General features: G+C 36.3%; 2 protein-coding genes across 2 annotated transcripts; both read right to left on the bottom strand.

Annotated features, from left to right (window-relative positions):
• Nucleotides 1-13132: 13132 nt before the first annotated feature.
• LOC124370334 lies at nt 13133-13822 on the bottom strand. Its single transcript, XM_046828624.1, has one exon. The coding sequence runs from the start codon at nt 13820-13822 to the stop codon at nt 13133-13135; it is 690 nt and encodes a 229-aa protein (XP_046684580.1).
• Nucleotides 13823-23176: 9354 nt separating this feature from the next.
• LOC124370335 lies at nt 23177-46434 on the bottom strand. Its single transcript, XM_046828625.1, has 4 exons — nt 46235-46434; nt 35877-36091; nt 23836-24096; nt 23177-23732 (listed from the first exon to the last, which is right to left on the bottom strand). Exons 1-4 carry the CDS (start codon nt 46372-46374, stop codon nt 23287-23289), a joined length of 1062 nt encoding a protein of 353 aa, XP_046684581.1. The 5' UTR covers nt 46375-46434; the 3' UTR covers nt 23177-23286.
• Between the last annotated feature and the right edge of the window lie 7798 nt (nt 46435-54232).

The following is a 54232-nucleotide window of genomic DNA, read 5'->3' on the forward strand; positions in this document are numbered from 1 at the left end:
TCTTTAATTCGACTTTAGAAACGGACGAAACAAGGGATATGTCCACTCCGCAATTACAGCGTGCAGTGTTGCTGCAACAAATGGAACTCCAAAAAATCCAGATAGAAAAAGAAAGAATATTGCTAAACAATTTGAAGAAGACTGTCAATGATGCTTCAACTGACACGGAAGACTTATTTTCTTTGTTTGATTAATAAATAATTTGTTGTAAGTTCCAAATCCTATCCCCCCATATAAAAAGAAAATAAATAAATAAAAAATAATAAAATTAAAAAACAAAAAAAAATTATATAAAAAAATAATAATTAAAACAAAAAAACTATAAAAATCATGTGTGCCTGCGATCGTCGATTAAACAAGACATTTAGAAAACTGGAATCTTTTAGTTAATTTACCTGCAGAAGAGAACAAAATTCCAGTTCTGGAAACGTCGTGTTTAATTTGTAACACTTAACGATGACAAATGTCCGGAATTTCCTTTTATTCCTTTCAGATCAACCATCGTCAACAATTAACTTTAAACATAGAATTAACCTGTAAATAGAACCTGATGTCACCTCCTTGACAATAAAACGTAACAAAAATACAGCCCACATTTTAATGTTTTAAGTTTTTTACACCTGAAAAAGAGGATGATTTCCATTCCTCGAAACATAGTGTTATCATTTATTGTAACATTTAAAGATCACAAATGTCCGCAATCCTGTTATTCCTTCAAATCATCCATCGTCAATAACAAACTTTAAACAAAGAATACATACATATATATATATTTTAAATTTTTTTATAACACTTTAGAACAACATACATTTAACATAAGAGTACATCAATAATGCAAAATATTAACTTCAGATTTCACAAATATGGTCGATAAAATTAAAGTTAAGTATGAAATAATAACAGACGCCTAAACAAGCCTTAAAAATCAACTAAAAACAACCATCAATTACATTAATATATACATTTTGCAGCATAAAAAATGTCAAGTATTATTTAAAACAGAATTTGGATAATATCTTGACGCTTTTCAACACCTCGAGTTTTTGTTACAGCATTTTCTATTTGTTCTTCCGTAGCTAACTCTTCTTGTTCTTCTTCAAGGGCAGGATTTTCTTCAAGCTGATAGTCAAAGTTATCATTCAAATGTTTACTTATGTTATGTAGAACTGCACAGCTTACAATGAGTTTGGGAATTTTTTCCAGAGAAATCCTCACACAGTTTGCTATTATAGGAAACCTATTTTTAACTTGACCGAAAACTCTTTCAACAATAACTCTTTCTTGAGCGTGCAGCCGATTAAATTGTATTTCGTCTTGATTGCGGGGAGGTTTGAAGGGAGTAATAAGCCAAGGTGAAATGCCATACCCCGAGTCTCCCAACAGACAAGCAGCCCCATCATATCTGGCTATAACCTCTCTTACCTGGCTATTTCTCCAAATTCTCGAGTCGTGAACACTACCCCGGGCCATTCTGCACAGATGCTGGTGAATTGTTCGGTCGCATCACAAGTTGCCTGCACGTTTATACTCGGGTATCCTTTCCGGCACACATATTCATCACCAAACAATCTAGGTTTCAGAATTTCAATCTGTGTACAGTCAAGTGCACCAATAACCGAAGGCAGCCTAAAACGGGTCTGCCACAAGAGTTGAGCATCATTTATTTTTCTCACTGAATTCGGAAATTTAATCCAATGATGTGCTCGGTCAGTAATACAGTCCATAACATAGTGAAAGGTTTTACAAACCGTTGAGCGATCGACTCCGACATCTTCAGCCACTCCAATTTGAAATCCTGGATCAGCCACAGCGCGTAAAAAAATGTCCATTTTCCCCCTTGGTGTCAAAGCCCCTCGTCTTGTCTCATCACTTTCAGGCAGAAATTCAGCGGTCAAAAAATTAATGCTTTCATCCTCAAATCGTAAAAGTTGTTTGTCACTGACGTGCCGACACTCACGATATAACTTACGTTCACGAACGTGCATGAACATCGCCATAATGCCGACTGAACTAAAACGAAGTCTGACCTACACCAGACTCCACAAAAACGAAGCAGTTACTACAGCAAGGTAGTAGTTGCTAGGTTTTATTCACATGAATCTGGAGCAAATACTACGGGGTCCGGAAATATGAAGCAAGTACTACCCTTTATTCACTTGAAACGAAGTAATTGCTTCAAAATCAGTGTAACGAAGCAAGTACTACTTTTTATTCACTTCACCCAATATTATTTCTAGGTTTTCATTATTAGTTTTGTGCGAAATGTTTAAAAAAAAGTCAAATGTACATGAGGCAATTTCAATAGCGCTCCTCTCCCTCATGCCATAAATAGCACTGGACATTCTGTAAATTTAACTGGCTTATGGTAAAGTTGTAACTGTTTATTTTAGACTTAGGTCTATAATAAAACACAGATACATCACCCTTTGGTGCAGGCAAAACAGCCTGCAAATCATAGACACAAACTACAACATGCTCGCAAGCAGTTTTATAGTCTTTGTACAAGCCGATGAGTGTTTTCCCACCTTCTATAAATTCTCTAGATGTCTGTTGACGCAGGTAATGGTTTTCAATTTTCGGAATATTCCGTATAAATTTTCTTATACCATAATTAATATTAGGATCTGTAACATGTCTATAGGAATGTTAATTTCCATAAACCAATTACAACTATTTTGTTTCAGTATAAGAGCGATCAAGTGACTTGTAAACCAACAACCCTTTATTTTAACAATGCACAACTCCCAAAGGAATCCAATAATTAAACTCAGTATAAATTAATAGAAATTTAAATTACAATGAACACCAATAATAGACCATCGCCAAGCTATCTTTTTTACTTTTAATTTATTGTCACTATTTCGTATTTATAAACCTTCAGATGTTGACATGTCCAGACTTATAATTAACAATCAATCAAATCATTCAATAATTGAGTCCTTCAAGTTCTCAGTGCTAATATTTTCAACATAAACTCAAAATAAAAATCTTCATTAAATTTCAAAATAAAATAATCTTCAAATACAAAATGAAACAACTAATAAAATAAGACTTCTTCTCAATATAAAAATCAAACAAATTAAGGTAATATTAATAATTAAGTAAGAACAAAGACAATGTCCAACCAGTTAAACTCAAAGTTTTATCAATTACTAAATCCTTATTTGCTGTAAATTTCCAATTTTCAAGATTATTGAATTACCCAGAATAATCTGGTTGCCTTTGAATGTTAAATTTAGGAGCTTGTAATATATATATATATATATATATATATATATATATATAGAATCTCAGAAAATAAAATATAATTTCTTTATCAGTAGGCTATTTCTGAATTAACCAACTTGAACAGGAAAATACCATTAAGCAATTTTCTATTAAAATGTTAGATTCTAACTTTTCTCAGTACCTCACACGTTTCCAGAAGACTTCACAAACCAAAATAACGGTTATTGATCAATTACTTGAAAATTCAAACTTTAAATTTTGAAAAGAATTTAACTTCAAACTCAACCTTCCTACCGAAATATCTACACGGCAAGAGTAGGCTATCACTTCTACCACGAACTTCTCTCTCTCTGAGCACACAGCAAAGACTCAGAGAGTCTAAAAACCCACTTGAATCAACCGGAAGGCTCTCGAAGTACCTCCCAACATCCAATCAACCTAACGTTGGCGAGTTAAAATTAACCAAACACAATGTCTGAACTGGACGGCACCTATCCAACCCAGACAATCACCAAGAGACAAAAGAGAGTTAAGAGGTTTTGTATCTTATGGCCAATCCCTCGAGACAAAAGGAAGCTTCTAGGCATCCCTCGAACCCGAATCAACAAGATATTCAGCACTGCTGTAAGGATCACAATTCTTACAATTTTACTTATATTATAAATTTACAATTCTCTTAACATAAATATAAATATTCCTATAAATTACTAAACAAATATAGGAAGCATGCTATAGGATCCACCTACTTTCTCTTCTTCAAGGAACCCATCATTAAGTTTACTTATAACTGTCCGAATCGGCCTACAGGTGAGGAGGTAATTTTCAAAACCCCACATGACAATTTTTTGACAAAATTGAGTTAGCATTGAATTATTTTTTCTACTTGCTTAACCCTACAAACCCATATGAGTTAAATTGTCCAAACCGGTAAATATTAAGATCAGCGACTACCGCTCTAATCGCCGTAATTTTTTTGCATACTAACACAGGTTAACGTAATTTCACCGAAAAAAATTGTCCCGATTATCGCTAATATATATAAACCAGTTTTTCGGCAGTACAATGTTGGCAATACAAAACACTTAAATAACAAGATTTTCGACTATCAAACTATAAACAATGGCCGACCATGGTCGTTTTGATGAGTTGACAGTAGTCACGTGACAAACAGGAAAGTTTCCGATTGGCCGGGCGGATCACGTGACCTGTAGGACGGCTTCGATAGACCGTCAGACGTAAACAAACAAACCCACATGGACAAGGAATAATTAGTGAAGTTATTGAAATGGCGTGCGATGGTTCTTGTCACACGCTAAAAAGACCCTAGCTTCCCTATTCAAAACTCAGATCACGCGATGCTTGCCCGCTGCGCAGCGCTTTGCGCTGCTTGCTCTTTTAGAAAAAAAATTAACTCGAGCTTGCAAAGTCCAAGCCCAGATCACGCCATGACTGCTTACACACACAAAACTCAGACAGAACTAACGCAGGTTTCATTACAGGCAAAAGATAAGCGGCGCGCGTTTATTACTGATAAGATAAGACGAGTTTATACTAGAATTAGTACATGGACTACTGCCCTACGAACTAATAACACCAAAAAAACGAATAAATGCATTGTCAGTCAGGTTTTTCAAATTTTGTTTTTTCCAAAATTTTTTTTTGGGGGGGGGAGTAAACGGCTACGGGCGATAATCGGGACTACTTTTTTCGGTGAAATTACGTGCCCTGCGAACTAAGAACACCAAAAAAACGAATAAATGCACTGTCAGTCAGGTTTTATTAATTTTATTTTGTCCAAAAATTCTTTTGGTGGGGGGGGGGAGTAAACGGCTTCGGCGATAATCGGGACTATTTTTTTCGGTGAAATTACGTTAACCTGTGTTAGAATGCAAAAAATTACGGCGATCGGAGCGGTAGTCGCTGTTCTTAAGATTTGCCTCCAAACCCCCACATTTCCCATTTAAATTAAATGACAAAAATTGAAGTTTAAAGCAAAAGCTCAGTGTGTGCAATTCATCATGAGCACACCAATATTCATTAATGCATAGTATATCACACTTGTTGTTATTTAAAAATACCTCCAGAGTATTAACTTTATTTTTAATTAACTGAATGTTAAGATATGCTACTACCAATTCCGAGTGTTGCTGGGTTAATACACTCAAACCAGACCTAGGCCTACACTGAGTTTTACTTAAATCTTTGGTTCCATACATTGGCGCTGTTCCAAAAAAGAAGAGTCTAGAAGTGAGTTTTTCTGGTAAAAGCCAAAGCTATTAACAAAAGCTCTCAAAGGCCAAAAGTCAACAGAAAAGATCACTTCTCATGAAGATATAGGTACACCTACTTACCTTATAAGAGCTGTAACCAGGTCGCCTATTTTTTAACTTAGTTATTTCATAGTTGCCTTCAGCTTTCTTATCAAGGTACTGCTTCAAAGAATCACTGTCAACACTTTCTGATATTCTTGATACAAACAGGTGTCTGAGTTTTTTCAACTACCTTCAATGTTTCGTCACTACTACCCCGTCCAATGATAATACCAGAGGAATTTCTATTAAATTGTCTATGGTGATTACGTTTCCTATTTCTAACCTCAATGAACTCGACTTTGCCCGGCCTAGGCTCACCTAGGTTGGTCCGAATTGCATAGAGAAGTCGCTACCGAAACTTGCACAGAAGAAACAAGATTCTGATGATGAAATGGCTTTTCCTTCAGATCTGTTCCTTTTTTCCTTTCGATATGTTCTTTGGTCTCACGGTATATTCTCGGCCTGCAGTTATTTTAACTGTGTTTGAAATTGAAAAATGGCCGTCACTTGCATGTTTATCGGTAGGTGGATTAATGGCGTCAGCCGAAGTCAAAATGTTACTGTCGGATTTTATAGATGTTTGACCATACGATTTATTAGAACTGTTTGACTGAGAATTTCTAAACAGGTTTTCTTTAAATTTATTAGCTAATGGGCCCTGCTTTCCTTCTATTAAAGATCCATCAATATTTAGATCCCGTTCAGCTTCGCAATTAAGCTCACATTTTCGCTGTAGTTCAGTTAATTGTTTTCTCATTTCTGACTGGTTTTTAGAAAGCTCAAAATTGTGATCTGTCAAATTATTGATGTGAAAATTACATTGCCTACAATCATCCCTGTCATTATTTTTCACCAGTCCATTCCTTTCACTGTGGAAGCACATTAAGGGGAGTGATAATGTGACTGCAGACTGTTTGTTACGGCTGTTTGATGACACTGGTGAGGTTAATGGAGAGCCGTTGAAAGAACTGTAAACAATTCTGCTGTAAATGTGTGTACAAATAGTGTATAAATGTAACTTGTAATGTAAATAACTTCTATCCTTCCTTACCCAAAGATTTAGAAGTGGAGCAGGGTAAGGAAGAATTTATGCAGGAACAGTTAAAAAACATTAGTAGTGATGATAAGCGCCAAGGTTTTTGGGTAGAAAAAAGAATTTTATACAAATTCAAGATCTAAATCCCCCAAAATAGTTTTCCCCGAATCAATGTTTAAGGCAGTCTTTGATTATTATCATAATAGCCCAAGTGTGGGGCATTTTGGAGTTAATAAAACATTAAGGAAAATTGCAGCGGTGTTTTACCATCCTGATCTGAATTAGTTTGTAAAGTCCAATGCTAAAAAGTGTTATATTTGTCTTAGCAGTAAACCTACTAACTGGCGTGACCGTGGTGAACTGCATGTACGAGACATTTCGACACGTCCACTACAGAAAATCTACATGGATGTATTTGGACCTCTGCCTAGATCTTCAAGGCAGAATGAATACATCCTTATCATAGTGGACGACTTCACAAAGTACAATTGGGTTGTACCTCTCAAGACAGTAAATTCAGGTATGGTGTTGCAAGCTAAATATTTTTAAAAACTTTGGTTTGCCTGTAGTTATTGTAAGCGACAACGCTACTTACTTCACCAGCGAGGAATTAAGGGCAAATCTTTTCAAATGGGGTGTGAAATTGATCACTACAATCCCGTAAAACCCCCAGGTAACAAATCTGGATGATATTTAAGAAATTTAAATTCAAATTTGACATGCTTGTATAGTGATTGCAAAAAGAGCTGGGACGCTGATTTAAGTAAAATTCAACAAGTAGTTAACTCGTGTGTGATTGACAGTACCGGGTATAGCGCATATTCTTTAATGTTTAATTTTAAACCTAACAATGAGTTGGATCTAAAGTGGAACTTGAAATCAATTTTTTCAAATTTAGTGCCAAAGGAAACATGTAAAGAATTAGCCGAAGCGTTGGAAAATTTAAATAAACAGTTTATTAAAAATTGGAAGTTAAGCACTATAATAGAAACCACCGAAAGTTTAAAGTTAATGATGAAGTGTTTTGTAAAATACCTGGACACAGAAATAAATTGGATAGGAAATTTGACAGACCATACAGGATTGTAATTATGATCTCAGAGAACGGTTTATATAATTCAGCACACTGAAACCGGTACATCGCCGCTCGCACACCCACAGCAAACCATCAGGGAAGCGCGCGCCCATGGTGGCGAACGGGATGCCCGATCAAAACTAAACTAGGTAAAAAAAGAACACCGTGGTCAGCATACTCAGGTTCATTTACTAAGACACAACATAGGCCTATCCAGTCAATATAAATATATATGTATATAAACTATAAATTAAAAAAAATAAAAAGTGCCTGCAGTAGTATATACCTCAAACAATCCTTGTCAGGTGCACCTGCATACAAAAATTAGAAACGCCATAATTTGAAACAAGAAATGCCAATTCCACCCGGTATCCTTCGGCTAAGGGCGGGCTCCTAATGAAATCCAAGAAATAACTAAATAATATCTAAAACTAACTTAAAATTAAATAACAAAATATAAACTATATAAATGGCAACAATAACAATAACAAATAAATAAAGAATATGAGCAGGGTATCACAGATGTTGACTAGAAGAAATGTCCATCATGGTGGCCGTCCTTCAGCAGAGCGCAAAAGGGAAGGTTCTCTGCGACCACGCATGATGGAGAGATGACAGCAGAAAATCAACTCATCTCTTGGACTTCATCAGTGAGGGGCCGTAAACTTAGCCGCACATGTCAGAAGGAAAACAGCTCAGCAAAACTAACAAAACACTTAATTAAACAAAATTTTAAACTGGAGCTACTCCTAACTTGTACACCACGGCTCGGAGTCTTGACGCCACTCTACCGGAAAGGCCAAACGCCTTCAAAAGGTCAGTGGCCTCTGTAGCCAATAAACCACACACACATACACTATATAAAACACACATGAGCCGGGGAGATATAGGTATTGAACCGGCTCAACACCAAGGACTTAAAAATTTTGAAAAGAGTGCATCTACAAGATTTGAGACCCGCTTAAGTGAAATTAATTCAAGAACAATTGGACAATCTTTTCTTTTAGCGTAAAAAAAATCCCCATAGTAAAATGTCATAATTGTGTAACCATAGGCCAAGTCAAGGTTTTGTGTTTTCTTTCAGGTATTAAAAGAAAAAGGGGATTTTTTATGTCATATAAATAAATATTACATGAAGAGGAGAATTACATGGCCTCAGGACTTTAAAAATTTAAAAATGTATTTAATAATGGTGTCTACAACCATTATACTGTCTGATATTAGTATAAAGACATTATATTATTGATTTACTAAGTGTGTCCAATTTCATGTTTCTATTTGTTTATAGTGAATGAATGAGAGAAAGACATCTATGTCAACCCCACCCCCACCCCTGTAATCCATTGTAAATAACTTGTTAGTAATAAAATAAAGCGTCTTAAATAGTTTAATAAAGTTTATGAAGGAAAGAATGAGCAATCTTCGAGTTAGATAAAAATTAAACTTTTTGAAAACGATACGGGACAAGTTCTGAAATTCCGACATAAATGGTAACAAAGAGGACTTCTGTCATGGCAAGAGAGAATGTTCTGTTTATATTGTTACGTTTTTACAAACTAAATAATTCTTATGTCTCCCCCGGCTCCCCAGTAGACGGCCTTATATAACCTTCTAGCATTCTTGCTAGAAGGGTCTATACCGGTGGGCTCTGGAAGGTCTAGAAGATTCCGGAGTCAATGGGCAGTGAGTCTTTTACCAGGAAGACTGCTCTAGACTTTCTATTGTCATCAGCCTATTCAGAAGAAAGGACTGGCCCAGCCATTTATGAGGGTGTTGATGGCTCTCGCAGAAGGATTTATGGCGGTCCCTTACGTCAACAGCCAGGCCGCCACCGCAGCCGCCGCGCGACGGCCAGCTCCGTGACACTGCCCTCTCCTTAAGGCTGATCGTCCCGATCAGTGTTGGAAACCATGGTAAGACGCTAGACGATCTAGGTGGACGACGAGCATCTTGCCTCTTGGGTGTCTTTGGATTTGGTAGACCACGTCGTTGATTCGTGTCACCACACGATAAGGTCCAATCCAGTCCTGTTGAAGCTTTGGGCACCTTCCCTTCCTCCGCAGGGGACTGTAGAGCCAAACCAAGTTGTTCTCCTGGAATCCAGCTGAGTTGGCTTGTCGATCGTAGCGAGCCTTCATCTTGTCACTGGCGACCTTCAGGTGCTGGCGAGCAAACTCGTGAGTGTCGTGCAATTGATCAACGAGTTCCGAGGCGAAGTCAGTCGCTGGCCTCTCCTTGTCAGGTGGTAGGCCGAACATGAGATCACTTGGTAGCCGAAGTTCTCTTCCGAAGACCATTCTTGCTGGGGTAACACCAGTTGTTTCATGGCTAGAAGATCTGTAGGCCAGCAGAAAAACTGGCACCTTCTTATCCCAATCCCGCTGGCTGGTGGAGACAACTTTCCTGAGATGACCGACGAGAGTCTTGATGTATCTCTCAACCATCCCATCGGATTGCGGGTGAAGCGGGGTTGTCCGTGTCTTATGCACTCCCAGACGCTGAAGAACATCCCTCATCAAGATAGAACCGAAGTTCGTCCCTCGGTCGCTGTGTAGCTCACGGGGTACCCCGTACCGGCAGACGAAGTCGTTCACCAAGCATCCTGCCACAGTAGATGCCTCCTGGTTTGGTATGGCGTATACTTCTGGCCATTTCGGGAAGTAATCCATGGCCACCAGGAGATATTTATTCCCTGCGTCTGTCACGGGAAAATGGTCCAGCGATGTCGATGGCGATCCTCTCGAAGGGTGATCCAACGTTGTACTGCCGCATCCTGCCTCGACTTCTTGTTTGAGGCCCTCGGCTTCCAGCACATACATCACATTGGCGGCACCATTTCTCAACATCAGCCCTAAGGTGCAGCCAGTAGAACCGTTGTCGCAACTTTTCCACTGTCTTGTTGACACCAAGATGACCTCCAGACGCTCCGTTATGCAACTCCATAAGGACTTCCCTCCTCTTACTTCTTGGGAGTACGATCTGTTCGATTTTCCTCTTCCCGTTAGGAGCTTCCCAGATCCTTATTAGTACTCCGTTCTTGATCTTCATAGAGTCCCACTGTGCCCAGTAGCTCTTGTATAGGTGATCTCTAGCCGCGATGTCTTCCCAACTAGGTCGAGTTCCAGCTTCCACCTCTCGCAGGAGTGGTCCGATCTCCGTGTCTCCTAGCTGCTCGTTCCGAAGTTCACTCATTTCCCATCCACTAGCAGGCTCCACGGTGACACAACGTACTTCTGCCGAAGGATTCTTTTCTTCTACCTTGGAGCAGTGCTTACAGCCTTCTGGACAAGGACGACGTGACAGAGCATCAGCGTTGGAATGTTTCTTCCCTTGTCGGTGTTCGGACGTGAAGTTGTACTCCTGAAGCCGCTGCACCCATCGCGCTGTCTGCCCCTCCAAGTTCTTGAAGTTCAGTAGCCAAGTCAGGGCGGAGTGATCTGTCCTTAAATGGAAAGGTTGTCCATAGAGGTATTTATGAAAGTGTTCTAGGGACTTCACGACTGCTAGCAGTTTCCCTCCTTGTAACGCAGTAATTCCTTTCGGCCTTAGATAGTGTTCTGCTGAAATAGGCTACCACGGTTTCCTGGCCATCCTGAACTTGCGAGAGTACTCCTCCTATGCCCACGTCGCTGGCGTCAGTGTCGACAATGAACTTTTTTCCAAAGCGAGGGAATCCCAAGATCGGAGCACTACAGAGAGCAGTCTTGAGTATCCCAAATGCTTCACTCGACTCTGAGGTCCATTCAAACTTGCGCTGTTCTTCCGTGAGCTTGGTCAGTGGCTTAGCAATATCGGCATAACCCTTCACGAAGCGGCGGTAATAGGTGCACAGCCCGAGGAAACTTCTTACCTCATGTTTGTTACGTGGTGTGGGCCATTCCTTTATCGCTCGTATCTTCTCTGGATCCACAGAGACTCCTTCTGACGAGACTACATGTCCGAGATAGTTTTACCTTATTTTTAAATAAGTTGCACTTCTTCAGGTTAAGCTTCAAGTTGGCAGAACGAAGCCTTATAAAGATCTTTTCCAGGTTCTGAAGATGGTCTTTAAACGTCTTTCCAATGACTATGATATCATCCAGATACACTAGACAGGTTTCCCAAGTTAGACCTCTAAGCACGTTCTCCATTAATCTCTCGAAGGTAGCTGGTGCATTGCATAGTCCAAAAGGCATCACGGTGAACTGCCACAGTCCGTTTCCATTCCCTATGGAAAATGCCGTTTTCTCCTTGTCCTCTGGAGCAATCTCTACTTGCCAGTACCCACTCTTCATGTCCAGGGTCGAGAAGAACTTGCCGCCTCCCAGAGCATCCAGTGTGTCGTCGATCCGCGGTAAAGGGTAACTGTCCTTCTTGGTGACGTTATTGAGTAGTCGGTAGTCCACGCAGAACCTAGAAGTCCCATCCTTCTTCTTCACTAGTACCACCGGCGAATTCCATGGACTGCTGGAAGGCTCGATCACCCCATCTCGCTCCATCTCCTTTGTTATTTGCTCAGCTTCCTCCCTCTTCGCCCAGGGTAGTCTCCTAGGAATTTGGCGGATTGGTTGTGCGTCTCCCACATTTAACTTGTGCTGAACTACAGTCGTCCTGCCTCTTGGCCCTGTAGCAGTTTCGAAAACATCCTGGTACTCTGTTATTAACTTAGCTACTTGTTTAGTTTGTTCCAAGTCCATTCCCTTGCAAGCATCTCTCACAAATTTAGCTATGTCTTCTGGAAGATTCTTGTGGCAGGATGCTGTCTGTCTAACAGATTGCGATACAGAAGAAACTGAGTAACAGGTACCTAAGAGCTTGCCTTGTTTTTAAAGTAACAGGATAGTCGTTTAAGTTCATTATGCAGACTGGAACTTCCCTGGAAGATTGAAACAGTGTCTTCCCTACAAGGACACCTCGGCCAAGCTCCTCTTCGTTTACAGCTGGGTCTAACATTAAGTTCTGTCCTTCCGGTACAGTTCTGTCGACTTCTGCTCTCACGATCTTCTGAGCACGAGATGGCAGTGTGGTATCTTTTAATAACCGCACCGAAGAAGTAAGATTTTTTCTAAGCTGAAGGACGACTTCTTCTCCGCCAACAGTCGTCACCCCTTTCTTGAGGTCTAATTGAAGGCCAAGTTTCATCATTACGTCCATGCCGAGTATAACGTCCTCCTCGATGTTAGCAACGAGAGTGCGATGTTTAAAGCATGTACTCCCGATGCAGAAGGTGGCAACTGTCTCCCCGTGAACACTGGCCAAGTCCCCAGTCGCAGTCCTCAATGTCCAGGTTGTTGGAGTGACTTTATTGGGAGGTGAACAAACATCTCTATTTACTATGGTCATCGTTGCCCCAGTGTCTAGTAGAAGGCTTCTGGGCTTCCCGTTGACTAATCCATCTATGTAGAGGCTGTTAGTCTGTCCTGACAAAGATGCCACAATAATGCTGTCGGCTGGGGCCTCAGTTTGCTGGGTTGACAATTGCCCCTTCCTGTCAACCCTTTTTTAGTTTTCCTGCATCTGCCCCCGAGAGGCTCTATCTGGGCACTTGCTTCGGGGATGGCCCAACTCTCCACAACTCCAGCAGCGGATTTCCTTCTTCCTGTTCTTCAGCGCATCCAGCACTCTCTGGACTACGTCTTCTATCTTAAAACCTTCTTCCACGCAGACCCCTCGAAGACGTGCATGTCCTTGCACAGACTGTTTTACTGCTTCAAATTCTAGTGCTTGTGTTAGCGCCTCGTGTAATGTCTTAGGACGAGCCAACTTTACAGCCTGCTGTGTTTCAGCGTCTCGAAGGCCGTCGAGGAATTTGTCGATGGATAAGTTCTCGCAGACAGCCTCATCACAAGTAGAGTTAGCACCTCTTACAAGTCGTGCGATATCAGCTTCAAATTCCTGCAGTGATTCATTGGACTTCTGGTGGCGACTCCTGAGTTGAGACCTGTAGACCAGTTCCATGTGCTTATGTCCGAACCGCATCTCCAGTCGTCTGACCAGTTCTCCGTAGTTTTGGCGCTCCGCAGGTGGCACGGTCTGCAGGACCTTTAGCGCGTCTCCACGCAGCGAAAGGCAGAGCATGGACGCTTTTGTTGATGACGGCCAACGGTGGACGGCGGCAGCAGTCTCGAACAGTGTCCGAAAATCCTCCCAGGTCATCTTACCGTCGAAGGTTGGCACCCCTGCATTACTCATTGGTGGACATGAATTAAGCTGAGGTTCCGTAATTAATTCTGGTTTTCCATCTTCTGGGCTAACAATGGATTCTGTGCAGGTTTCTGAGCCCTTGTTTTCTCTGAGCTGTTTCCTCTAAGATCCTAATTCTATCACCAAATTCTTTTGAATAATCATTTAACTTGTCTTCTAATTGTTTGGAGCAACCATTTATACCTGCTTCTAGTTGCTTTTTAAATTCCTCTTCAACTCTACAAATTTTTAAATTAAACTCTGTAGCTAATTCATCTTTCATACTTTTCAAGTCATTTTGAAGTGTTTCACAATTACTATTTAATTTTTTCTTCCAATGTTTTTAGTTAAGTTAGATTGTAACACTTTGGTAAGCTTACTTGCTTCAGTTTCAAAAATTAATATTTCGGGATCTTCACCTGCTTCTATCATCGCCTGTTTAAGTCTATTAGCTAAAACTGTTTTTGTCCCAGAAGTATCTAAGTCCCTTTCTTCTAACTCCCGTTTTAAATCAGCCACTTTCAAATCTGCTAACTTAAACCCACTAGAAGCCATCGTTTTATTATATTATTACTTTAAAATAATATTAATACAATAAATAAATAATAAATAATATCTAAAGTGTTGCTTTAACAAATCAATCCCACTTCTGACACCAATGTTACGTTTTTACAAACTAAATAATTCTTATGTGGGTTTACAAATAAGCAACACGATTATTAGTTACAATTAATAATGTTTATTAAAGCTAATTTACAATAAGGACAAATAATTACTTTAATTGAAAGAAATTACTATTTACAATTATTACTATTAATTACAACTCCAATAATTACAATTACTATTATTAATATTTGCTAAATGACTAAGATGGCTTCTGCAAAACTAATATTATTTGCAATCACAAATATAGCTAATTAACAAGTGGCTTTACTGTCTCTTCTGCTTAAGTCCAATTTGCTTACGGTTTCCCCGGTGTCGTATCCTTCCACAGGAGTTGTCCAATACTGCGCTGAAATCTTCCGGTCGATCCCACGATGCGACGATTCCCACAGCAGTATCTCCGCAGGCACTCACTATCACAGGATCCGTGTCACGACACTCACTACACTGCCTCACTGGTACTCACAACTCCCCCGGCTCCCCAGTAGACGGCCTTATATAACCTTCTAGCATTCTTGCTAGAAGGGTCTATACCGGTGGGCTCTGGAAGGTCTAGAAGATTCCGGAGTCAATGGGCAGTGAGTCTTTTACCAGGAAGACTGCTCTAGACTTTCTATTGTCATCAGCCTATTCAGAAGAAAGGACTGGCCCAGCCATTTATGAGGGTGTTGATGGCTCTCGCAGAAGGATTTATGGCGGTCCCTTACGTCAACAGCCAGGCCGCCACCGCAGCCGCCGCGCGACGGCCAGCTCCGTGACAATATGTAGAATGCTGTGGAGGTGAGATACGGGACAACACTTGCACTACCAGTCTTTTCTCGAAAATACTCACTGAAAGCAATAAATATGCCTTTAATGTTTAACTCTGGATTTTCGAAGTATAACCGATTACTTTTGTGGTGAGAGTAATAGCTTTTTTATGAGGTGACTCATCAACTGGTCCAAGGCCAACTTCCAAACATTGTCTTTAAGTTTGTTAGGCCTATTCAAATGGTGGCCTCTTTTTTCTTCAAAGTTTGAGCCACTAAGTAATTTGTTTTGGATCACTATGAGTCTTTTTTCAGAGATTTTAAATACTTGTAGTAAAAAACTTCGGCAAACATAAGTGACAATTCCCTCAGCTTAAGAGAGTAACTCCAAGAGTTCAATCTATTTTTCTTGGGCTGAAGAACTTGTTTTTCCACCTGGACTTAACGTTTTGGTTATGCTAGTGCACTTGCCTAAGATTGTATCTTGAGTACCATTACTCGCAGCACCATAAAATATGTCGAAATTAAATCTATGATCTTTTGATGGTACATTTTAAAGCAGTTCTGCAAACAACATTTACATACAGGCATGAATATTGTGGCTGGAACTTCAACACCAGATGAAGCAGAATATTGTTCTCCAGGAAGTCTTTTGGTCTTACGAACATTCCGGTCCCATTTGCTAATATCTGAACACTTCTTCTTCGCACCTTTATTTTTAAAAGATGCTTCTATATCTTGTTTAGAGTCTTTAAGTTATGTTAATTATGTTATAAAAAACTACTCTAGGTTTTGTTTCAGTACAATTTTTGCATTAATTTATAATAAACTAATAAATCCAAATCTGTGTATAATTTTCCTTTTCTGTAAACTGGGAAAAATATAATTAAACTTATAACAAAAAATTATAAAAATAAAAATAAATGTAGTCAGCCTACGTACAAAATTTACACCACTTTGCTCTCAATTTTGTATTGCCTTTTACTTGCAGAAATGCTTTGAAAAGAATACTGCATGGCAACCTTCCTTGCATTTCATGCACACAGTCCTTGCTCTCTTTCTTCCTTTTAGTTAATCCCTTTCTGACTACATACCCAGCAAGTCTTTTCTTTTTTTTCCTTCTAATTTTCTCAAGACCAATTTTCCTGGTGTTGGTATTGTTTGCCTCCCTCCTCGTTCACAGTCTCAGGATGTTTTGCTGTTAGCCATTCATGATTGATGGTATTAATTATGGAAACACAAAATAAGTATCTTGAGAATGGTTTTAGTTCTTGGTGTTTACATCTTTCCTTGTAGATAAAGTAAGCATTTAAAACAACCCTCGCAAATAAATTGAAGGCTACTTTTTTCCAATATTTTACGCTCCTTCTCTCATCCAAGTAAGAGTGTAACATCATATCATTGCTGTCAATTCCTCCCATATATTTGTTGTCAATTATAATAGATGGTTTCACTTCTGTTGTCACCCTGCCATGTCTCCTGTCAGTATTATCAACATCTTTCATATCTGGCTTGGATCTAATTAAAATAACTGGTTTCTTTTGACTTTGTTTCTCCCTGAAGGATAATATTTGAAGAGGTGGATTTCAAAAGGAGCCAAGTCATTTTTATAAATTTTCAGGAAATGGTAAAAACAGTTTAGATAGGTAAATTTGAACATGTTTTAATTATTTTAGAGATATAGGGAAACAATTTATGTTATTAATCTATTGATAGATTTTTAATTTAATTTGGATAAATTATAATAAAAATATTTTTCAAAACGGCACTAAGTCATTCGACTTAGCACTTTTTGGAAAACCGAACCATACTTTAGGTTTGATTATTTTACTTAGAAATAAACAGAGCTTCAATACAGAAATGCATTAATTTAATAACATTTCAAAAGTTACATTATTTTCAATATAATGTGTTTGGCATGGTAAAATATCTTTTACTAAGCTGATTAAACCAAAACTACGACCTATTGTTAAAAACATAATAGCTTTTACAAAAAATGTCCGTGTCCGTCATATTCAATTTTATTATTTGATTTTCCTCACTCCATGTTTTCTTCATAACAGGTCTAACCTTTTTTACAAAAACGGTTCTTGGTCATCATACACACGTTCGGTATTGTCGACCTCTCCAGTGGGATTTTTCAAAGCATCTTCATAAAATTTTGTCATTTCCGGGTCCTGAATGAGAAATTTCAATAGATTGCAAACATTTTTCTGTTTTTCTTTACTTGTGCAATTTTTGATTGGAACTTTTGAAATGGTTTTGTAGGCTTCCATAAAAGTATTTTTGTTCTTTTTCATGACTGCATACCAAGATTTGTCCCCTATGTACGTACTTTGACAACCTACTTTTTGGTGTTTACTGGAATATACAAAAATTCGTTGCTCTCTTGATAAGAAAGGGAATTTTTTTGAGGCCGTTCGTTGCACATAACTTATAATCAAGTACATCCCAATCTTCTCCCAGCATCTTAACAACACCATAATGTTTATAGATTTCCAAGTATTCTCTTGGGCTTTCAATGACTTCCTTTTTTCGAAATTCTTGTTCCATCCGACTAAAGAGTCTGTCTGTCAGGAGGCATATAGCTATGACCACGAATCGGGAAAACATGTTCGATTGTAGAGAAGAATGGAATTTCATTTTGATTGACATAATGTAACAGACAGCCTAAAACAGTTCGATTTTTGTTCTGGCTGGAGCACGAATCTGAAAACAACCTCAGTTTGCTTGGTTTATGAGGATCTTCTTGGAACCTGTTTTCAAGAACTTTAATGAAGTCCATCAATGCAGAACAAACTTGGTTTGAACCTCTTGCTGATTGGTTTTCTGTCCACGTGTAAATAAACAAACACATTTTCCTTACCTTGGTTGGGCCCATGTATTACAAAAGTCAAATTAAACATCCAAATCTGCCTTGAATAATAAACTTCACCAACGGACAATTTTGGCAACGGTTTTGTTCCATGTCAAAGGATACACAAACAGTATCAGGAACCTCGGTTCCAACTAATTCAAAAAACTTTTTGGCCCGCAATTTGTGTAATATTAGTTTGGTCATGGCTTCTAACTTAAGCTTGGTGTCTGTTGCTGATTTAATAGTTAGTTTAAATTCTTCACAAAATTAACAAATGTCTGTTTTTGGATCTCCAAAAGCTAAATTAAAACGGAGGTTGAATAATTTAAAGAATTTAGAGTACGAGCAAACCTTAAGACCATTAGCGTCTGCATCAGTTTTCCATGTACGCCAAAGTTTTTTCACACTAAGTTCAGGAGGTAGGTAACCTCTTACACTTTTATGCCTCTTACACTAAAGTGTAGGTTCTGGGACAGAACCTTTGACCCCTGTTATCTCTCTGCGGGAGGTCCTTATCAGTGATAACCTTTGACATTTCCGCATATTTTAAGATAAGCACGTGCCAGATAACCTTGACCCCAATTAAAAAGCAATTGACCCCAATTAAATAAGATAAGTCTTATCTGACCCGCGAGGTCGCTACTATTGTTTACGTTTCGTTATCGGCACGCGCCGGTTCGTATCGCGCATTCTTGACCTCTAGGTCATGGAAGTTGATATCACTGTCAGGCGTCCGACAACCAGTCCATCAGACCGATAAGGTTTTTTTCTCTTTAAAACTAGGTGATGAATAATATAATACAACGTTATCCAAAAAACAATTCTTCTAATTATAGTACGATTGACTCGAGAGTGTTTCGAGTTATATATTTTTCTGCTTACTATGCATTTTGTATGAATATAAATGCATTGACTCGCTATTGATTTATTATTATTATGTGTGTTAATAATGTCGGTAACAATGTCGTATGTAATCTTCCTTTATGTTTTGAGTGTTGTGTACAGTCAACAAAATTTTTCTTTACAACACTGGAGCAACACTGGAAGTACACTTGTAGCTCACGCAATATCAAACAGAACAAGGATAGATTTACATTACTCACCTAAATCTCCCCATCAAGCGTTGTTCACTTTGAACTATTTCAATGTTAGTAGCCAAGAGACAACTAGTGGATCTGATGGAGAAGAATCGTTGTCATTTTTTAATGAAGAGATTATGAATGATGCTCCCTCAGAACAAGGTGATGAAACGTTTTCTTTTGACGAAGACGGCTCTACATTTAATGAAGACAACTATAGTGATGACACGGCTACACTTGAAATTTTAAATGAAACAAATGACTGTTGTCTGCAAGCTGATGATTGCACATGTGTTAAAGAATCTTTACAAAAAGACATTGAGGAATACATCGATAGAATAGGACAGTTAAATAATGAAATCTCAAGATTGATTACAACAATTCGTGTCCTAGAATATGATGCTGAATTAAGTTATATTATATGTTTATAGTAAAAATTATATTATATGTTTAATATAAATATAATTTTTACTAAGGTATTAATTTTATTTGTGTTAACACCCCAATAAAGATAGAAGATGATTGGTATAATATTCATTATACTAAGCTTTGATATCGATTGACTTGACCTCTGATAAATGTTTTATCTAACAACCAATTTAATTTTAAAGGAAGCGCTATTTGTCCTTTATTTACCCTTGTTTACTTAGATTTACGCTGAGAATAACAAAGCGCATAGTTCAGATTGATAAATTTTTAATTATTTGCAAACACGTGGTGACCTTTAACTGTAAACGTCAGTTCTGGATGGGTATATAGCGTTCTCCTCTTCAGAGAGTTAATCAAGTCCAAGTTTCGACTTCCAAACGTCTGCTTCTCACTTAAAAAGTAAGTAGTAATCTTACACTTTATAGTCAGTGTGATAGAAAATGGAAACCTTGCGGTGTTAACACAAGTTTTCTATTGCACTTTAAAGAATTACAAACATACTTAGTGCTGTTGAGCAAAGAACACAACACTTTCAAAAAAAAAAAAAAAATAAATAAAATAAAAAATAAAAACGTTAAAGATATAAAATAACAACTGTTTACAATCTTACGCTTTCTAAAGTTTAAAGCTTTTAAAAATCAACTTTACTTAGAATAATATTTAGTGTAACACTTATTTGTTATTAATTCTTTCTTTTTTTTTTATTAGAGAAGAATGGATTCCGACAACGGTGAAACAGTCTACTGACGTCAGAGACCCACGTGATTTTACAGCTCACTAGAAGAAGATGGAGTTCATAATAGATTTTCAAGGGTTTTAAAAATAGTAACAATGAATTTATAGTAAAAGAACTGGCTCTTATTTCAACTGATGCACAAATATATGAGCTCCATTTATTTCAGTCTCCATGTAATTTTCATGAACTCACACCACAAATACAAAAACAGGTGCTGTGGTTGGAGAGACAATACCATGGACTGTATTGGGGATCTGGTTTTACAGAATATAATTCAATGAAAGATATATTTTCAAATCTTAAAATAAACGGAAATGTGTATGTGAAGGGAAACGAAAAAACAAAAGTTTATAACTAGTTTACTGTCAGATTTTTTGTGTTAATGTTATTAATATAGAAGATCTCGGTTGTCCCAATTTGTCTATATTGAGATCTCAATTTGTACAACCGAGTTCGATGAAAGAATGTAGTTTTAATCACAGTCCACACAATTGTGCTTATATTAATGTACACGTATTGTTGCAATGGTTCAATGCACAAAAGCTTGTGGAGAAACAAATGGAAAATGTCAATTTTAGCCTTCAAGGAGTGTTTTCAAAAAGGATACAAAGATATGTCAGCTGGTATGGTCAAGTTTATCCCAAAACAATTTCATTGTAAATCATTCTGAGGATGTGGAAAATATATATGATAAACTGCCCAGCAATTTGAAATGTGATATAGACATTGTCTTAAGCATGACATGTAAAGAACACTACCTGCATAACCTTAAGAAAAGACATTGTACGTACTGTTTAAATAAAGTTGTTACATCATTATCTGTTCAAAGTTCATAGATAACAAATGTATTTTTAATAATTGTTCTTTTGAAATAGTCTTTAGTACGTGCGCTGTTCATCAGAGTGCTAACAACAATGTCAGTAGATACCGTTAATGGGTGTTGTAACATTTTTAACTGTTCTAAAAAGGACTTAAACAAACTCTGGATTTTATCGGACAAAGTATTTTGAGAATGTTATTTGCTGCGGATGCGGATGGCAGTCAGACAGCACCAGACTAACTATTAGACATTTAAACTTCGTTCATAAAATCAACAATCCAGATTGTGACCTGAGTAAATTTACAAAGGAGGATTATAACAACTATTGCAAGTACAAAAGGTCTGTTGCTGAAACTGAGAAGGTTATGAAAGAGACTTATGATGTGGCCTAAATCATATCCTGCAATAGAAGAAATGGTAAGCACCGGGTTTTACTACATAGGAACTGGTGATGCGACTACCTGCGTTAGCTGTGGTGTTACTTTGGATCAGTGGAGTCCAGAAGACAATCCGCAAGAAGAACACAAGAGAGCATCACCTTTTTGTGAACTTGTCAAATAAAATACTATATCATGATATATTGTTGTTTTTATTTTTCACTACCAGAGTATAACTCATGATGAATACATTCGCTGTTAGAGCTGGTATTGCAAGAGAATTGCATAAACAAGCACGTAACAATTTTCATACTCGTCATGTTGAACTTAAGGGTATTAATGATCTATATCAAGCAGATTTAGTGGAAATGATTTCATTTCAAAAGGAAAATAAGGGTTTTAAATATATAATGACAATTATTAATTGTTTCAGTAAATTTGCAATTGCTATATACCGGTGAAGTCTAAAAGTGGGCTTGAAATTGAGAAAGCTCTAATACCAATATTATTAAAATATCCTATGAAACATTTTCAGACTGACCAGGGAACTGAATGGTTCAATTCTAGAGTGAAATCGTTACTAAATAAGTACAATATAAATCATTATCATACATTCTCAGATAAAAAAGCGGCAATCGTTGAAAGGTTTAACCGCACACTGAAAAGTAAAATGTGGAGAGCGTTTAGTGAACAAGGTAGTTACCGCTGGCGCGGTTTATTACCAAAGCTTTTAAACGTATATAACAATACTGTTCCCAGAAACTATAGGAGTCAAACCTGTTGATGTAACAAATCTAAATGAGAGAGATATTTTATTAAGGATTGTTAAAACCCGTAAAACTCCTCAGTTAAAACAGAGATTCAAAGTTGGTGATCCAGTTAGAGTAAGCAAAAAATCTAAAGTGTTTACTAAAGGTTATTTTCCTCAATGGAGCAATGAAATATATACTGTATATAAAGTACAGTTAACGAAACCTATTACATATATATTAAGAGATGATAAAGGAAATGTCATTAAAGGAGGATTCTATCAAGAGGAACTAAAGCGGTGTCCTACATGAGCGACCAGGCGCGAGCGATGCGAGCGACGAGATATTCGCGCGTGCGACGGGACTGTCCTACTTGAGCGGATAGTGAAGCGACAAGTCCAGTATTGAGACCACGTAAACATGTCACTCCTCCGTAAGATTATGTTTTGTGAAAGTGTTTATTTAAAGTACTAACAGAAACGGTTAGAAACCCGACGGATTGATATTTATTTGCAGAGGCCTTGTCACGGGGAATATCACCACCTCTTCCATGAACTGAAAAGTGCTGAAAAGGATCCAGTGTTGTTTCATTCATACACTGGAATGTTACCGACCACTTTTTTTATATAGCTGATGTTATAAGAAGTGAATTCAAATACAAGGAGACGAATTTTCAAAACCCGATCTCCGTGGAGGAACGACTCTTGCTGACTTTGAGGTAACTAATAAGATTACAATATTTATATGTGATTTGTTAATTTACTTAGAATTATGAGTAGGTAAATGGCTCTTTTCACTATCAATATAGACTTTTAAGTACAAAACCGCTGTAAAATAGTACTTACGTGTTAAAGTTATAAACTTTAATCATGTTATGGTATATATATCCTCTGAAGGTATAAAAAAACGAACAGAGTTTAGGAAATCATTTTAATTGCTCCATCAATATGAGTATATACAGAATAGGAAACACAAAAGAACGATTAACATTTAAGCTTTGTAAGGTTTTAAGTGTCAATTTAAATTCCATAGCAAGATAGATTGAGATTGAGTCTCGTCTGTGTTAAGATCTTGATGTACAATTACGTCAGGCGTACTTGCTGGCGTCCTTCCTGAACTAGTAGTAGCATGAGAAGTAGTTTCTGGCGTAGTTACTGGCGTTTGTGGAGTAGTACGAACAAATGTATTTGGAAATGTAGCGTAATGGGGCCGGTTGGCGTTCATCATTTCCTCAGCAAGCATGTTCTGAACTTTACTGCGGAAAAATAATTTATTTACTGCTGGTAGAGTTTTCATATGTGGCAGCAATGACTTGAAGAAATTTAAATCGTCATCATTCTGGTCACTGTCTTTTTCGAGCATGTTAATCTTTTTAGCCTCTAGGGCCAAAATATCAGCCTTAAATTGCTCTGAACCAGTTAATTTACGTCTTTTTAGATATATAAGGTGCCGTTTTGTACCTGGTCATTGTTGCTAGTAGACTATATAGATTTTTAACGGACCGTGAAACTTCTGAATTGCTACCGACATCAACATCATCAACATGAGATTGAATTGAATTACCAGGGTCATCAGGATCGGATTCGTGGGTTATGGTATCAATGTTATTTTCATTTCGCTCTTCATCAGTAACTGACATGTTAGAATCAGTAGGCCTTGGCGTCATTACACCTCTGAGGAACAGCATCCTTTCAAAATATGGCCAATGTCCAGTGTATTTGGGGGCTTGGTCACCGTCACTTCCGTACCGATAACCAGGGACTTTCTTCAATTCCCTGCGAAACGTGTCACTTAAATTTTTCCATTTGCCTTTCACAGTCTCGCCTGTAACAAAAAAATAAATAAAAATAGGCCTAACCTACTAGTGAAAAGTATTTTCATGATATTGTTATATTTGTTTGTTACAGGCACTTAATAACGGGAATGAGATTCAGGCAGCTTGCATTTACGTTCAGGATTTCCAAAAGTCGAGTAGCCATTATTGTTATTGAAGTATGCAAAGCAATTTGGAATAAATTAGTTGGGATACACATGCCGCAGCCTACTACGGAGATGTTTGAAACAATTGCAAAGGACTTTTTGGGAGAAGTGGCAATTTCCAAACTGTTTTGGAGCGCTCGATCTGAAACACGTCAGAATAACACGCCCTCCAAAATCCGGTTCGATGCATTACTGTCATCACGCTTACTATTCCATCGGTCTACTCACACTAACTGACGCTAATTACAAATTTATTATGGTAAATGTGGGGTCATTTGGAAAAGAAAATGACGCTGGAGTATTTACTAACTCTACACTCCACGACTCCATTGAGAGCGGGCAGACTAAACTCCCAGAACCAAAAATATTACCAGGAAGTTCGATAAAGGCCCCATTCGTTATGGTAGCAGACGAGGGTTTCCCAATGCGGGAGTATATTGTCAGGCCATTCCCCGGCCCAGCTCTGCTTAATAGTGCAGAAAATAGAACTTTTAATTACAGATTATCAAGAGCTAGGATGGTAGTAGAGTGTTCGTATGGGGCTATTCATTCTAAATTCAACTTGTTGGGAAAGTCCATTGAAACTAATGTGGAAAATGCAGTACACATTGTCAAATCCATAACTTTGTTACATAACGTCATTAAAGATCTGGAAGGTGGTGACGTAGACAACCGACCGGTCGTCTATAGTCGAGGAGTGTTGGGTGGTAGGCGAGGGAGGGAGTGCCAATGCCGTCTCAAGGCTTGCTGCAGCCACGAGGAGAACATTTGCTAAGTACTTCAAGGAACATCCCTCACTGTAGCAAATACTGCCACATATGCCAGCTACTTTTTTATTGTCCAAATAACATTGTACTTAAATGTTGTATAATTATACATACTATTGAAATTTAAAACGCCTTTTAATGTGTTGCAAACTTGTTGTCCATACAGCATTAGTTTATATACACTTACGTACTGTGTCAGTCTTACGGCATATACAAAATGGAAGAAATTAATTCGCCCGTAGGGGGACGTCTTACTCTGATGTTTAAAGGTTGGCGACCTTTCGTATCCCGAGCTAGTGCCAGACACATCTCCAATCCTGGCACTTTCCCCTGTCTCATCCATAAATCCTACCTATTCCTAATTCCTCCCTTTTCCTGACTGGATCGTGCTATTGTTTGCGGGGAGTGCTTGAACTGCTACACTCTGAGAAGGTGTAGCAGAAGAGAGCTGATGTGAGCTTGCTCTGCCGAAGCAAACGGTAGTATGAATCCTGGTGCCAGCCACTTCGGTCCCTGGTCAGGAAGTGATTATTGGACAGAAATGTCGGAGATTTCTGTTGCCACGTGCGAGCCCGAGTCGTGCGTGAATTCCCGACTCGGTTTAAACGAGATAACATCGAGCCCCGAGGAACTGGGGTAGGGTGCCCTGCCAAGCTTTGGCTGACAGGTTCCCGAGGGTATACCCGTTCCCGATGTCTCGGCCTGCACCTTTAATCACGATGCGCTGGTTCATATATTGAAAGGCTACCCTAAACCCTTCTCAAGAACAAAAAAATAGAGTTGTAGAAAGAGATTCTACTATGGATCTGGAAAAGAAGCGTGCTCTCTCTTCAGAATCTGAAGAGGAAACAAACAAACAGAGAAATACTGCAGACAAGAAAATTAATGTTCAAAATCTTCCCACCCCACTTTTTCTAATATTCAAACACAAAGACGAAACTCAGAACTTGGCAAAGGCGAGCCCCTTCCTTGTTAACAAGGCTCTAGTCGGAGTGGGCGGCTCGCCGTCGTCTGTTAGGAAGCTCCGTAATGGAAGCATCTTGGTAGAGGCTGCGAACGCTCCACAGGCTCAGAATTTCTCTCCATGAGATCCTTTTACGACAAAGTAGAAGTCGTTGTCCATCCTCATGAGACATTAAACTTCTGCAAAGGAATTGTATTCTGTCGCGATATGCTATGTTGCTCAATTGAAGAGTTGAAAGAAGAACTGAAAGATTGTCTTGTGACTGATGTGGTGAAAATAATGAAGGTTGAACACGGTGTACCGACACCTACACCAGGTCACATTTTGACTTTTGCCCTTCCTCACCCACCAGCCACAATTAGAGCAGGATATCTTTCTCTACAAGTTCGCCCATACTTTAGAAATCCTCAGAGGTGTTATAGATGTCAACGTTTTGGGCATTCGAGCAAAACTTGCAATAACCCTGAAACATGTAGTCTTTGTGGAAAAAGTGGTCACAGTGACAAGGACTGTGCCGGTGGCGAAGAACAGTGCGTCAACTGCAAGGGCAAGCATCCTTCAAGCTCTCGCAGCTGTAAAGTACACTTAGAAGAAAAGGAAGTGCTGAAAATAGTTACTAGCGAGAAATTGTCTTTCGGCGATGCTCGTAAAGAGTATAGGAAACGACTTGGACAAACCCCGAAGAAGGACGTATCCTATTCTCAGGCTGCCTCTGTCCCTGTGCAACCGAAACCGTGTGCTTCCTGCTCAGCTCTGGAAGGCATGGTTAGAGAACTAACGCAACAGGTTGCTGCCTTGGTACAACAAATCAGTGCCAAAACCTTCCCACGTAGTGGAGGCACTGATATACCAGAACTTGCACCTTCTGTGTCTGTAAGACCGGCTACACCTACTCAAACCAAGGGACGGAAACACTTTTAACAAGCAACAGTCTAATGAAGGCCAGGTTGCTGCTCAATTTTTAAAAACCCCTAATGCTGGAGGTTCCAGCGTGACGGGGGAAAAAATATATCTCCGGAAGTACGCCAAAGACTTGTTTCTGGGATAAATAAAAAAATTGCCTCTAAAGTGGTCGAACGGTCAAAGGGTGCCAACAGAACCCCTCCCTCATACCAGTCCTCCAAATCCAGCCTAATGGAGGAGGATTTGTTTGATGACGACCTTAGGCCACATTCAGAAATTGAAAAAACTACTGTAAATTTTAAACAAAATCAAGGAAAAAACAAAAAACAAAATTACTTTTAAAACCTAATTTTAAATGAATATTATACAATGGAATATTAACGGACTGCGAGGCCATCTGGAAGACCTGAACCTACTAGCATCACAAATAAAACCAAATGTCATATGTATTCAGGAGACCAAGCTTCACCGTGCATGCCAATTTTCCATCAGGGGATGGGATATCTTCCGCCATGACAACCATAATGACGGACATGCATGTGGAGGAGTTATGGCTCTCGCGAATCCTTCTCTGAATACAGTGGAGGTACCTCTGAACACACCTCTACAAGTAATATGCATAAAGATTGACATACCGTTTAATTACATATCTGTTGTGTTTATATCCCCCCGCCACCAGAATCCAAGAGGAGATCTATTGGACCTTATTAATCAATTGCCTCATCCTTTCGTACTTGTGGGCGATTTGAACGCCCACCATCGTGTTTGGGGCTCTACTACTTGCTCTCCAAGGGGCAACATGGTTTCCAAGGTCCTTGATGATCTCAATCTTGTTTTGTTGAACGATGGCTCGCCAACTTATCTTTGCCCGAGAACAGGTTCCTGGTCAGTATTAGACCTAACCGTGTGCACACCACAAATTGCTTACCGCTTCGATTGGTCAGTTTCCTCTGACCTTTACGGTAGCGACCATGCACCGGTCATAACTAAAGTTCTCGATATTCCAGGTAATGTGCCCCAAAGACCTAAATGGGTGCTTGATAAGGCAGATTGGGACAAATTTAAAAAAATTTTACAGGCACCAGATGTTTCAACATCAGTAGCTATAGACTCCGCCGTCAACAATATAACAGTTGCTATTTCAAGCGCCGCTCTAGAAAGTATTCCAAAAATAACAGGAATCATCAAAAGAAGAAACTTACCTTGGTGGACAGAAGAGTGTAGGATATCGCTTTGGGAGCTCAGGAAAGCCTTGCGGATATTTAATAGATCTCCGACCGAGGAAAACCTCGCACGATTTCGTCTTGCCAGAGCTAAAGCTCGACTCATATTTAAAAGATGTCGACGAAATTCGTGGAAGGAATTTACTTCTTCGATTAACCGTACCACCCCTTTATCTCTGGTGTGGAGGAGACTAAAGGCAGTTTGCGGAAGACAGCCACCTCTGCCTATTCTTGGCTTAAGGGTGAACGACACCATATTAACCGAGCCGAAAGATGTGGCAAACGCTCTGGCCTCGTCCATCTCTAACGTGTCGAGGACTACGTCCTACAGTCCTTTGTTCCAGCGATATAAAGTACAACATGAAGCACAGCCCATAAATGAAAATAACTATATAAGTCCCTTAAATTTATTGTTTTCCCTTGACGAACTAGAATCTGCTATTTCTCCCATTATAAACTCAGCTCCCGGTGCTGACGACATCCACTACGCCATGTTGAGAAACCTTCCTGTAGAGGTTAAAGCGTGCCTCTTGTCCCTTTTCAATAGAATTTTTCAAGAACGCAGCTTTCCAAGTTCATGGCGTAACTCTTACGTTGTACCATTATACAAACCTGGCCAAGACAAGTTTTCCCCTACTAGCTACAGGCCTATCTCGCTTACCAGTTGTCTTTGTAAGATACTGGAGCGAATGGTAAATCGTAGACTGGTATGGTTCCTGGAACACAATAATCTCCTGTCTCCACAGCAATGTGGTTTCCGTCAAGGCCGTTCAACTCTAGACCACCTAGTGTGTCTAGAGTCGTCAATCCTGAATGCTTTCCTTGAACGGAGGCAACTTGTTGCTGTGTTTTTCGATATTACAAAAGCGTATGATACAGCTTGGCGTAGGGGAGTTATAAATACCCTTTCAAATTGGGGCGTCGGCGGTAATATGTTATATTTTATTAAAGGTTTTATGGATGAACGTTCTTTTAATGTAAGACTGGGAACTCATTTGTCCGACACCAAAATTCTTGAGAACGGTATACCTCAAGGGAGTGTCCTTAGTTGTACTCTCTTTGCTGTGGCCATAAACAGCATCACTTCCTGCGTCAGAGCTCCTGTCAGATGATCTCTATTCGTAGATGACTTTGCTGTATTTGTCCCTGCCAGGAGGCTGGCTACTGCAGAGAGGTACCTTCAGCTCACCATCCACCGTCTTGAAGATTGGAGCAACCAAACCGGGTTTTCTTTCTCTCCTTCAAAGACTAAATGTATTACTTTTTCTCGACTGAGGAACGTGGCTGATCCAACTCTTAGGATAAATAGAATAATAATCCCAGCGAGTCGCTGTGTGAAAATCCTGGGGTTGTGGTTTGATTACAGACTGACGTGGGTTCCGCACATTAAAGAACTTAAGGCGAAATGTCTAAAGAGACTTAACGCGATGAGAGCTCTAAGCGGAACGAAATGGGGCGCAGATAGAAAATGCATGCTTCAGTTTTATAAAGCATATCTTCGACCTTGTATTGATTATGGATCACAGGTTTATTCTTCTGCCAAGCCAACAGCCCTTAAAATGTTGGACTCAATCCATCATTCTGCTGTCAGACTGGCTACTGGGGCTTTTCGTTCAAGCCCCGTTGTCAGTCTTTTAGCTGAGAGTGGTGAGCCATCCCTATCTTTCAGACGTGTTCAATTGGCTATGAACTATTTTTTTAGTTTAAAATCAAGGCCAGAAAATCCGGCCTTTGAGGTTGCCCTAGACACATCACTTGCCCCCTTGTACCACAATAAGCCTAATGCCCCCGCACCCTTTGGCATTAGAATCCTGTTACATCTCGCAGAAGTGGACATGAGAGCGATTGATGTTGAAGTATGTCACGAGATGGATAGACCACCATGGACAGTCAGAACTCCCAATGTAATACTGTCGTTATTACAGTTGAACAAGCAAGACGCATCACTGTGTCCACAAGCTCCTGTAGAGAAATATTGTCATCCTGTTCACCCTGCGATGTCATCTACACAGATGGCTCAAAGAGTGAGGCAGGAACGGGTTGTGCCTTTGTCACTTCCAATAGAGAGTACAAATTCTGCCTCACTCCTGAATCTTCAATATACACAGCAGAACTAACAGCTATCTTGAAATCGTTAAATATTGTATGTCCAAGAACAAGTACCTGATGATGAATTCTTAGAATTTGAAATGTATATCTTACGAAATAAAAAATATATCAAAAGTGTTAAAAAGGTTTATTATTGTATATATTTTTATTAAACACTTTTTGAGGCTACATCTCTAATAAATAGAAACAGTTGAAATAAACGTATACATTCCTAAAATATCTAATCATACAATGAAGAAAGTAGGAAATGAATTCAAAATTTAAAAAAACTTAAGGGGGCTGGCCCAGTATCGCAATCACTTTTGCATGGTTTTGGAAAACAATTTTGTACTCAGTCAAATATTGCCCAATTTGTTTGAAACTTTCAGGTTAAGTCAAAATAGACTTTTTATACACACTTAAGAAAAAGCAAAATTTTAAATATAAAATTTATTATTTTTTTTAATTTTTGTTTTTTTGCAAAAAAAAATCTTTAGTCTAATGGTTTTAACATGATAAATAATCAACCTTATAAGATAATTTCACAAAATAAAATGTATCTTGTTCCTAGGCAATAGTTTCTTGGCCTGAACTAAAAATATATCAAAAAATGTACAAATAAAACAAATTACTGAATTTTAAAGTAGTTTTACCAAAAAAACTTGAGTTTTTAGAAGGTAATAGGCTTGGAATATAAGAAATACTTTACTCACCATTTTAATTTTAGTTCAAGCCATTTACACAGCTAAAATGAAGATCTGGTGAAAATTTGGTGAAGATTGCTCCAATACTTTTGGAGTTATGATGTAAATAATAGGAAAAAAACAATGTTTCGGGAAATCGCAAACAAACATATTTTATTGATAAATTTACTAAAATGGTACTCTCAAATGCTCCAGCAGCATAAGAAACACCTTCCTTTTCCTTGTCTTGACTTTCCTTTTCTATTCTAAGCCTTCTCCTTGCTCTCCTTTCTTCCAGACTTGCCAACATAGTTCTTTTATTTGCGTCGCGCACTCGTCGTCGAACGTCAAAAGTCTCCATGCAGCTGTTGAAGTGTTTTCCGGGTTTGATTTTCAAGTGGTCTAGCACTTTTGACTTTGCATTATTCCCTTCATTAAATATCAGGGAAGCTTCATGAGCAGCTATTTCCACAATATCCCTTCCTGCAAATCCTTTTTTAGGACACAGTGACCACAAAATACTGCTGAAACTTTCGTTGGAGTTCTGTGTTTTTCCCATAAGTCATCTTTGGAGGAGGTTTGGCATTGTTAGGTCTACAAATATTGGTTTTATCTCCAGCATGATGGCTTTGGGGATAGTGTTTTTATGTTTAAAAGTCCCAAGACTGTTTGAAGCAACTGCTTGTTGGTAACGGGTAAATGTGCCTACATATGAATGACTGGAAAATAGAATCAAAACAAAGTCTTGTCTGACATACGTTTACACTTTTACCTGTAACTCAGCCAAAAAAAATCGTATGCCCATGATATTTACATTAAATTAATTGTAAATAAACAAGGAAAAATTAAAAAATATAAAAAAAATTTGCAAAAAAATTTTTTTTTACTGGGCCAGCCCCCTTAATATACCAGAAACCAAAGGTTAAAGGTTTAAATCTCAAATATTTGAAAATATTAACACCAGTCATTTTATATATGTAATTTTAAGGTGTGTCTATTAAAAGGTTAACATTCTTTTGTACATAATAATTGAAACTACAACCATAGATGTAAATGGAAGATTATTGTATGTTTAAAGTTGTGGAAAGACTATGCTAAATTAACTCAAGCAATCTTAAAAATTATTAGTTATTATTATTCAGAACAAAAGAAACTTTTCATCACTATGGTGCATGATCGTCATTTTTTTTTAATATTTGTACTTACATGAATTTTAAAATGAGAAGCTATGCTGTAATGCTTTTAATGGCTACATGATTTTAAAACAAAAAAATATACATTTTGAACATTTTAATCATGTTTTTTGTTAGAGTTTATAATTATTAGAACAAAAAACCATTTTCCACACCCTATTTTTCCATTTTATTTATTTGCTTATGTTCATACATAAGCTTTGGTTGAAAATGGCCATTTATAGCATGAAAACAAATCTTTATTTCATACTGTAAAAAGTTTCATCAAACTGCATGTCATGTTTCATATTCATCAAAAATAAGGTGGAGTCTTTTACTTTAGAATTATGTTTTTAAAACTGTGTATCTTCTTATGACATTCTTATATCCCGTGATGTTTTAAATATTATCAACTAAACTTGGCATGTTCTAATATAAAAGTTGAGCTACACAAACCCAACAGAGCAAAAAAAACAAAAGTGACCTTGCTTGTAGCCAAAAAGTTTTCAAGTGGATATCCAATATTAAATTGTTGTGTATGATGGTGAATAAAATTTTAAAACAAAGAATCCTTTGTTGTATAACATAAGATGGATCTTTTACTTGTAGAGCTAGGGGAACAGAAAGTCTATAAAATCTCAGGACAGTCCTGGAACAGTCTTAAGACCTAATAGAACTTGAACTTGTGTGTATAATATACATATATTAAAAAGTCATTCACATAGTTTTGGATAGTTCAGTACAAAATGTTTTAATAAGATATATTATCATTAACCTGAGTTTTTAGCCTAATACCTAATATTTATGTTACTTACTAATTGTTTCAGGCAATTCTGGAAATTGTAGTTCTGGCTGTGATTGCCGCTGGAGTGTTTAGAACTGCTTCATTTCCTGTTCCTGTTCCTGTATTTGCTAAGGCTTAAAATTGCAATGTATCCAACAGTAGCTTATTCAGGATTTGAGTTTGGAGGCTAAACCCACCTCTTATTTTAAATATGACAGACAGAGAGAGTAAATCGAACTTTATTTTTTTTAAACTTTAAGTATAGACTGTTGGATGTTACAGTTAGAAAATATAGATATAATTTTCAAGACATAGTTATAGGGATTTAATTAAAAGTTTTATTTACTGCTCCTTGTAATCTACTTATAGTAACGCGCATAATAAAATATCCTTGTCTAATATATTGAGACGAAATAAGCTTTTTAACTTTCTCTAACCTTATATGAGATGCTTATCTGAGAATTCCATCTGCTGTAATAACTACTGCATCCTCAACTTAAACATATGTTAAATATCCAAGAATGGATAATGATACCAGAATTTAATTATCGTATGAATATGATATGTTTCTACAAACTTGTATGATACATTTATATTATCATAAATATATAGAAATATTTATATTTCAAGTGTAAATTACAATTTTCTGACATAGCTTCCATTGATTGTGATTTACATTGTGATTCGCTGCACACTTATCGCAACTATAATATAGTCGATGTTTGGAAGGCCAGAAAAAATTCCTGGAAGGTTAGTTAACTATGAACTTTGGATCTCATGAAACCCCAACATTCTTGTATTTTGAGGATGGATGGAGGGGTTGAATCTCTATTCTCCCTCCCCTTACTGGCTTTAGCTTTAGGGTTGGAAGGAAGTAACCAATATACACTAATATATTTCTCCTAAATAAATATTTTAACTCTACTATTTGTTTTAAAATTGATAAATAGTAAATTAATTGGTAATGGTAAAAGTAAACTATTAATCTATTGAATGATTTCATTAATTTTTAAGATTTTTTGGCCTCCCACCTCTTCTGAATAAGCTGCTTGTATATCAAATGAAACATTCAAATGTATTTGAGAATTTTTGTAGTTATTTAACCCAGATATGCCTGAATTATTTTTTTTTAATTTTTTTTAATTCTACAGTTTTTTTTATACTATAAATGTATTCTTCAACACATTTTAACAATAATTGTAAAAAATTTCATCGTCGTTTAGTAAATAATGGGTGGCCTATATATAGGACAGTAGGAAAATATGAGTGAAATGCTAAAATATTCCAAAAATGCTTTTTATTTTTAGAAGGGTTACATTTACATTGGATATATATGTTTTATGTACTTAATTCAACTGTGTTTTTTAACAAAGATATATAAAACAAGCTTAAATAAAATTTTTAGTAAGTGCATTTGTAGTTTATGGCTTTGTGTGGTAATCAATAAAACATTTAGTATGAAGACCAACATCACACTTTTGGCATCTGGTAGTGCACTTGGCATGGCAATGCCCACATCTCGTTTGCTTTTCCTGAGGAACAACAAGGTGGTCCAATCTGTCAAACCTGGAGTCCACTTTTGATTGTTTCGATGGCCGTCCCAGCCTTTGACGCGCACCCTTTACCAAATGTTTCTAGCAGGTTACAGGCAAGTCTGCGTCTGAAAGACAAGTGGTCAAGGTTCCCTCCCGCATGGCGGTGAAGTTGCCAGGCATTTTGTTCTGCACTGTCAATGCAGTCACAGATCAGAGGGAAATACCACTTCTTACCTCTGATTTGGATTCGGTACAGGCTCATATTTTGATCGCACCGGTCCACTCCGCCCATTTTTTTTGTTGTACTGGTGTATGAGGTTTGGTTGAGGGATGAAAGCATGTTTCTTGGCTTTAAGTGAAAAGCGTTTTTACCTGATGTATGGGTTGTACACCAACAGCATTTGAAACAACAGTGACAATACTGTTGTCATTCCATCTTGCAATAATTAAATTTTCATCACATACTTTTTCGTATTCAAAAGTTCCCCTTTCTTTCTTTTTCAAATCTTTACTATCAGTCAGTGGGCACTTTGCTATTCTGTTCTCTCTCACCGTACCAATAGCTCTTATATTCTTTTGGGACAGTTTCTCAAACAAAGGTAGACCAGAAAAAAAATTATCAAAATACAAGAAGTACGGGAAATCACCATTCTTCTTCAGAACATCACAGTACTGCAAAACAACACTGGCACCAAGGCCCAAGTGTTCATACTGAGGGTCCAAGGTGTGGCTGCTCCCTTGGTAGGGGTCTTTCCAAACTACATAGCCATTGGGTGTAGCACCAACCCAAATTTTGTAACCATAGCGAATAGGTTTGTTTCTGATGAATTGTTTCAAACCATGCCTCCCAAAATATGGGACCATAGACTCATCAACTGAGTGGTGTTCCTCATGTGGTGCGTAATCAAAAAATGTTTTGTTCAATGCATCAAACAATGGACGTACTTTTGCATACTTGTCATCAGCATTGAGGTTGTCATTATCACAAACATGCAAATTTGACATAATAAACTCAAATCTGTCTCTAGAAATTGCATTTACAACTAATTCATTGCGAGTGTCCAAAGCTGTTTCCCAAAACATTCGTCTTCGAGGTAATGGAACATAACCACTCAACAACAATACTCCTATGAAACATTTCATTTCATCGACAGTTACATCACCTAAACGGTTATGTAATGCCGCATAACGATTTGTTTTCTCAACTAATAAATCTACAATATCATCATCGAAAATACAGAAAAACTGTTCCATTGGTGTTAATTTTTGTTGTACTTCCTGTCTATTACTCCAAATAGTAATCATCTAGTTTTAGGTCCTCTTTGACCCATTTGTACTGCTTTTTAGGTGAATGGCTTACTAACCTTTTTTGCTGGTTTCTCTTCAGTGAAATTCTGAATTCGTCTTACTTTTTTATTTGGTGGCTGTGCTATGTCCATCTTCGCTGAACTAGAGGGTAAGGTTGGTTGTGAATAAAGAAGGATCCTCTTCATCTTTGTTGTCACTCAGTTCAAATTCTTGGGAAACTTCAGCCGGGGCCAATAGTTGGTTTCCTGGAAGATGATGGATTGAAGTCATGTCCTCATCCCCAGAATCCTCATCAGTGACATCATCATTTGCATTGATTGGTGGCTGAATATATACGCCAATTTCTTCATCAGGTGGCACTTGGATCTCTTCATCTTCTAGCATCGTCAAAATTTCATGAAGGTTCAAGTTCCTAAAAAATTCAAAGTACGATAAATAACAAGGTTTTTTCAGAATTTTTTTATAAAATAACTGTAAAAAATTGTATTGATGCTTAAAAACAAAAAGTTTTTTAAACCCAATTACTAAGTCACGACTTGAAATACAAGGGTCGAAACTCATTTGAGAGTGGGAAGCATTATTGTTGTACATATGCCTACTGGACTACATGTAGGACGGGCCAATTCCAAACATAACCTATAAACGGTCTGAATTTAGAACGGTCACATTTCAAGATAAATGTAATAACTAGTTAGTCAGTTATTAGGAAATGTACTTAAATAGGTTTAAAACTACGAAATAATAGTATTGTACTTACTTTTCGCACATGGCGCAGAGCTCATGAAGTTGATTGGAAATCCTAAATTTGTAAACTAGTCTAAAGAAACAAACTAGTTGAAGCATTCACTTGATTGTTGCTCAGATGCATTCAGTAGCTCTTACTGAAGACAGCAACCACCCTGCCACCTGTTGGAAAAAGCTGAAAACTACTTCAGAAGTAAGCTTTATGGAGAACACTACAAGTGTCCTAAATATAGGTCACTAGGCATATCTGGGTTAAGCTTAGACCTGTTTTTAATAAACACACATCTTATAATATAATGATGAAAAATGTTATTCTATAATTATTCATATAAAGAAGAATGAATAATAACAACTAATACTATCACATACTATAGTATTTTAGTCAAGCTAGATCTCATATTTAAATGTATTGCTGTTTTGTTTGTGAAAATTGTATTTTGTATGAAAATAATTTCACTTTCTTTCCATGTGTCTATCGTTATATTTATTTTTTACAAAACTACTCTTCTAAATTTTTTTACTGGATTTTTTTGGGGAATTAATAAACCTAGTCAAAACTGAGAAACAGTAGAAGCATGGCTTTCAGCTTACTAGTAATTTACAAAGTAGTCAAAGTAAGATCCAAATTTTATACTGGTATTATATTTGTTCTCTATATCAATTGCTCTGTTATACAGAACAATATTATAGATTCATTTTGTTAATTTGAAAGTTACCTAAGCAGAGGAAAATAAAAAAATAACATCATAAAATTAATTTGAAATATTTTAATATCCTAGGATTGTATTTTATAGAGAGCAATAATTGATTATAATTCTGTAGGCAGGCACACTTGGTTACATGATGGGTCAAGGAAGTAACTAGTTTAAAACAGATATGCATGGAGATAACAGGATTCCTCTGGAATATGATTAATTGATAATGTTGCTTGAGCAATAATATGAATATTTTGTGGAGAGCCTGACCACAGGTAACATAACTTTTCAGGTGTAATTGCTGTGGGGGGAGGGGTTGGTCTGTGCAAAAGGCGAGATGGATCAGAGTGTGTTTCTGAAGTGATTCCAGAAAACGTGCAGAGTGCTTTCTTGTGAGAATAAATATGAGCCAACTCATTCAGAATCTTATTTTTTCGAGAGTAAGAGAAATTAGCTACTGTACCTAAATTTATAGAAAAGATTGTTTATTTTTATATATTTATAATTTTAAATAAAATAATATAATTTCATTTCATTTCCATAAAAACTACTGCCTCTACAACATCGTTTTAATTTTAATTATTTGTATTCAATAAAATATATTAACTCAATTTTAATAGTATATTTGGTTTTCATTTTATAGCTACGATGTCTGTTATTCAATAATGATTGAAGTTTTTATTGAATAATAGCACATAAAGAAGATTGGTGTTATTTCAGATTCCATAATCCAGGGTGACAGATACTTGTGTTCTGTACATTCAGATCAAAAAAGTATCAAAGAAATAAATAATGGAAAATGATTATCTTGTCTGCTGGATAAATAAAGGCATTTTAATACTTTTGTTTATACTTTGTCTGATGAGCATAGTCTCTGAAGGGTTATACACTCTTACATCTCTATACATACCTCATAGCTGGCTACTGCAACCCTTGGTGTATTATTGTCTATTGTAAGTCAACTGTTACCATTGTATATAGAAAATACTTATTATATTGTTATATATGAGTATGTGTTAAAATAATTTTATAAAATAGTGCAAAATATATCTTTCTTTCTTTTATCTTCTCTTCATCATGTGTATTAACAAGTAGATGATGAGGTGGACACTTAACAATATAAGAAACAATAGAAATATGTTTAATCGAATCCAGATTTATCCATATTTTATAGATACTGTACACTTATATAATCCAGACCCTAGAAATAAAAGATGTCAATTTACTGATCCCCTTCCACCATTATAATTATTATATGCTGAGTTTACCTTCTCATAAACTCAACTCCTAGATATGCAACTCTATCTATCTATCTATTATACATAAACATAAAATAATTGCTGTTCATTACTCTCTTAAGCTGGACCGTTTTGGCTAATTTTGGTCTTGAAGTATTTGTGGAAGTCCAAGGAATGTTTAAAAGGTGAGAGCAATTTATAACAATGATAGGAATTTAATAAAAACTACAATTTTTTCATTAGAAATAGTAACGGTTGATTATCATTGATTTTCAATGATCATTGATGTGGGATGTGGCAAAAAAACTGGTTAAGAGAATAAAAAGGATTGTTCAGGAGCCAATTATAAAATCTATTGCAAAACACTTTTTCAGGGTATATATTTATTAAATGACGTAATTTATTGTAAACTTTTTGGGAAACAACCTGGTGACTATTAATTGTTTTATCAATTCTGCAGAAATTATAGTATAATACTATAATTAGTATAGTACTATAATACTATTACAGTATTATAGCTATGATCAGCATAATTAGTATTATTAGAATTATGAAAAGTAAACAAAACTAAGCCATATATGTATAAATTGAAAATAGTTTGAATTTTTAGGTTTATAAAAAGTTTATAATGTTCCGAAAAACTAACACCACAAATGATCCTGATAACTTTTTTCTGCAAAATTAATATTTCATCTATCCTTGTGCTGTTTCTATAAATATTAAACCATATCTAAAAATTGATTGGAAATAATAAAAATAAGCAGATCTAATACAATTTGGTTCACAATTAGTAAGTCTTTTCAATAGAAAAATAACCCTAGATGATTTTGAGCTCATGTAATCAATATAAGATCCCCATGTTAAATTTTTATCAGTATGAACTCCTAAAAACGTTACTTGATTTTAATATTTATCAAAATTAGTATCAATACCAATAGTTCTTAAAGTAAAATTATATGTTGTATATTATCTTCATTTAAGGGAAAACCATTCGCTTTAAACCAACCTGATGCCTTATCTAAAGCACTTTGTGCCAAGATTAAGCTCATCAATATTTGAGTTAATGTTGAGAAAAGTGGTATCATCTGCATACAAAATTGATTTACAGTCAATAAAAGCTGGAAGATCATTTATACTAAATAAAAAAAGCAGAGGACCTAAAACCGATCCCTGGGGAATACCACATTTAATTGTAACCACCTGTAACCATACACTATTCACTAAAATCTTCTGCTTCCATTCAAAAACTTAAGATCTAAAGAATTCAAGATGCAATTTTTGAAAGCCATAATATTTAAGTTTTCACAATAATTCAGAGTGATTTACACAATCATAGCCTTTGCTCAGGTCACAAAGAGTAGCCCGAGCAAAAACCTTATTTTCAAAGCTTGTTGCACTTTGTGCACCAGCTTATCTAGTCCACATACTGTAGATTTACCTTTTCTAAATACAAATTGATTTGAATATTAAGGTAACTGTCTATTATTTTTTAATATTTTAGTTTATAGTTATGGCATTGGTTATATAAAAATCTGTGTCCTCAAGTGTATCTTACTTTCAGAAAACGTCCAAGATTTATATTCAGTTTTACGTTATCCTCAAACACAAAATGTGAAGTAAACTAAACTATTTGATAATGGGGATATAATTATCGCTGCTTAGTCACATTGATTTGCTGATTGGTTGATCTTCTGCTAATCAAGATACAGCTCCACCCCCTCCACTTACTTTTACAGGCGGATAGGTATTATTCTCCATTCTGTCATGTAACTAATTCTGCACGTTTTGGGTTTTTTAATCTGTTGGCTAAAGATTACCTTACACAGCGAAGCCGGAATATTTAAAGATTTTAATTGTGTTAATGTTTTGACTGGTATAACCAGTAAGAGTCAGATAATAAAGTTATAATTCTGTGTACACCTAAATACTAAGATAAACAATCAGGTGATCATAGATTTTAAACATAAATTATATGTAAATCCAATAAACTAGTAAAGGTATATATGCACAATGTAAAATCCCTTGAGAATAAATTACTGATAATTCAGTTGTCACAAAATATACCTACTTTTTCTGATGGACTATTTTTAATCAACAGAGGAAGTTTGTCAAAGGAAGAAAATTATCGCCACCCGTGCTAATTTTGGCGGGGTCGAATCGGTAGGGTAACAAAAAGTATAAAAATGTCAAACCATAAATGTTTTTCTCAGAACATATATTTCTTAGCACACTAAAAACACAATAAAAACACACTATAAACCAACCGTCAGACACGTGAATAAATGTCAAATCAGCGTCAGCCAAACATGTACAGGCTCTTAAACTGGTGACTGTCTCTTTATCTAATTATCTGATAGTGATATTTATGTGTCTAGAGGTCTATTAATTTAAAAAAATAACCAGGTTGTATGCAGTAGCGTAGCCAGAAATTTCGTTCGGGGGGGGGTCCGAAACCGGGGATCGTTTTGTATGTTATTTGCCAATGAGTTCACTGGTAAAAGGTAAATACCAAAAATATGGAGCTTCAGTAACTACGCCTTATAGAAAGTGGAAAGATGTAATAGGCAAATTCAACTCTCACAGCAACTCTAGCTAGTACCACAAATTTTCTTGTGTAGCTACAGAAACTTTACGAAGTTCGATTCTGGCCGAGTAGAAGGCACCAATGTGATGTTGCATTCACGGGATAAGAAAGAAGAAGAACAAAACAGAGCCTCACTCAAGTGTATAATTGACACAACTATATTCTGTGGAGAAAATGAAATACCCCTTCGGGGACATTGGGCCACTGACGGCCGAAAACCCTTTAGAAAAGGAGGGCAATTTTCTAGCGTTGCTCGGGTACAGATCAAACTAACGGTCGAAAAATGCACCGGAAACACTCTACTGATTAGAAGTTCGGCTGCTTTGGATTTCACTGATAGAGGTATTTATGAATGAGTAATAATGAAGATTTTTTGTATCATTACACTGTAGACGAGTACATCATTATCGGAAAAAAATCACTTTCGGTCGGAAATAAAATACACAAGAAAAACTCTAATGATTAGAACTTCAACTACTTCGGACTTCAGTTATTGAGGTAACCGTGGTTTTTTTATGATTGAGTTAGGGCGACGATTTTTTTATCATTAAACTGTACTCGACTAACTAGTTAATTATCGAGAAAAAAAATCACTTCCGGTCAATAAATACCGAAGAAAAGCTCTCTACAGATTCAAGTTTTGACGATTTTGGATTTCACTGGTTGAGTCGTTGAGATAAAAGTGGTACTTATAATTATGTTAGAACATTGATTTTAGGTATTAATTCAACGCCGACTAATAAATATATAATTATCAAGATAGAAAAACAAAAATAATCACTTCCGATCGGAATATACTGTACTAAGGAAAATGAAATAATACCTCAGTCAGTGAAATCCAAAGTAGTCGGAACTTCTTATCAGTAGAGTTTTTCCGGTGCATTATCCGACCGGAAGAGATTTTTTCAAATTTTCTTCGATATTTATATAGTTATTAGTATAACATAATTCTAAGTACCACTTTTACCTCAACCAGTGAAATCCAAAATCGTCTTAACTTGAATCTGTAGAGAGCTTTTCTTCGGTATTTACCGACCGGAAGTGATTTTTTTTCTCGATAATTGATTGATTGATTTATTTCCAAAATTTATTTACAGAGTAAAATAGAATACATGAAAAATGTCTTGTAGGAAATTATCCCCACATGGGCATCAGCCTGTGTGTGGGGAAACAAGTTCCTCAATCTGCACTACCAATAACACACAAAAAACTTAAATTAAAATATGGAAATGAATTGTCATTAATAAAAACATTTTCATTAACAAATGAAAAATGAAGATTTAACCTCTAAAATAAACCATACAAGGCCAGAGCATGGAATACATGAGTAAATCTAGTTAATAAATTATCTAAGATTTGAAAGGAATATACTTATTTAGAAAATACAGTTTGAAGACTTAAAAATGCAATTTATAAAAACTTGTAACTTACATAAAAAAGAGCAATCAGAAAGACTTAAAAATTAGCCGATATAAGTAGAGAGAGACTTGGACCACACCTGCACACCCACGCACACACACACACACACACACACACACACACACACACACACACACACAACACACACCAATCACGCACATGCACGCACCATACGTCCTCGTTGGCCTGCAGTCAAAACGATTGTACAAACTCACCAAGCACTCAGACTAACATTGATTGTAATACAAAAATTTAACAGAAATTTAATACATAAAAAAGCATATCTAGGTGTAGATTGAGGAAAAATACTGATGAAATCCATCTCGCCCAGCATCTACTAACCATTTATTGACTAATTTTTTGTACGTACTAATAGTGCAAGGTCTTGGGTTTTTTATAAAGTATGATAATTTTGAGAAAAATTATATGAGCGAAAATTATATAGGTTACAGCGTACAGTTTAATGATAACAAAAATCGTCGTCCTAACTCAACCGAAAACACCACGTTTACCTCAATCACTGAAGTCCAAATTAGTTTGAAGTTCCAATCAGTAGAGTTTTTTCAAGTGTATTTTCCGACCAAAAGTGATTTTTTTTTTATTTTGTTCGATAATTATATACACGTCTACAGTTTAATGACACCTAAAATCAACGTCGTAACTTAATTCTAAGCGGTCATTTTAAGTCCCCAAGACGAATTTGAACGAAGTGGTCACTAATTTAAACTGTTCCCCGTGTTACGGTTCAGGTTACTTTGCGACGTCACGTGACCGCGCCCTATAGAAATACCGTGATTACACTACACTGTCCGAAAGGCCGAGCCCAAAAGTATCGTTTGATACTTTATGATTTAAACGAAAGGACAATTATATTTTTAACAACGGTCACTTTAATCAATTAAATCAATCAATTTAATGTTTGTAGACAAGAGTAATGATAACTCTTTTTTTCTCCTGCTCCATGCTTCATTTTTTAATGTCTTAAAATTTCGGGGGGGGTCCGTACCCCCTGGACCCCCCCTTCGCTACGCCACTGGTTGTATGTTTATACAGTGCAAGATGGCTCTAAATTCCTGAGCTGTACACTTAACCCACATGTTTTTACTGAAACGTATTAGTTAAAACCATGTAAGGAAAAGTAAAGAGTTATTCATCTACAAATGAGTATTTAGTTTTCTAAAGCGTTTACGTAAAAAGTACAGATTAAATTATGTGATATCTGGAAGAAAATAATAAAAAAAAAAACCTTATAAAGATTTGTGCCACACAGTGCCTCCATAATAACTTTATCCTAGTGGTTGATTTAATCTTCTTGATCTTTGTTTAGTGAACAAAAATTTATTTAAACAGTTTTGAAGTTGCTTCTTGATTTAAAATTGTTTTAAAACTTCATCTAAATAGATTTAGATAGTCAAACATTACTTTAATTCTTATACTTTGTACAATTAGTTATTTATTTAATTTTGTATGTAATATATACTAAATTTTGAAAATAAACCATCCTGTAATTGCCAAAATAATCAAGGAATTCCAAGGGCTTTTAGTGACCGGATTTGTCATGGTTCCAAAAGCTCATTACTTGTAGAAATATTTTGTAGAAAGCCAAACACTTTTCAGTCTGGCGTGTTGCAAAGGCGGATGAATTCAGAAACTCACATGAAAGTGGGTTTCACTGAACCAATACCACAATCCAATGCAACTTAAGGCAGTCATCAAACTTTCTAACCGTAGTGAACGGAATCTCTTTATTACCATCATAACGCTTTATTAGGTATGCATTATCAAACCCCATCAAAGCTAAATAATAAAGAACAGCTTTAAAGAGGGGCGTCAGAGTCTTCTTTTAAAGAATTATCCCTACATTGTTCAAGAATATTTGAAACCGTTAAAGAGAAACGCTCTAAAAACCATAACACTTATCTTACGCATTATATTTTTATTTAGTAATATTACCTTGTAATATATATTTTGTAAACATATATGGATTTTTTCGATTCGATTGTACAGTTAAATACTATTTGTAATAGAGAATTTAGAGTTTATATTTTAGAAAGATAATGCCTATCATTATACGGGTTTCGCAAGAAATTAACTTCATATTTTTACTAAAATTTTTTATATTGGTGATACCTTTCTATTCTACTTAGACTACCGTACTTCATTTAGAAATTTTATCTGCAGCATCAAGACTGTATATTTTGATTTTAATATTTTTGAAGTTGTCAAACTAATTTTACTATCAACTATTATAATTATTTGTAAGACCATTGTTTAATTTAAATAATTACATGAATGATTTAATTAAAATAATCATCGGATTCGTTTTTATAATAAAGTAAAGTGTCTACATTTATACCTTATCTATTTCAATTGTTGAAATCTTATCTGGAACAATAATTAGTCATATACTTTCTTTGTATCAAAATTAGTAGCCTATTATAAATCATTATAGTTGGAACTTTATTTAATCTTACAGTCCAACAAATTTTCATTAATTCTAGTGTAAACATGAGCCTATCGTCAGCACGATAACCCCTCTTTGTGAAATAAACTCATAATTTTCCTGATTTACGAAGCTAACCTAGACCTATTCTAGAAGTTATGTTTCTACTCTAAATACCTTCTAATTCCTAAATAATTTACATACATTTTTCTAAATTCTTTATCAATACGTTCTTGTTAATTGTTCTAAGATAGGTAAAATTTGTTTTATATGTATATAGGGATGATTATATAGAATTATGTGATTAATTTTACAGCGACCTGTTTTTATGTGGTCTTTAGTGGTTGCTATATCGTTCCCTAAAATTGGCAACAATATTAATGTCATCACTGTTCTCATTATGTTACGTGCTTTATTTGCTGCCTGCTGAAGTGAACTCTTGGTCGACTGCTTACCGCACTAACCGTAGAGAGGAGGTTGTACTGTGTCGACTCCGTATCGGACACACTCGCTTCTCTCACAGTTTCCTAATGAGTCGTGGTGATCCACCGCAGTGTGCGGAGTGTAATATGGCGTTAAACGTCAGCCACGTGTTGATAGACTGCCGCCTCTTCGCCGGGCAGAGGAGAGCACATCGTTTGCCAGGCCGGTTAGATGAGTTGCTTGGTGACAAAGAAGATGTTTTAACGAAGCTCTTTAGTTTTCTGGAGAGCACTAAATTAATGTCCAGAATATGAGTGATATAGTACCTGATTAGTTTTAGTAAACATTTATCCGCTAGTTTTAGGTAAGGGTGAGCCCTTTTACAGTTCACCCCTGAGTTGTTATTTAGTTTTAAGGCTCTTAACTAGCACCGCCTAAGCGCAATCTTTTAAATTTCGTTAGGAAAATTTCTGTGTTTTAATCAAGGGTAAACCCCTTTACAGTTAAAAATTTCTGTGAGGTGAGAGACATCACTATCTTAATATGTAGGTGTCACGTAAGGAGACGGGCACTTTTGTCCTTCTATTTATTTGTTATTTGTTATTGGTGAGGGTGGGTCCCTTTACAACCTACCCTCACTAACTTACCTGGTTTTAGCATTAGATGTTGTTATATTTATTAACGTTATCATTTATCTGACATATTTTAACTATCGGGCCCCTTTACAGCCTCTCGGTTAATTTTGTTATTTAGTTTTAGTCCTCCGTTCACTGCTGTTGTTTTTCTTATTGTCTTAATGTGATAATAATGTTATTTGACACAGAGATCCCCTATTTATTCCTTGCACTGATAACGTGACACCATATTTTAAAGTGTAGGTGTCCGTTAACCCTACGGGCATTGATAACCTGCGTGTTTTATGCCCTTATTAAAAAAAAAAAATTCATAACTGAATGTCGTAAATTTAACATTTAACAGATATAGTTTTAGTTATTACAAATAAACTTACTTGTTTTCCCCAAAGCAATGGCCACTGCTTTCCCATGCGCGATTCGAAGCATGCCTATTGTGGTAGTTATTGTCCTTCATGTTCCACAAAATACTCCTCTTTTGTACTTCACAAATTAGACATTCTGTAAACTCCGACATCTTTACACAATAAAACACGTACACTCAATAGAATCTCGACACAATGTCAGACACACACTCAGAAGATGGCAACAATTGAACAGAAGTCTAGCGACGGGCGACGCGACAACCGATCAAAACAAATATTTTGTTCTAATCGCGTCGCGGAGTGATCTCTCGCTCGCAACAATCGCAAAACAGGACACATCCGCATGAAAACATAGTTTGTTATTTTCGCGTCGCTCGCATCGCTCGCGCCTGGTCGCTCAGGTAGGACACCGCCTAAGCAAAACCAATTACAAAGACACCTATTTAGTAGAAAAGATTGTTAGGAAAAAAGGTGATAAAGTTTTAGTGCGTTGGTTAGAATTTGATAAATCACATGACAGTTGGATTGATAAAGTAGATCTTCTATAATGAAGTTTGAAAAACAAAAAAATAATTTTTTCTGTTATAAATTTAGATATGATAATAAAGAAGAATTCAGAATACAAAAATCATCATGGTAAATTATTACCTAATTCTATAAGATGTATAATTTGCGGTCCTTCCAACTGTGGAAAAACGAACTTAATGTTAAATTTATTATTTTCTCCGCAAGGTCTGTTTTTTGAGAATATTTATATATTCTCGAAATCATTGTATCAATCAAAGTATGAGTTTTTGAAATGTGTGTTAAAAAAACTTCCTGAGATTGGATACTTTTCGTTTTCAGACAACGATGAAGTCCCACACCCAAGTGAAGTGAAACCGAATTCCGTAATGATTTTTGATGATGTAGCTTGTGGTAAACAAACTAATATAAAAAATTACTTCTCCATGGGAAGACATAATGATGTTGATATGTTTTATATTTGTCAAACGTACAGTTACATTCCAAAACAGTTGGTACGTGATAATGCTAATTTGATAGTTGTTTTCAAACAAGATGATCGTAACTTGCCACATATCTACCATGATCATGTAAACCCTGACATGAGTTTCGATACATTTAAAACTATTTGCTTTAGGGGATGGGATCAAGGAAACAATAAATTTATTGTAATCGATAGAGAAAGTCAAGTTAATAAAGGACGTTATCAATCAGGATTTGATACGTTTGTAACACTATAAAGGGAGAGGTTACAAATCGTTTTGCATCTCATTTACTCATTCAGTCGATGTTTGACGATCAAGGAGTAAAGATGGAGAGTAAAGCAACAGAGGACAATCAATGTGAAGCAGTTGAGAATGAAAAAATTAACAAAACAAAAGAAGATATTATCAAAGAAATTACAGAACTCCGGAAAAATATAAAACGAAAACATAGAACACTTAAACGTGACCTTATAGAAACTGAAGATATGTGGAAAAACAAATTAAAACCAATATCAGAACCGTTACAAAAACTAGTTGAGGAGGGTGAACAGCTTCAACAACAGCAAGAAGTTAAGAAAGAACTTAAGAGGAAAAGTTTAGAAGACCATGAAGAAACACCTGCGAAAAGTTATTTACCTCAACATCCTCAAGGAGTTAAGAGAAAGCCTCACCTAAATCTTCCAACTCAACCTGATTATGAGAGTGATTATGAATATGATGATGGTAATAGTGAAGAGCTTCCTTCTGCTAAACGATTAGCAAGTCATGATTCTTATATGGAAACTGAATTAACAAATGATAATAACGATATTGAAATGAATACACCACCGCCAAAGCAATTTTACGAGGAAATGGTATACGAGTCCACAAGTGGACAGGAATTATTAAAAACACCTCAAGGAAAAAAACTTGCAAAGGAATTTGTAGAACGTGAGTTTAAGGGGAAAATTGCTAGAGATTATTTTTCTAAAACTTATACAAGGAGGTAAAACTCTAGACCATAATTATGGTATTCATATCGATGGTGATTCTTGGATGATAGGAGACAAATGAATAGATATTCGTGTTGATGATATTTTAATAGATGGAAAAAGATATAAAGGTACACCCGGTCTTTCTGAATTAATAGTTATGAACATTCCAAACGATTATATTTGTACTGAAGAGGATTTAAATGCATATGCTAACATTTTGAGAGAAAAACTAACTTTTATAGAGTGAATTATTCAGCAACAGGAAAAATCAGATCTAACAGAGGAAGTAAATATAAAAATATAATTGCTCCTCTGATTAATCGTGTACCAACACTTGAAGACCATCACATGTCAAAATATTCTGATTTGGTAAATAAAGCAGCTACCGGGAGCTGTATTAATTTAACAAACACCGCACCTAATTATGTTTATTTTGACGATCCAAATGAACTTGTAGATCGATTGAGGTTATTATTAGCATCTCAACAAGCAGGGAACACAGGTCATTCAAATGAAATCAACTCAATCATTGCAGAACTACTTGAATTAGAACCTGTATTGTCAAAAAACGTTGTAGTGAAAAAATAAATAAATATTGTTATCAAGTTGAATATTGTTCATTTTATTTCTATTCCTCACATGATATACATATATCATGAGTGTTGATAAATTTGGTCACCATTCACGATCGATTAAGGTTCTTAGAGGTCCAAAAGGAGAAGGGTTCGAACTTACTACCGAAGGCAATTATGATATGCAAAATAAGAAACTGTGTAATGTCAGAGAACCTACCGAGAAGAACGATGTTGTAAATTTAAACTATATCAAAAACAATAGTCTGTTAAGGACCAAAGATGGGAGTTTGTTTAATGCAGAAAATCTAAAAAATATCAAATGTTGGAATACCTTCAAATTTACAAGATGTAGTTAACGTGCAATATTTAAAAGATTCCATCGAAGACTGTTTAAGGATTGAAAATGGAAAGTTTGATGCTAAAAATAAAGTTATATGTAGTGCTAGTGAACCGGTTGAGGAGTATGACATTGTACCATAGTTCTAATTCTTTATGCTGAATCGCGGTAGGAAGTAGGCTCCTGTTAACTAGACGCGGTGCGTGGACATTGTTTGTTCAGTTGGACCGGTAATCAGCTGATCGGTCTACGTTCCGACCCGGCAAGCCTGGAGAGGGAGAGAAGTGTTCAGTCCAGTCTTGAAGCCACGACGAGAAGGTGTACCGGTCGAGTTAGATGCTGAATTTCTTTCTCTAACCCAATAGTTGGGATTTAGAGTAATTATTTATCGCGTGTAAATTCAAGTTCAAGTATTTAAATTTTTAGTGCGTTTTTATTTTGCGATCTGCCTCCGTAATCTTCAAAGTAGTAAGTCCCGTACCAGCGTATAGTTAATATCTTTTATTTTATAATACTGTAATTAAAATTTCTAAAGTTTCCCATCTTTCAGAGTCTGAAAATTTAATTCAATCAATTTTTTGAAGTATTGTGAATTAAATTTTGGTCATAAAGTAAATATCAAGTTTTGTGTTATATTAATTTTGAGTATTTTGAGAAGAGAACTTTTTATTTTGTTTTGTTAATTTAAACCATTTTTGGAGAAGTATACATTTTTAGTTTAATTTTAATTTTAATATCTTTTAATCAGACTCTTAATTAGATTTGTTCGATTGAGTGACATTTGAAGAAAATTGAATCAAAAGTTTGTAAACTTTGTAAACTTTTGGGTGAACTTAAATTTCGGAATAAAGCAAGTATTTCCGAAAAGTTGTTTAATTTATAAAGTATTTGCTCCATATAAATTTAAAATATATGTGCTATAATAACGGTACAACATTGTAAATTTAAAATACTTCAATAAACATGCTGTTAATGTGCAATATTTAAGAGATAACACATTAATACTTAATAAAACGACTAAAGAACTTGATGCAAAGAGTGCTACCATATCAAATCTGTCTAAACCTAAGTTTCTGTACGACGCTGTGAACAAATTATATTTTCTAGAAAATATTGCCGACATAACCTACGCAATTTGTTATCAAATTCACAAAAGTAGTAAGAAAAAGATGACTAAATCCGAATGGTTAAATAAAGTTATAAAATATAAAAACATAAATTGGCTTCATCTTATTTCAGTTAAAGTAGAGTACCCAGTAAGTGAAGACGTCTGTTAGATGAGTTTAAGTAATGGCTGTGCGAAACAACCGCTTCAGTCGTTATTGTGGCTCTGGACTGTTAAGTACAATTGGAAAAACTGCAAGTACTATTATAAATCGAGGGATTCACATTTTACCTTTTGAATTACATTTACCTGGAGGTTATCAGTACTGCGGCCTGGTACAGATTTACAAAAGAGATTAAGTAGAAACGATCCAGGAATTAACGGTTTAGACGCAGCTTGTAAGGAACATGATATAGCGTACTTAAAATATCAAGATACTAATCACAGAGCATATGCTGACAGAATCTTAGCCGAAAAGGCTTGGAATAGATTTAAAGCATCAGATTCAAGTGTAGGTGAAAAAGTTGCAGCGTGGGCAGTTACAAATATTATGAAAGCGAAATCTAAATTAAGTGGTGGATCAATAAAGAAGAAGAAGAAAGCAGTACAGAAGAGGAAACAGATGAAAACAAATAAAAATATAAAAAATTATAAGAAAACTAAGATGAACAAGAACAAAACAAAGCAAATGAAAAAAACCTTAAAGGGAAAGGGGTTATATTTAAAATTGTATTGAGGTTCAGGACTAAAAAAAAAAACAAATATATTATATACTCATCGAAAATAATAGATGAGCTTCCAAGTAAACCACTATCACAGTTTGACATTTTAAAATGCGCCAACCTTCTAAAGTTACCATACTTTAGAGGGGTATTTATGAGGGACCTGTTATCGCTTAAAATTAATGAGAATTAATCTGCAGTTGTTAATTTAGATAGTATAAATGGAAAAGGTACACATTGGGTATGTTATGTGAAACGTACCCAAAAAAAAACATACGAAAACACAATCCGACTCTAGTTACCATTAAGGGCAAGATTAAGATACACTATTATAACTATTTTAGCAGTAAAGATTTACAAATCCATAACCAATTTTTTATATTGTCAAAGATTTTTTTTTAACATAATTAGTTTTATTAATAATGGACTTACGATGTTGTGGTCTTTAACATAGGTGACTTAATATGGACTTAGACTCCTATGGCCATAATGGTAAAACTAATTGTAGGGATAGTAAAGAAATGCTAGAATTAATAATAATTTAAATTTATTAGTTTTATTATTACTAAGATTAACATTATTAATAGTTTTAAGGTCTGATAAAAAAGAGCAGCATTAGGTTAAGTTATGTAAAGCTAAGCACAATTTTTATTTTTTAGAATAATTCACTTTTTGGTCGATACACTTCAGTCGATAAAAAAAAACTTTTTTGATGTCAGATGTGTACACTGCTTTAATCTAGTTCAGTTGAATCTTCTTCAGGGAAGTCACCAACATCATCTCCATGTGGAATGCTTTCAAAATACTGCCTATACTCTTCAGGAGCCCACTGCATGAGAGTTTGGATGTCCCTATACTTTTCATTGCTTATTCTCTTTCTTGTTCTTCTTAGTTGAGGTATAATCTGAGGCATTATTAAACCTATTCGTTTGTTTCTCTTCAAATCAACTTGTTTGAAAGTATCTTCACTGAAACTAGTTTCATAGTAAACAACACCTTTATTTTCTCTTCGCAATTGCAGCCATACTACTTCAGATATCAAAAATGGTTCTGCTTCTGTGTTTTTTTTTTCTGGATATAAGTGGACCATTTTTCTCTTTTAGATGTGTAGTGTATTTAGTGTGAGAAGTACTAAGTTGGTAGGTATCCATAGTGATATTTAATGTCTGCACCAGTGATGTTGGCAGTATGTATTGTCAGGCGATGTAACATACGATGTGGTCTAAAAGAATAAAGAATGCTCATAGGCTGCTCTCCTGTGACGTCACATCACGCCACTACCCTACAACCAACGGTCCAAGCTGGCCAGCCAGCAGTCCACCCGGAGTCCACCACCAGACACCGTCATGTAACCTCCGCGTCCCGTCCGTTCCTTTACGAGCGGTCCTAGAGCAATGTTACTCTAAATGTGTAGTTTAATTATTCTTCCCGACCCATAGAGAGTACAGTGTCGACCCGCATACATTACAGTGGCGACGAGGAAAACAACTGCAACAGTGGAACGTCGCTTACAGTGGCGACGAGGAAAACAACTGCAACAGTGAATTACAGTGATTTAGTGCGGAAGGGCAACAAGCGTAATGAAGACGTGCAAATAACAACGAATGTGCAGGGACATTCGGGACATTGAAACAGTGAATTACAGTGATATAGTGCGGAAGGGCAACTATCGTAATGAACACGTGCAAATAACCGCGAATGTGCAAGGACATTCCGGACATTCCAACGGTCGGGAGTAGTAAGGTACGCCGATCGATATAAACTATTCTTGGTGTAAGCAGCGCACAAGCTGATTTTAATCGTTGCAATTAATGCCGTTAGACGATTATTTTTACCGGGGACATTTTAAACAGTTATTACGGAGTGTAACAAGAAAACAAAATGGCAACTATCGGGTCTATGGGTTATTTTGATAGTGCGGAAGAATCGTGGCAGTCTTATATAGAGAGATTTGAGTTTTTTATTGATTGTAATGATATCGATAATTCAAAGAAACTAAGCACTTTGTTGACAGTTATGGGTGTAAGGACCTATACGTTACTGAAAGACTTAATTACACCAGACAAACCGTCTGACAAGTCGTACAAGGAAATTGTGGACACTATAGCGAATCATCTGCATCCCAAGCCTTCTTTTATCACGGAAAGATTTAAATTTAGTAGGCGGAATCAATTGGATCATGAAACGGTTAGCGATTATATTGTGCATTTAAAACAGTTATCTAAGTATTGTGAATTTGGTGATAAATTGCCAGACTACTTAAGGGACAGATTAGTCGCGGGTCTGCGAGACCAACAGATACAGAAAAGACTTCTCGGGGAGGAGAACCTCACTTATGAAAAAGCCGTGCAACTAGCTACTGCAATGGAATTTGCTGAGAAGGGGGCGGCCCAGATGACAACTGCAGGAGGACGTATTCACCGGATGCAGAGCAGCGGGTCGATACCGAAAAGGACACAGGCGGCGAGCATCGCAGCGAGACGGTCATCGGACGGCGGGAAGGCGCTGGGAGACATCACCTGCTATTGTTGCGGCAAGCGAGGATCACACACAGCATCGCAATGTCGGTTTCGTGAGTACACGTGTAATCATTGTAAAAAGAAGGGACACCTTGAAAGAGTTTGTAGATCGAAAAATTATGTTAACAAACCTAATGAGAACAAACCAAATGTTTTTACAAATAGGTCTAAGGAGCCTTCAGCTAAAGGGAAACAGTTTTACAGCAATAAAAAGCAATATGTTTATAAAGGTAGGCAGCACTATGTAGAGGAAAGTAAAGAATCAGCAGAGTCCGGTTCAGATAATCACGGGAAACATAAAGACAATGACGATGTGTATGACATTTCCAATCTATTTACGGTTAAAGAAATAGAAACTAAGATTAATAAAATTGAGCCAATAACGGTACAGTTATTAGTGGAAAGTAAGGAAATTGTATTTGAAGTCGATAGTGGAGCTTGTGTTTCAGTTATGTCAGAAAAAGATTGTAAGACTAAGTTAGGAAATATAAACATGTATCCAACTAGCTTAGTATTAAGTTCATATACACATGAAAAGATCAGGCCTTTAGGTAAGGTTATGGTCAATGTACAACATAAAGGTAAAGAGAAACAATTAGCTTTATACATCGTAGCTAATGGGGCTAATCCCTTGTTAGGGCGTGATTGGATGCAAGCATTAGATTTAACAGTTAGAGTGCCTAGTAATGTAAACAATGTACAGTCAGCTGATCGCACGAGCATGGTGGGGGTTGTGCCAACTGCAGGCGGCAGCGCGGCAGACGCATGCACGCCTGTCAGTGGAAGCCA

Source organism: Homalodisca vitripennis, unplaced genomic scaffold, assembly GCF_021130785.1.
Source record: "Homalodisca vitripennis isolate AUS2020 unplaced genomic scaffold, UT_GWSS_2.1 ScUCBcl_86;HRSCAF=1036, whole genome shotgun sequence".
Lineage (NCBI taxonomy): Eukaryota > Metazoa > Arthropoda > Insecta > Hemiptera > Cicadellidae > Homalodisca > Homalodisca vitripennis.

Excerpts from the sequence above, each read along its gene's own strand:
- LOC124370334 (XM_046828624.1), bottom strand. The coding sequence starts at position 13,822 with ATGAGTAATGCAGGGGTGCCAACCTTCGACGGTAAGATGACCTGGGAG.
- LOC124370335 (XM_046828625.1), bottom strand. The coding sequence starts at position 46,374 with ATGTCGGAGTTTACAGAATGTCTAATTTGTGAAGTACAAAAGAGGAGT. Across the intron at positions 36,092-46,234 it reads CATTGCTTTGGGGAAAACAA|GAACTTGAACCTTCATGAAA; the intron begins GTAAGTTTATTT and ends TGAATTTTTTAG. Across the intron at positions 24,097-35,876 it reads TTCCCAAGAATTTGAACTGA|GCGAGACTGTGAAAGGCAAA; the intron begins GTGACAACAAAG and ends TTTTTGTTACAG.